This window comes from Polypterus senegalus, chromosome 3 (assembly GCF_016835505.1).
Source record: "Polypterus senegalus isolate Bchr_013 chromosome 3, ASM1683550v1, whole genome shotgun sequence".
Lineage (NCBI taxonomy): Eukaryota > Metazoa > Chordata > Cladistia > Polypteriformes > Polypteridae > Polypterus > Polypterus senegalus.
The window spans coordinates 249,362,810-249,434,898 of NC_053156.1; the positions used below are offsets into that span (position 1 = coordinate 249,362,810).

Sequence of the window (72,089 nt, forward strand, 5' to 3'; positions counted from 1 at the left end):
ACCTTCAGCTATGTTCACGCAACTTGGTCCAGAGAAAAGATGTCCCAAGGTTGTAAGGCTTGATTAACTTCCAGATATTAAACCATTATAATAAAAAGTGTGTTATCTGCTCTTTCTTATTTTTATTTCAAATACTGTACTGTTTATGAAAATTATTCCAGTAAACACCAATACACTAAATGCCCACTTCCCCTGCTTCTCTTGGTAATGAGAACATTCCGGAAAGTTCTTGGTTAAATGAAAGACCTTAGTGATGAGTGAAATGATTCACTTGAAACTTGACAATGAAGAGTTTTGGGTCACCAAATAACGTGCCAAACAAATGTTGCTTCACCACAAGCAAAATTCACACCATTAGCATTTATACATGGATTTTCATCTCATCTGAAACGGTTTTCTCAAATGCAAGGCAAAATTTAATTCTCGTTTAAGTTTAGATTCACAGCGGTTTCAGGCAATAAAGTATTTGTAACACACAAGCAGAGGTGGTAAGTAAACATTACTTAAACTCTTGTTAAATCTCTGGAAAAAAATAACAGAGGGTCCTTGGGTTACAACGTCTCGACATTCAACATTTCAACGCTCACTACCATAAAAACTTATAAAAATTGGACGTGAGAAGAAATAAAGGTAAGGATTTTTTTTAACACTCATTTTTTCTGTTACTACAGTACAGTAGAGTATATTTATGTCCTTTTTCCGTGGCTTAGTTGTGTTTTTATGTTCTAGATTTTGATTTTGCAAATGTGTTAGTATAGGTAAGTGACTTTGGCTAGGGTGTGTTTCGACCCTACACCAAAATTCAGGTTACAACACTGTTGTAGGAACGAAATTGTGTTGTAACCCGAAGCCCCCCCAACTAATTTTTCCTAGTTGCACTTAAGTCTCCTTATAAAGAAGGTATTGCTCAGTGGATAGATCATTTCTGGTCAAATCATTTATATGCAAAGATACAACAGGTATGTGTATGAACTTATGAAATGAACTTTCATAAATCATCATGCTCATCAATGAAATTGCACTAAATTATAGAATTACATTTCCAGTAAATTCCAGCAAAAGATCAGTAGTGCACCTTACTGTATTGTTTTATATTTAGAGTATTAACTAGGCTAGCGATTGTGCTAACCACAAATAAAGCTGAAGACCCCATTTCCCCATGGAATATAGTGTGCCTCATACAAATGCAAATGACATTGAATTCCATGGGGTTCCAAATGGAACATTGTGTGCCTGGTAAAAGTGTACATTAAATTGAACTCTGTGTTTCGACCACCTAAAAACAGGACAAAAAAACGGCACTTCATTCAATTCTGGGATGCCATGCATAAAAAAATAATGTTATGCATAAAACCGAAATGTCTGTGTCAGCCTAATCGGGACGAATAGCCTGAAGTTGGGACTGTTCAGGTCAAACCGGGATGTCTGATCACCCTAATATGAACACGTGGATCTGGAATTTAATTTGCTTTACACAATAACACAGTGTTTCCCAACCTTTTTTCCTGAGGTGACACACACTTTGTAACCAAAAATATCCCAAGTCAAACCACTGTTCTACTAACCACACAAACACATTGTACTTCAAACACGTGATCAACTATCCAAAAGGGCTGGTTAAAAAAGCAGCTCCGAGGTCAGCGTTCACAGCCACAAAACTTAGTGAGCATTTTGATGGCATTTCCCAGCTGGCGAAAACACACCCAAGTAGATGGACTCTAGCAGCCAGGAGGCGCGTCTGAGGTGCTCCAAGTGCTGTGTCTGCAATACAGTAATCGCAGAGTCACTTTGAAGCCAGCTTCTCCCGGTACTCCTGACCTCCTCAGATAGGTCTCAACCATCTGAGGAGCTTGACCCTCTCAGGTTCAGATCCAGGTATGAGACTGTTATTTCCACGACACACCTCGGTAGGTCACACGGCTCTCCACTTGTGCCTCGGCCTAGAGGTTTGCATTCCCGCAGCATTACAGCGGAACCCAATGCAATTGCTTGCCACGCGGAACGGATTTTCAGTATTGCGATTGGAAGTGGGCAGGAGCTAAAGTGTGGAACATTAAAATTAAAACTAAGTACTATATTATATATATATATATATATATATATATATATATATATATATATATATATATAAAAATAGTGGAATTAACACATAGGGGGAGGGAGCTATAGAACTTTTAAAGGAGCACTATCAAGGCATTATAGCTTGTAGTATTGATAAATTATCATATGTATATAAATTATGTGTATATATTTATTATATATACACACACACACACACACACACACAACCCGATAGCTCTACAGGTGCTCCCATCCGGTACTGGTGTAGGGGTGGAACAGAGGTTGCAGAGGCGGCAGAAATAATCCCCGTCATGCCAACACTAACCCCAGTAAAAACATTGCCGGAGGCACACCGGTGTCTTAGTTGTGCCAAAATGTCCTGCCCAGGAGCTCAGTGTACACTCTACAGTACTTCTTCCCGCGGCGCCTCAACCTGCCAATGTCCGTCTCCAGTAGAGTGGTCGCACTGCAATATTCCATCCTTTACCGTCAAGGGTCTGAATGGGACAATTTAGACGTTGTGTTCTTAGGAGCCATAAGAAGTTCAGTTTAGGCACTGACATTCTACCCTCTCATCAGCAAGCAACAGATGGTTACAAAAGTGTACAAAAATACACACTTCTACTGTACTGAATGCAAAAATCAGGCTGCGTTGGTGGCGGTTTCAAAACATACCAATTGAAGGGCGTGTGCTAAATCTGCATCAGTACAGCAGTGGACACCACAAGTACCTTTCCTACTCTTTTGGCATTTACACATTTATTACAGGTGAGAACTTATTTTTTTTCACATTTTAACATTTGGAAAAAAAAAATGAATAGTTTTCCAGAGTAAACAATGTTAAGGAGCTGCTGGCGCAGGGTAGGTGTGGAGGACATACATGTCGGTAAAACAGATTACAAATAAATTCATCTACCACAAGTCTGCAACATATAGCGATTATTCCTGTACACTAATTTGGTGTTGGAAAGTTATTAATAACCAAACCTGTTTTCAGTAGTAACTTGTTAAAATTTAGGACGTGAGGGCCCTAGACACGTATAGCACATAAACTACCATGAGCCCAAAAGAAAGAAAAAAAAAAGTATTTACTTTTTTCCTACATTTGTTTGACTACAACAATTGCCAACTGCCATGGCATGATTTGTTGTCTGAAGCAACTGACAAAAGAAACTAAAAGATCAGTTAAAATCTTTTCCGTCAATAGAGTCAATAATAAAAGACAATGTCACACGCCATCATTTTTTAAATAGCTTTTAATGAAATTTCCAAAACCTTCAGTAAACACTGCATTCATGGAAGTACAATTATGCAGAAAACATGGACCGTGACACAACGTTGACTTGCTCAAAAACTGATTTGAATTCTTTCTTCTTCACAACATCAGTTTGATACTTTGCCAAATTTCATGCTACTTTTGTCAGTGGGTCTTCATTCGTTTCAAACGCTTTCAAGTGTGCAACAAAATGTAACATCTGATGGAGCTCTGACCCAACATACATACCAAACATCCAGCACAAACTTTAGATACTTATTACAAGGACAGAAAACTAAAATGTTGAACACACAAGACATTTACAAAATGTTAAAGAACATATGGAGGAAAAACCCTACACAAAAATACCAAAGCTTGGAATTTTAAAACTTGGTAAGCTTTACACCTGTTCAAAACAAAGAAAATAAACAATCAATCAAGGAAAATAATTATTAACAGGATAGGGCAAAAAAGCATTTGCATACCTCTTTTGTACTGCCGGATCACTTCGTTTTTAACTGTAGGTCTACCCTTGAAAAGAAAGGGCAACCTTGGCTTTTAGAACACACTGTCAACCCGAGGTAGGTTGTAAGTAAAAACATGAGATCTACTTAGTGTAAAGGCAGAGCATACTACAGAGTTTTCAGTGCTCAGTACAGAAGGGAGTGTGTGCTTCAGAGACATATTCTATTTTATTGTACTTCGGTTACTTTTTAAAGCAGTGCGACCAGAGTAGCTTGATTCCCAAACAAAAAGTGCAACAATTAAAAAAGTAACTTCCGCTCTCAAACACATCCTCCTGGCTCCCCTCAAAGGTCTACAAGCAGATTTAAAAACCCATTGCCCACTTCAAATTTATTGACAATCTGCATACAGGTTAATTATCCCTAATCCGAAATGCCCAGGACCAAAAAGTATTTTAGATTTCAGCATATATGCTATACATGGAGAGATCTTGGGGACACCCTCAATTTAATAGGGAAATGCTATCAAACCAACTAAATGACAATTTGCATGTTTAATAATTCATATCACTGGGGCATTATTATAATGTGCATAACCATGCCACACATATTAACCTTAAAAGCAACGATGTATAAACTGTATTCCCTTAAGAGGGACAATGCTGTGTATTTGCACTGAAAAACTCCATCATGCCCACTGTGCTGAAGACACTGCTGAGAGGTCCCTATATTCAGTTTATGTATGATGTCTGTGTACATGCTGTACGTGGCTGTCCCCCCCATAAAAAAGGCAATCCATTTTCCTAACGTAAATCAGGGAACTTTACTGCACTCGTATTGCTATAAGGGCACCTAGTGAGAGTAAAACAGCTTTTGTTAACTATAATCAGTGACATTCCATTAACTGACAAGTCATCTGAAATTTTAAGGGTGCCATGCAGCACTTTGAACACCAGTGTTTTCCCACGCCCACCCCGGATCATTAATAATCTGTAGTTGCTTTGTGGGGCTCCAACTTTCACTGGGTAAACAAACACCTGCCCCCCGCAGCCCCAATGCCCAACCCCACACAATCACACAATTGCTAGAACAAATAAATCAGTTTTTGAATCTGCATATTATTATTTCACATCCACTTTTTGGTGTAAACATATTTCGATGCTTGAATCCAAGAAGAGACCCCCAGCGTGGACTTTTCCACTTGTGGTGTTATGTTAGCTCTCAGAAAGTTTAGCATTTTGGAATTTCAGATTATTGATACTCAACCTGTTAAAATAAAAATAAAACAAAAAAACAAAACACACCACACAACATGCATTTAAGGTTGAATTCAACTTTCTTTTATAAAAATATGAATTATATACCCACTGCTAGACAGAACAGTGATAAATTTTACATTATGTTCTTCTTACCAAAATTCTTGACACTCACAACAAAAGGCCAAATTTGCAAAGGGAAAACACATTCAGAGAAATTCCATGAAAAGTATTAATCCAGATAGTGCAGCTTTAAAATTAACTCCATTCAGCACCAGATCCACCATGGACGCCAGCCAATGAAACACTTTCTATGAGGAAGCAGCATATGCTCAAGTCCACTTTTTAAAGGCTGCCACTGGTTCTGGACTTACAACTCCTGTGAAGCAGCAGTTTTGCCAAGTCATTTAAAAAAAAAATAAAATAATAATAAAATAAAAAAAAAAGTTTTTGCACAGAGTGTTTCTTTTTACACCTTCACTGAATGAAAACTGTAGTAATCCTCTCATAATTCATCTTTAATGTCATCTAGATCTACATCACTCAAGTCAATGTCCTCTTCTATAGGGAGCTGAAAAAACACAAAAATGTTGATCAGTCAGGTGAATCTCTGAAGTAGGCATCCATTTATCCATTTAAACTACACATGTGAAATTATCAGATGCCATGGTTCAGCCCCTCTCCAGGACTTTAGAAATGGATTAAGAAGGACTGAGAATGCATGCATGTACGCAACTGTGTGTAAATGCACCACATTTTATTTGAATCATACCATTATTTAACCCAGAAAGCAAAACATTAAATTCCTTGATTACCACTTCTGTTTTAAATGTTTAAATTTAGCTACTATTTTAAAGTGTTACCTCTCCATCTTTGCCATCCCATTGTTCAACTCTATTAATCTTTGGAAGTGCTCCACCTCCGACTGTAGCTGTAGATCCACGACCCATTGAAAGATCCCTGTGGCAAACAGGAATGAATAATCTAAGTTACACCAGTCCCAAATAAAACACCAAAGGTCCTAGAGAAGCATAGACCTGGGATGGATTTTTCAAATTCAAATAGTGTCATTAAAATGACATGTATAACAGATTTAAACGTTAACAAAGCAGTAAATAAATGATCATTACCTGAGGAATTCATGAATCCCCTGCTCACTGAAAGATCCCTTTAGGAGAGCAAATTTCATTTTTCTGCTGTTGATAGCAGCCATGGCAGGATACCCAAACCCTCCAATGCCTAATGAGGACTCAAGATCCATCTGAGCACCAGCTTCTGCCCAAACCCACCTGTGACAAGAACACGTTAAGTTATTAACTTTAGGCTGGTATGCACATTATCCATAGAGGATCAAATCTATGCAATCAATTCTCATGAAAATATTGTAAAGCTTTAAAAGAGTGCTGAAGTTTCAAAACCACAAAAAAAAATGCAATCTTTAGGTTAATATGAGAAAAAAGAAAATACATTTTACATTACACACACACACTTTGTACACTGTGAAAGAAAATAAAGACAATGAAGAGGTAATGTAGTTATTTAGGGGTAATATAGATAATGTGTAAGAAGTGCTTTTGTATGCTTTTCACATTAAAATAGAGCATTTATCTTAAAAGTATCAAACAGATGAAGGGTGTGTGAGCAACAAGGAGACTGAATATTCTGGTGATGGTTAACTTTAAGACTTGATAGTTGTCACATACCCTTCTATGGAATTCCTGTGTAAGTGCTGAACTTGAGATACTGAGAAGGTCAAAGAATGTAGCGGAATGAGACTTATTTAGGTGTATAAGAAGTCTGTAAGCTAATGAACCAAGGAGAGTAAAATGTCAGATGTTGTGAAAGCATTATCTTAGCATGGTTAGGTACATTCAGTTGTTTGTAAATGTGGAACTGTGACAACTGTGCTCAAGAAAAATTCCCTTAACAGACTGCTTTGATGAGGTACTCCCTCTTCATGAAGAGAAGTAAAAAGCATGAACAAGCATCCTTCTGCCTGGTTTGGATTACATATTTATTTGTTGAAGTGGTATTATGGCAACAGTTTCTTCCACAACACACACACAAACATATCATACAATGTATATACAATAACCAGAATAGAAATTTAAACCAAATATGATTATCTAAGCTAGTAATGTGAAGTCTTGTTTTGCTGCAAAGTTACACAAGGCAGTCATTTAAACTTCAGAGTGGTTGCCTATACATTCTATAGCTCATTTTGAAGCAAAAATTAGTGGCTTTAAGAATGAATGCAAGGAAGTATTGTTTTTCAGTTTACATACAACATTATGGTTATCACTGTAAGTATCTCCTCAAATTGTCACTTTTGTAAACAAGGTGGATGATACAATCATCAACAACACCCAAACAAAACAAGATGCAATCTACAGTGGCATTTTAAAGTTTGTATAAAGGGCTATTAGTGCTATTTGTCTGTAATATTACTATGTTTTTAAGCCACTGCAAGTACATCCCTCATCCTTACACTTTCCTTTGTATTCCTTTCAGAAATGCAAGCACACCCTATGAAATGTTTCTGTTCGAGATAGTATCTTTAGATAAATGTGATGTGGAGAGGGGGAAATTTGACTTTGTTAATGGTTTTTCCATTGAATAAATTACTGCAGATACACCCTTTCTGTCTATGGAAAATGTCTGTCCAATCTCTGCTATTCCCCTCTTTGGCTAAAATAACCATTTCCTATACAAGTGACTACCAGGCTCTAAGATTTGAGAAATTTGCTCCCACTCTTCCTTGCAGAATTCTTTCGGCGGTGTGATGTTTAAGGGTGTCTTGCATACACAGTCCATTTCAAACTCCCCTCCACAGCATCTAGATGGGATTCAGATCTGGGCTTTCACGTGCCTCTCCAGAACCCTTAATTTCTTTTCCAGCCATTACTTGGTGTATTTAAGTGGTAGGTTTTTGCCACTATCATGTTAAATGGTTCACTTTCAGCAGAATGTTAATCTTCAAACCGATGGTCTCACATTATCCTCAAGCACCATTTGGAACAATGAGGAATTCATAGAGGATTTTGTGATGGTGAGCTACTCAAGCCAGATGTAACAAAGCGGCTTCAAATCATAACATTTCCACTACCATGCTTTACAGTTGACATCAGGCTCTTCTGGTGAAATGTATTCCTTTAATCCAGATGTTCATTCCACATAGCAAAGGTTTCCTACTTGTACACCTTCCATGTAATCTGTGCTGCCTGTGTCTAATGGTATAATCGTGCACTTTAAGAGCGCAAGGATGATACTATGGGACTTGCAGGTAGTTTTTGCCACTGTTGCTGTCAGAGACCTCTTTCAGCATCTTACACTCTGTTCTCAAGCTTAACTTGCTGGGGCTGCCTGGTCTGGACAAGTTGTCAGTTTTCTGTAGTCTTCTCCACTTGTATATGACCTTCCAGAGAGTGGAATTGTTCAGAGTATTCTTTTTGGATTCTAAATCCCTTCCCAAAAATTCATCTGTGATCCTCTAATAAATGTTCTGATCATTTACACCTAATCTGATGCACCCAATTTCAATTTCAAGTATTTGATGTAATAAATGTAGGGCAGTACTTATTTTTGTAATGTGAAATTTGTATTTGTTTATTTAAATTATACAAGAGTACATAAGGTGGCATGAGGTTTATTATACTTTACCACCTTTACTGATTAAATGAAGAGCAAATCTTGATATGTCTACATATATTACAGAAAAATTATGGGTTGTACTTTTTCACAATTGAACGTTATATTATTTAAATTAATTTAAATTGACTTAAAAAAGTAAGTGAATCATTAGGTTCAGCGGCTCAGTCAACTACACAAGTACAAACAGAAGCTAAAATAACTTTATTTACTTGGCACAATCACTAGGACAAAGAGGCAAATAGGAGTTTACTCCAGGGCCCCACTGGTGTGGTGTGGCATCCAATTGTTTGTACATTTTTCAACAGACCAAAAAAAAACAAAAAAAAAACCAAACAACCATATACACCCATGTGGGACATCAGTAATTTGCAATTTCAAACATTTAGATTTCAGATATTCTTAACATTTAAAATATGGACTAGTTTAATTTAAATAGATGTCTGTTCAATTGAATTTGAAGATTAATTGAATTTTCCACAGGCCTTCAATATATCTGCAATTCAAACTCTAAAATTCCACTAATTACATTTTCACAAGTGAAAAATATAATTATATACCTTTGCCTTAAACTTTAAAAAGTAAAAACTGGTTCTCATAGTGACTGGAAGAAATCAGATTTTCAAACCATAAGCTTTATAGAAGTCAATGTATATTCAGTGATGTATCTCCTGACTAGTCAATATTTAATTGTATATACAGTAACTAAAAATTGACTGGAAAAATAGATACTGGAAGGACAGAAAAAGAAGAAGTCTTCTTCAGAGGCAAAGCTTGAGTTTCTAATTAAAGTGAAAACATCCATAAAAAAGGAGGATAAAAAAAAAAAAAAAAAAAGAAAACACAACTCTGATATTTGAAAAGAGAACATCTGGTTGACCCTACAAATTTCAAAAGAATGCGATCTGAATCAAGTGTAAAACAGGAAAAATGCAAGAAAGGCAGCTACCAGAAATCTCATTCCATAATTGAGTGATGTCATTTTTTGGGTTTATAGTTGCTTTTGCGAGCCTACACCTAGATGACTTGCTATCCAAGATTAAAACAGAAATTCAAGCTCAAATAAAAATTTTATGCAGGGGAATATCAGGCTATATAATAGTTATTGAATATTACTAACCAAAGGAAATCTTGTTGCTGTCAAAGCTGCCAAGTATGTGTCACAGCGTTCACAACAGCGTTGTGCAAAATTAACTAGAATTTTAAAATATGATTAAAGTGATCGATTTTAAATAGATATGATTTACTTAACGAAATATTTGGGTCATTTACTAAAAACTGGATTCAGTCACAAAATGAAAAAAAATGAAGGATATACGAATTTGAGTAAAACATGCTTTACATGTTAAATTAAACAGGCCACATAAACATGTCCTATTATAGTATAAAAATCTATTTAGGGGAGAAAACATTGACATAAAAAGCTCAAGTTTCATTCTCTGCCACATCGCTAATGACAAAATGTTCCACTGTTTGCATACATTAAGCAATGCAATTTTCTGCAAGCATGACTGAAAATGCATCACTTTATAGTAAAACATTTTACAAAAGACATAATAGTGCTTAATGCTTAATGGACTTAGATTTAAAACATATGCTTTAGAAACCAGACAAACAAATTAACAGAACTGGGTACTGCTAGGAAGTCTCAGCCAATACAGCTTAATTAAAGATGTACAATTACAAAGAATTATGCCATTTCTTCCAATATACCCTTTGTGTGACAGGTCTAGATTTCATGCAGTGAAGGCTCGGTATATTTTATGTTTAATAGTGCAGAAGTAAATGTTGGCATAAATGAATCAAACTACAGCATTTACTTTTTATTGATACATTTGCTTATTTGCAAATGCAGTTTCAGAACTTGAGGTTAATTCCCAACTATCCAGGGTAAAATATTTACTCTTTATCTGAAAGTGAAAAGTTAGAAATCAAATGGGCAGACTTACCCCCACATCTTTTTCTTGTATTTATCAGCCATTCTCCTAATGACATCCAAATATGTATTTCTACCAACAGCTCCTAAAAACAGTAAAAACACACATCTTAATTTTCAGTCTATATAAAGGTAATAACTTCTAAACCATTGTAAATAAGAGATCCAAAATAAATTCAGCAATACTGGAAATTCAATGTGCAATAAGCTAAGTGACTGCCAAGACTGGATTAACACACGAGTTTAAGTGTTGCACAGAAAAGTGAATTAGTTTCAATATTTATTACAAAATGAGTTGGCAAGTGAGGCATATTCATTGCCTAGAGACAGTGTGTTTACGTGTGCGCGTGTGAGTGCACACGAGTGTGAACACCATAGACTTATGAGTAATGCTGAACAGCACAGCTTTCAAGCACAATTCTGTGCCACTGCTTTAAGCAGTTATTTTTGTCCATGTCTCAGTTTACCCCATCCCGTGGTCACTCCGTTACTGCTCCAGGTGTTCAGTTAAACACTGCAAAAGATCCACCAAGCATTACAATATAGCACAATAACTAGCAGTGCACCCATTGGAGGGACATACATTAGATCATGGACACCGTGTTTGAAAAAACGTTCAATGTACATGGCAGTGCAGTTTGCCAATAACTGCTAGCCAAACGAAGGGGAAGGAAACTTCCAACTATTGGCTGGAAGTAAATTGGTGAAATAAGGGTGCAATCCTGTACTAAAATACATGCAGATTCAGAAAATGAATGGCTGGATTCAAATAATTCTAGCTACTGAATATCAAGTAAATAAGTATTTCTTTAATTGTAATTTTTTTCAAAAGCATTGTTAAGTTAATGCAGGATAAATTGAGTTCTCCATTTTTTTTTTTTTATACATCAATATTAGTTTTAGTTTATGAACAGAATATTAAAATTTCACCACCTTGATTTGATTTTGCCCAAGCAAATTATATAAATGGTTTACTGTCCTGAAATCAGTAACTTACACTCCTAAAGTATTATTCTCATAGCAAATACGACAGATGCAAAATTATTTTCTGTTATGAGCTATAGTTAAAAATCTAAAATCGGCGAGTTTACATAATCATTAAAACTGATATAGTGAGTGTGTTAGGGATATTTAGTAAACCACCAGACCTTAGTTTGTGTGATACTGGCAAAACTATTGATATTTTCTGGCACTTTGTTGAGAACGATAATTGGATGATATTTTGCATCCTTTAAAGCCGTGTTTGTAAAAAGTCTTATTGATATAGGTTGGTCTTGTTAATAGGATACTAGTTGTATTTTACTAATGAGATTAATGGAAGCAGTTATGGAACATTGGTCTTATTTACTGTCTTAAAAACTAACAAAAATGTAAAAAAAAAAAAATCACTAGTCAAAGTATAACAGATCAATGACAATAATACATTTTTATAGTGCCTTTCCCATGTCCAAGTATGAGTAAACCATTTCAAAGTGGCCTATAGGATTTACACAAAAAAACTGCATCAAGACCAACAAACTGTTTAAAATGCTCTCATTATAATAGACACCTATACTTAATACTGAATCTAAAAGGGAATAAAATACTAAATTTACTATTTATTTGCTTGACAGACTCCTTTATCCAAGGCAACTTACAGAGGTGAACAGAATCAAATAATATTGGGCTAGGGCCCGTTTGTTCAGTGTAGTAGGACAGATCACAAAAGTTGATTGTCACATGTGAAAAGATGTAATTATTAGTAAATTTACAATCGAGTACAAATCGATAAAGCAATTAAACTTACACAGTAATTTAACCATTAAGATAATGGATCACAGAGCATATACACCCACCCCCAATCAATTAGAAAGAAGAGATGGATCTTCAATTGCCTCTTAAATGCACTGAAGGAGTCAGCTGTACAGATGGAGGTGGAGAGCCCGTTCCACCAACAAAGAACTACACAGGAAGAGTCTGGATTGAAACTTGATACCACACCAAGGTGGCATCATCAGCATCATGCTGTTCCTGCAATTGCTTTTTGAAATAGCTGCCTAAAGACTTTTTTTGCTCCCTCCCTTGTGTCATCACCTGCTCCAACTTTTGCAGCCATAGGGCAAGCTGAATCAGTTGAGGGGCCTGGGGTAGAGCCGTCTTCCTGTCACCATAGCCAAATTCTGTTGTAGCTGCTGTTGTGATGACTTTGATCCTATCATCATGATCATAGTGGCTTTTGTTTAAAAATGAACTGTTAATGTGTCGTTACATCATTATAGTTTGTGGGCTTTGAACCAGGTTAACACCTAAGTATTAAACAGATGACAGCAGAAAGAAACTCATTCTAAAATGTTATTAAACTTATTTTTGAGCTTACTTTATAAGCTGATCATTTTGGGAGGAAAGCAAAGTACTTTGGCAGATCGAGTAAATCCCTGTGCAGCGGTAAACAAAATGGGATGGGAGCGACAAACTGAGCCACCCACATCTGAAATCATAACCCAGCTATGTATTTGTATGCCCATCTGAGCTCTGCACCTCCCTCTCCTGAGCTCCATCTTTGCCACATTCCGTGATCCGCAACAAAGACCTTGTCCACTCACTTTGCGCATGTGCGGTAATCTATCCTGTTAGGTTACATAAGACAGTGAATGCTTGGACTCTCAAGGTGTATTTTTCATTGTTTTTTGCAAAGTGAGTGACAATTTTAATGATATGCGAGTTGAAGTTGAGCAAGATATTATTGTAGATGATACATATCGCACACTGCTACCAAACACCCATCAAATACAGCATCAATAAAACACAACAGCTACCTGTATCGAGAATGTGTGGCAAAACAGAAATGATGCAAAGCTGAAAATCTTCACAAGCCTTTTTTAAAACATCTTCATTGAGGATCTGTATGAAAACACAAATAAAATTCCTTATATTTTATATGCTACAACACAAAAATATTTGTGAGGATACCAGTCTATCACAGACATATCCACATTCAAACTTACTAGGCCCAATCAGACCCAACATTTAGTCAAACATGCTTTTAGACCGGGGATGGAGTGTACAAAAGTGGGAGGAAAAAAAAACAAAACGCAGAAGTTTAGAATCTACATATACAAAAAAAAAAAAATATATGGCAAATCATGGTGCTACAACCTCCGTATCAACAAATGTAGATTTGCCTTGAGAATCCCCCCCCACCCCCACCCATTCATGTTCCAATGCTACTTAATTCTAACTGAATATATACCATTTTGTTTTAATAAAAAATAAAAAAAAGCAAAAACCCGTTTTAATTAATTAAAGACAACACAATATGAAAGGTTAAATTAAAATGTAAAACGAAATAAACCATTCTAAAACAAGACAAACTGAAATAATTTTCCTTTTCTAAAATCACAGCAGAAACTCTCAGCAATTTGTAGTTTATGTGCATCTATGATAGAGAACTAAAATTTAAGATTACATGCACAATAATAACCTATCCACATTTAATATGCCACTTCCTGCAAGTTTAGATATTTGAAGGGGCTGTTTAATAGACAATACTCCAGCCAAATGGATTCTATTCCTACTTCAGTCTGTGTGCGCGATTGCATATGCAAGGAGTTGGCTTAAATGACAAATATTATATAAATGGTTCTAGTAGGCAATGACTTAAACCTTTATAAAAAGTGTATGTGTGTATTAAAAAATTTACATATTTTATAGTATTTGTACTAGATATTAATATTAAATCCAACTGATAAAAACCATCAGCCAAAATGTTTTGACTATAAAATGAAAAATTTTCCTCCAACCGCTGATCACCCACTGATGGGCTATGTTGCCCCTCTATATTATTACACTCTTCAAAATAAGGATGCTGGAATACAACATGCCCTGAGGACATCAAATCTTTAAAAGTACTTTCTATTTACTTTTTGCACAGAACGTCAAATGTGCTGCAAAAGTCTCATCTTCAACTTAGATAAACTTTATAGAAGTGAGTGGAAAAAGACAAACTACATAGTATTCACTGGTAACTTCCTAATCTGGAATACAGTAATCCCTCGCTATATCGCGCTTTAACTTTCGCGGCTTCACTCTATCGCGGATTTTATATGTAAGCATAACTAAATATATAACGCGGATTTTTCGCTGCTTCGCGGGTTCTGCGGACAATGAGTCTTTTTACTTCCTGCACATGCTTCCTCAGTTGGTTTGCCCAGTTGATTTCATACAAGGGACGCTATTGGTAGATGACTGAGAAGCTAACCAATCAGAGCACGCAGTTAAGTTCCTGTGTGCTGAATGCAGTGTTAACCAGGAACTCTCGTCTCGCTCATTCAGCATCAACGTGTTTCGCTGTGTAGAGAGTTAACTTTTGTGCTCTTTTGTCTTTATCTTTGAGCATAGTCAAGCCCTTCATTATGGCTCCAAAACGATCTGCTCCTGCTGCTGTTTCAGGGGCCGTGCCCAAGCGCCAACGGAAGATGATCACAATTGCCGAAAAGGTAAACATTTTGGATATGTTGAAGAAAGGCAAAAGCTACACCGCTGTAGGACGCCATTACGGCATCAATGAGGCTACGATTCTTTTTATTTAAAAAGTAGGAAAGGAATACAAGATCTACAGCCGCAGTGTCCTTTTAACCAGGGTGCAAAACGAGTTGTAAGTGGATGTAATAAGGCAGTAGTCTGGATGGAATCTGTTTTAGGGATTTGGATTGAAGACTGCCAGAAGAAGAACAACGGCAGTACTACACAATCGCCTGAAGTGGCTCCTTTAGAAGGGCTGTAACGCTCTCCTTTGTTGTGCAGTAAAATTAAACTCATTGTTATCGGACAAGTCATCGTGTCATTGTTGGTGAGTAACCATAATAAATTTTCTACTTACAGTACTTAGTAAATGTATGTACGTTAAGTGTCACTGTACACACATTTACTGTATACTATTTTTCTTGCATTGTACATATTTATTGCTGGTGGCCTGTCTATCGTAATGGCTGTAACATACGTGATATCGGAGACACTCTATATCTTTAAAATAATATTTAGGTTTTACTGTATATAAACAGTGTGTTTATATACATAATTTCAATGAATCTTACCTAATATCTAAGAGAATACAAAGGGATTATGCTGTATAACTGTGCAGGGAATATTTATAAACAGTGTGGGAGAGTTTATAAGGGCTTAAAATATATTAAAATAACCATACAAACATATGGCTTCTACTTCGCGGATTTTCACCTATCGCGGGCAGGGGGGTCGCAACCCCCGCGATCGAGGAGGGATTACTGTACTTTAAAATGCTAGGTTACTACCGATTTATCATTAATCAATGGGCATGAAGTCTGCAAACCTGAATTTGTTTATAGATTTAAAAAAACACTCCACAATACACACACACACACACACACACACACACATCTACACTTTCAATAGTGAAACAGCTTGTGAACAGCATACCTCTAGCAGTTCTGGTGGTGGTGCATTCTCAGAGAAGAGATCAAGAGCAGAAGCCACAATGTCAGACCGGGTCCTTCCACCATTATAATCTTCTGGTTCTTCACCTTTACGAAAGATTTTAATTGTAGGAAATCCTCGGATCTGAAACAATGTTTTGGCTATTGTTAACATTTCAACATTGCTCAGAAAGTTTCACACCAATAACATGGCAACAACATTGATAAAAAGGGTTTTTCCATGGCTGCCAAGTTACATTTTTTGAAAGTATATGCAAAATCTTCAACAGGGTTTAACAAATTATGCTCGGAGAAATCTTACTAGGAAATGACAGACTGAATCAGATGTTAAAAAATAAATAAATAAATAAATAAATAAAAAAAATTAAGCTTGGCAACTATTAGGTTAGAGAATAGTTAAAAATGCGTATCATCAACTATACACATTTTGACAGATGTCTCATTCCAAAATATGCATTGCATAAAATAAATAAATAACTAACTAACTAACTAACTAAAGTCCAGCAAGAAAACGTGGTTACATAAAAGCATAGGTTCACATAATGCTTAGCCTTTTCATTCTCTCCCTAAATGTTCAATTTTCACTGACTACATTATGAAGTAGTTTATCCAAAAAATCAGGTCAATTTATTGTAACTGGTTTTCTGAATTCCTAAAAGGTCCTATCAATAACTAAGATTAATTAGGATGCCACTATCAGTTTTAACTACAAAGTCAATATAGATTTTTGGGGAATTCCCCATTGAGAAAACAAATTTTTCATATGTAAAATTAAATATTCTTCAGTCTAATCCTCTCTTACAAACTTTGTGCACATGAACTTAAAATGATTTAAAATTTGCTTGGAGGAAAACATACATTTGAAATGAGAAATGAACAAAATCAAAATTTACCTTCAAATTCTACTAACATAAGAACCAACATTAGACCAACAGGGGGCTAGAAAGAACGGCAAAAGGTAAGAAAGAAGTTCAACAAAAAAAATACATAAATTATAAAAACCTACCCCATATCTGCTAGCCAGCTCTTGATGGACAGTAGCATCTACGGCTGCCAACTTCACTTTGCCTTTTGTTTGTTCTTTTACATCAGATGCAGCAGCTGCCCACTCTGGCTCAAGGCTTTTATTTAAAAAAAAAAAAAAAAACCCAGAGTCAAGTATCATGAATGATTGGCTACTCTTGTAAAAATTTTAATAGAAATAGATGAAACATTTCAATTTATTATTAGTCAACAGTGTTCTCAGCAGGTTGGCTTACAGTGCAGAAATTTAGTTACATGTACATCATGCTGGTTAAAAAGTACCAGCCGGCTATACAGCAACAATATTGATAGGCAGACAAAAAAAAAAAGTATTTTTCCACTTAAGTGGCTCTTGAAAATGTTGTTCAGCAACCTGTTCTTTTCTGGCACAATCTTTAGCTGCTATTACACATACACAGAAAGACAGCAATAGTAAAACTCACCAATGAAATCATTAAGAAGATTATTACAATTAAGGGAAGAAAAAAAAAATCATTTTGAGATTTTGCTGTACTCCCATGATATAAATATCCTGTAGAACAGACCTTCCTGTATCAACCAGTAAACATTCTATATTCAAATTGAAAGAGTAAATACTGCTCTGTAAATCCCTATACTAAAATAAGCAAAACACACACTGTTCCTTCTTGTCAATCATTATCATCTGCACAAATTAAGCAAATTCAATAGAGCAAATTACAGCAAAAAAAAAAAAAAAATGCACATGCTCTTCTTATTTGGAGACTTTATTATAATATAGTGTTCAAAAAATTAAGGAAACACTTAATCATCAGTCTAACATCAAGTCAGTTAAATTTCAGGGATATCAATCTTTCCAGTTAGGAAGTATAAGCGATTGTGAATCAACTTAACTTCACCTGCTTTATTGCAAAAGAAAGTGAAAACAGGAGCACTAAAGAGATAACAGGAAGAAACCCCCACAGAAAGGTGGTGCAGGTGATGGCATCAGATAATTGCTCTCTCCTTATCCTTCCCGATTCTTCTCTATCGTTTCTAGTGTCCTTGTCACTACTGGAAGCATGAGGCGGTGCCTTCAGCCAATTCAGGTTGCACAGGTAATTCAGGTTGCACAGGTAATTCAGGTCCTCCAGGATGGCACATCCATAAGTGTCATCACAAGAAGGTCTCAAAAGCACAAAGGAGATACTAGGAGACAGGCCATTACAGGACAAGAGCTGAACAGGGCATTAGGATGGTATCAATCCAGTGGAAGGACTGGTATCTGCTCCTTTGCACAAGGAGGGATAGGGTGACTGGTGTGCATGTTTCTGACCAAACTGGTCCATGAGGGTGGCATGATGGCTCATCATCCACTAGTGCGACCCGTGTTCACACACCATCACTGTGCAGCTTGACTGGCATTCACCAGAGAACACCACAATTGGCAGCTCTGCCACTGGCATCCCATGGTCTTCACAAATGAGAGCAGGTTCATACCAAGCACATAATAATAAAATAATAATTTATTACATTTATATAGCGCTTTTTCAAGGCACTCAAAGCGCTTTACATACAAGGGGGGGGATCTCCTCAACCACCACCAGTGTGCAGCATCCACCTGGATGATGCAACGCAGCCATAGTGCGCCAGAACGCCCACCACACACCAGCTTACTGGTGGAGAGGAGACAGAGTGATGAAGCCAATCAGTGTATGGGGATGATTAGGAGGCCATGACGGTCAGAGGCCAATGGGCAAATCTGGCCAGGATGCCGGGGTAACACCCCTACACTTTCCGAAAGACATCCTGGGATTTTTAATGACCACAGAGAGTCAGGACCTCGGTTTAACGTCTCATCCGAAAGACGGTGCTTTTTTACAGTATAGCGTCCCCATCACTATACTGGGGCATTAGGACCCACACAGACCACAGGGTGAGCACCCCCTGCTGGCCTCACTAACACCTCTTCCAGCAGCAACCTAGTTTTTCCCAGAAGGTCTCCCATTCAGGTACTGACCAGGCTCAACCCTGCTTAGCTTCCGTGGGCAACCAGTCTAGGGCTACAGGGTGATATGGCTGCTGGTTTTGATAGACAGGAGTCTGTAGATGCCATAGTGAACGTTTTGCAGACTTCAACATCCAGCATGACCAGTTTGGCAGTGAGTCAGTGATAGTCTGGGGAGTCATACCTTTAAACAGACCTCCACGTGCTAGGCTACTGTACCCCGACTGCTGTCAGGTAATAGGATGAAATCCTCCAAGTCATTGTCAGGCTTTACTCTAGTGAAGTGGGCTGTGGGTTCCTCCTGATGCAGGCCAATGCCTGGTCTCGTGTGAGCAAAGTGTGTAGGCAGTTCCTGGTTGACGAAGGCATTGATACCATTGACTAGCCTGCACATTCCTCAGATCTAAATCCAATTAAGAACCTCTGGGACATTATGCCCTCAAAGGCTCACTACTTGAAATATAATTCACATTATTTAACGGGAATATACATGTTTGGGTGGCAGGATCACTACAGAAGGTATTTTTGCTTTACAAATCTACTATGACTTCTAGCCTTTGTTAATGTGCGACATTAAGTGTATATATATATATATATATATATATATATATATATATATATATATATATATATATATATATATATATATATATATATATATATATATATATATATATATATATATATATATATATATATATATATATATATACTCAGACTGAGTAGCGACTCTAAATCAGCTTAGCGAGAATAAATGTGGTCTAATACTGCTGATGCGGCTAGAAAAGGCCCTAGGTGGATTTCCTCCTAACCTGATTTAGCATCACAGTTCACATTAGTTTGACGGTTTAAATCCAAAACTAATTTTATAAAGCAATATTTATTAATGGGTTCTACATGAAACCCATGATCAATGAATTGAACATTATCTTAACAGAGTGCTGAATCTGTCATTTTTAAGGCCAGTCAGTATAACGGGAATAACAGTTTACCAAAAATTCACTGTAATTCAGTTTACTTGGTTAAAAATTGGAATTCAGGATTCTAAATTGGAGAGCTGCATTAGTATCACCCAAAAGAAGGGCAGGGAAGGGTCCAGTCAAAGTGCTAGAGCCTTGCATCATTCGAAAAAAAATTCTTTACTCATTTCCTTTGCCCATCTGTCTATAAAGGACATTTCTGGACATGTCAAAATAGGAAGCAGTAACAAGAAATCTAGTTAAGAGCAGCTAGGAGGACCATACGTTTGTTTCTGCTGCTACACTACTTACTCACTGCAAAAACAGGATACAGTACAATGAACCATTTTGTTAGCTCCAATTAGTACATTTCCTAAATTTTCCACATGAATACATCAAGCCAATATAAAACAATCTAAAATATAACCCCCATTGCAACAATCCATTCATGTACACAAAAACACCCCCAAACAATACATACTTTTTACAATGCCCACACCAAGGTGCAAAGAATTCCACCATCCAGATATCATCACCGTCCAACACATTTTTGTCAAAGTTATCATCTGTGAGCTCAACAACGTCCTTTTTACTTCCACTGCTCTGCTAGTGGGGAGGAAAAAAAAAAAAAAAAAATCGATCACCTTCTGATCAATCAAGCATTTTACATATAAAAATCTTTAGAGAGTATTAAAAATTAACTATATTTTATGTTAACCTGAAATATCACTTAATACATTCTTTGTTGAATATCTCCTTAAGAGATGCACCAATACATCCGATTTAGTTCAGTTCAGTACATGTTGAAGATTAACAACATAATCAGGCGGTTTAACAACAAAGCCATTTTAACAATCAACTTTAAAATGCATCAAAATTTACCATACCTGTCTGCCATGATCTGAACCACTGCTTTTCCCATCAAGTCTACTCTTGACCATAGACCTCAGGGAATTGAGAGCTGAATCAACAATTGCTTGGCTTGTTCTAGCACCTTTAAGTAAACAAACCCCATTAGAATGCTTTATAATAATTTCAACATTACTGGAAATGTTCTAAAAAAAGACAAATAACATACCTTGATAATCTTCAGGACTGTTTTTGTTAAGACCAAAGACTTTAATGGTGGGAAAGCCTTTAATGCCATACTGAGCACCCAAACTCTTGTGTTCATCTGCATTCACTGCACCAACTTTTACAACACCCTGTTAATTTCAACAAATTCATCATCTTATTATTGTAGAACATTCACTTTGGAGTTCACTATTTGCTTAATAACATTTCTAAATGCAGATCACCTCTTAAAAAATCCAAATTTTGTAGGAAAGTAGCTGAATCTGACAGAGTTAAAATTACACAGTTACAATGGAATGATTGTTTTCACAACATTAATTGAATTGCTTTTTAATTGTTTTGCCTAATGTTATAAAAGATGTCTATTCCCAACAAAGGTAAATAAAATAAGTGGTCAAAATGGTTAAAAGGGCCAGAACTATAGGAGACTAGATTTCTACAATACATTTAGTGTTTGGCAGTTATGTAGTGGTTGCATAGCTGTTGTTTTTACATAATCTCCCCATAATGCCTATGATATTTTCACATCTTTAACATATACAGTGACAGCACTGTTAAGTTGCATCAGCCTGGGCCCGAGTCACTAACAGTATGAGCTGGCATTCCATCATGTAAATGAGCAGTTTCAGAGCCAGATGCAGGGGAGCTAGTAAAACCAGCAAGCCTGCCAAAGTCACATATGAATTCCAACTTGTGCAGCAAGAGTGACCATTCCATCTAAGGACAGTGAGGTACCTTTAATGAGCAGAGAATCCATTAGGTTGGCAGTGGGCGAGATGCTCAATATATTGAATATATACATAAAAAACAAATACACACCACATTAGACAAAAGTTTCCTATTCAGCGTCGCCTCACTCTTCATAATAAAGTTAGACAATTCACATCAATTATGACAACTACATGGTGTGTTTGCATTTCTTTCTGCCCATTTTGGGAAAAGAAACTCCATAAAGGAATTTCATCATTTCTTCTTCCATGCTTTTGAATGTGGGTGATGTGGGCCAAGTATAAACGTTTCTCAAGTGATTGCTATTTCTTCCTTATGAACAGTGAAGCTTACAGTATAATAATCAAATCTTCAACTTTAGTTTTCAAATCTCTAAGTTTATACCTCTGTACAAGACAAAATAAATGTATGACATGTTTAAGTGGCAAAGCTCAGCTGAATTACAAACTGTTTTAATGCATTTCTAAAACTCAGTTTTACTTGTATTTTCAAATTATGAAAAAAACTGATTGTTTTGTGCAACTCTAGATAATTTAGTCAAAGTAACTTAAAAAAATTACACTCTTACTTTTAAAGCTGTAGCTGCCTTTTTCCAGTCCGGTGTAAGTCTTTGACAGTGACCACACCTACACGAGAGGCAATGAAAGGGAAGCGGACACATCAGATTTTCAAGTTAAAAACATGCTTCACCAACTATTGAATGTACTGTCTTTCACTCACCAAGGAGCATAAAATTCTATCAACCATAAGCTGTCACTCTGTATTACTTCTCTGTTGAAGTTTGAGGGACTGAGTTCAATAACGTCATCACTGGATGTGTAAAAGCCATTCACCGTCATAAAGAGCAAGTGTGTCACACAACTTAAACCTATAATGCAATTAAAACAATTGTTACCAAACAAGAAGCAAACAAAAACAATTCATTCTGTTTATCTATTTATTACAAAAGGATGTCAGGATGATGTTCATGATATTTTGATGACGCTCACATTTAACTTTAAGGTAAACCAAAGTAATAGTTTGCTGTTGTAATAGAAACGCAAATTGCTCCACAAATTTAAATGTAACAGGAATAAAGATGATACCCGATAAGTCAAATTTCATTTTAAGGGACCTTAACTTTTTGATTCACCTTGTACTAATTTGGCACATTGCCCTACACATACTTAAGCTATTTTCCAGTGATAAGCAACACTGTAATTAGCAAATCTTATCAATACTGCCTTGACCATACACGACATTATGAGCATCAGTGAAGCTGCTGTTAATGAAAAATTCATTACTATTTTTTTGTGGAGGCGTTAGACATCAAAGGTTTTATAAGGCACCTTTCACTGTAGGCACTTCCTCATAAAATATCCAGAACAACTAACATCACAGCCCAAGACAACTTAAAAAATAACGGTTGCCAAGTAATGAAAGTAGGGGGCAATTAAAGGGATGCACGTTTGAAGGCAACAAAAAGTACAAGGTGGGCGGATCCTTAACATGGGAATTTAAAGTTTTACACTTAACAAAACTGACGTGTTACGGCAAAAGAAGAAAGAAAATACAGCTTTCTCCACATACCAAGAAGACAATTCTTTAAGCATTCTAAATAAATGAATGGATTTAAAAGCATGAAAATCCTCGTTTTTCCTTGAAATGTGTCATGGACACGTCAGTTATAAGCAAACTCACTCCCTCCACTATTATTAAATAGCTAACATTTAACATAGAAAAATTCCGCAGAACTTGCACGTCGAATACACTTGCACACTTCAAAGCACATAATACCAGCTGTTGAACCCCAGAACAGGCCACACTGACAATTTAATCAAATCATATTTCCATCATCTTTGATGCAAGTGAACATAAACCATACAAGAGAATTAAAAAAAACATTTTATCCACATCTTCAAAAGCTGGATCTCTTACCTATGAAATATTGCATTTTTGAGGTTTCCATCATCCGCAACCCTATCATATGCCCAAATCTTCACTAAAGCGGAAACACCGCGCTCACAGACACAAGTAGACAGGCGTAGACGGACAAAAACAGAGAGAATCCCTCCGTGTCGGCCACTGATTGGCTAGCTAGATTTGACAAGGCGATGTGGCCAATCAGAAGCCGACGTGTGGTCTGAGAATGTTTTTTCGGGGGCGGAGACAGAGCGTTCCCGTACAAAGTGAAAGCACGGGGCGTGGCTAGTAAATTGTATCAGATATCCAACAGAGAGAAAAAAATTCATGGTTCTGTCATGCACGTGTGCGGACAACAGATTCTAAACCATATAGGCAAAGTCAGAATTCTGTTCAACAGTATATCTTGTTAAAAAAAATTAAGCAGTAAATGAAATTCGTTGTTGACACTTGTCTGTTAGTCGACTTAGTCTTCATAGACGTGTCCCTTTAGCAGAAGACTCTGCCTGAGTTTTTTAAGTTTCGTGTCCATGTTAATATATTACACCCAAGTGTCATGATACAAACCAAACAGAACTTGTATATGTACGATCTTGAAGTTAGCTACTTATTTAAAGCGTATTCGCCTAGCTGTTTATTCGCAGTAGGCAGTTTTTTTTGCTCAGAGCCAACTACTTATTCGCATACCTTGCGCGAGCCAGCTTCTTATTCAATTAATGGGAAGATAACGTATTTTAAAAGGTATACAGTGATTTGTTTTTAAAATTGATCGCTAATTTTAAAAAATCCCTATTTTGAATATAAGTGAATTTTGCACGTTCCAATGTAGGCATACTGGTCAAATTTAAATCCAAGCCCGACACACTGCAATATTAAGCATGGGAAAGGCGCTATATACATACACTGTATTATTATTATTTAATGAGAGAGAGACCAACTATGATATTTAAAGAGCACTGTAAAGGGTTAAATTGCATTGGGCCGTTTTAATTGCTAACAGTGTTTTGCCAATATATATTCCTTTGTCACAATGCGCTTGCCATTTGCTCCACCCAACGTATCAACATTAACTGCCAAACCTGACATACTCCCATATTTACAGAATTAAACTTTATTGGACACTGAATCTATTATTTTAAATTACATTTTAAATCTATTATTTAAAATTAAAACTGCAGGTGATTGGGTGGGGAGTGTAGTGCAGTGTTTACTATAGGAGACTCAAGCACTTTACAGGAGTTGAGAAAGCTACTCCACTGACGGTCAACATGCTAGAGGGAAATGAAATTTGTCATGATGACGATGATGATAAAAATTTTAAAAACCAAGATAAGGAAGTCACTAAATTATCTCCATGTAATGCAAAGTGTTGTGCAAAAGTATTTGCCCCCTTTCTGATATCATCTGTTCAATATAAAAAGCTGAATGTGTTTTTGTGAGGTATGCAAACTGAACTTACGTCTTTAAAATATTGCATAGATTCTCTATTTTTACACAGGAAGTCTGTAAACCATGTTTCATTAAAAAACTGATTTTGTGCCCCCACACCAATCAACACCAGGTATCCCTTCTAGTTTTTATAATTTGTCACAGTGAATGGCTTCCGATTTTTACACAAAATGTAATATTAAGTAAAGGACACCAGGTGAAACATATAACACCATATTTTAAAATAATATTTAATTTATTTCAATAATAAAGTTATGTTATCCATAATTGTTTTGCCCTCATAAAAAAGTAGTTGCCACTTTGTTACTCTCTCAAAGAGCTGAACAAAGTTAATTGAATTAGTTTCAGTGGACTGAACACAGTCAAACCTGATGGCAGATATAAACTTTACCATATATTGAACCTTACCATTAGAATGGAGCAGTTATTGTAAGTTTTCTAGAAGAACTCTGTGACTTAATCAAATTAAATAGCAAAAGAGATTAAAAAAAGTTGTTGAAACTTGCCAATTAATAAAGGATTATAAAACATTTTTTATGGCTCTAGAAGTTACCACAACGAGAGCCATTTTCTCCAAATGGGGTATACTGGTGAATCCTCAAAGCAAAGGCTCACTTGAAAACATTATCCCAAAGGCACAATAATGGCTCATTGAAGGAGTCACAGAAGAGCCCAGCACAGCATGCAAAAAACTGCAGGTTTCCGTAGCCTAAACTAAAGTCTGAGTTCATGACTCAAATCAGACAATCACAAAGAGACTTAGTAAAAGTGAGATTCGTGGGCCAGTAGCCAGCTGCAAACCTCAGCTATTCGAGTAAGAAGGATAGCTACTCACGTTAGCAAAGAAATACGTGGATGATTGCCAAGCCTTCTGAAATAATTTTCAATGAAAAGAAAAGTCAAAAGTAGAATTCTATGGGCAATGCATGTTCCTCTATGTCTTATGTAAAGCATTCGATGGTAAGGATATAATGCCTAACAAAAAACAATAAACTAAGGTTATTTTGAGAACAAAATAAATGTCAGATATCTACAAGATACTGTAAATAAACACAATAAACTTTGGAATATTTTATATAGCAATGTTGACAAAGTTAAAAATTAACTAAGTACATATTCTTCAAACTGTCTTTACTTTCTCTGTAAGTTCAACATTGAAATTATTGTTTCTGAGAACTATGTCTGTGCATGATCCAATTTGCATTAGCTGTAAAAGTCTTACAAGTATACTGTAAAAGTCAAAATTGCAGCAATAATGAAATAAACATTTATGAGGTTAATTCTAACAATCTAACCTGGCCAGTAACTGACTGCACTCACTCCTTTTCTCAACCCTTAATTTAGCTAAAATTGAAGTGCAGAAGAGACCAGACTTTCCAATCCTTAGCAAGAGTTTCTAGATCCTCCCCCAGGCCATTTGATTAATATGCTCAGTACAGCATGCCTTAAGTCTACCCATGGGTTCTCTCCCATTGAGGAGTGTGCAGTTCACCTCTCATGGGAGGCAGCAAAGAGATATTGTCACTAATTGCTCAAACCCATTGTTCTACTGGATTGTCAAGATCTTTATCCAGCCACAGACAGAGCCCAAGAACATTGTAGAATTAACCACTTTTTGTACCCACCATCTCACTCCTGGGAGCTCCTGTTTTGGATTTGGGATTGGATTGTGATTTTGTTGTAGATTTTTATGCAAAATATTCTTATGATCTATTTCAGTTGTTTAAACTTTGAATTCTGGTTTAAGGTTTATACTTATTTGTTCACAGACAGTTTGTTACTTTTGTAGATTACCTTTTAGCCGTACCTTTTGCTGTCTTTTGAATTTCCTTTGCTAATAAAAACTTTATTAGTAAACTGGTGTTTGCTGCTTCCCATCCAGCCTCTTTTGATATTATCTTAGTTTTGAGCCTTTTCCCCTTTCACAGTTTATATAGGATGAATCTGGCTTTGTGATTTAGAATAGGCCTGGTTTGATTTTAGGCCTCATTTGAAGCCAAAATCTGGATTTTGAAAGTAAATTCTTATTTTGAGTTTGGAGAAAAGGCCACTTGTCTCCACGGGTCCTGATGGTAGATTTGCCCATAGGTGTATTATTTTCTTCTTATAAATATTTATTTTTATTTATAGGGAGCACAGTGGAATAATGGATAGTAATGGTGTTGCATGGGTTTAGTATTCTGGGTTTGAATGCTGTGCATGGTGGCTGTTTGTAAACCTTGTCCTCCAGGCAGTTCAGTTTTCCTCCTACACTTCCCATAACATTCATGACAGGTTAATTTATGATTCTAAATTGGCCATGCTTTATGAGTGTAAGTGTAAGACTGGTTCTGTGCCTAAATATGGGTCCTGTGATTGACTACCACTTTATCTAGGGTTGGTTCTTGTTTGGTTACCATATTCTTCTAAGTAGCTTTCATCTGGGACAGGTAGTGACCAAATCTTCCTTTAATGAGGTCAGCCAGCAGCTGCCTTGGAAATATGGTACAATCTTTTTTTGTATCAAAAAAATGCCATCTCTTACTCTGGAATAATTCTGGGGCTTTGATGACCTGACTACTGCCTCATGTCAGGGATCTATTAGAGTGTTGCATTTTTAGGACAGTTTGGAATGACAGCTCATTTGCAGGAGGACAAGGTCAAGGTTGTGGTGGTTGGGGTGTGATGGAAAAAGAAAAACTTAAAGAGAAAGGTAAGAAGCTACCTAACATATTAAAAACTAAGTGGTTCAAGGTAAGAAGCTACCAATGATGCTGATGCTGAAATATTGTACATCTATCTACCTCCTATCTTGTATCTATTAGAGCATTGTATTAGACTGTCCTAAAAAATGTAGTGAAACCTAAAAGGTAGAAACCATTTCTAAAAATCTTTGTAAGGTTAGGATTTTAGGAAACAGAGAGTATCCTTTGGAATGACTGGACACTGTTGATTATTAAAAAAACATAAAAGTAAAAGAGCTAAAAGTTTGTATAAATGTAATGTCATTACAATAACTAGAAATAACCTGGACAATATCTTCAATGAAATGTTGGACTTATAAAGTCCCTGACTAGCTCTAGCAGAGATATGGCACTGCAGTGTCTTGCATGTAAATAACAGCTAGTATAAAACCAAAGTTATTAAGAGCCCCAAGTGTCCAAGGGATAACTATTTATTTACCAGGATCAACTGCTGCATGCATTGTGGGAGTGTGAGAGTTCACAGGGAGTATGGAAATAATGAAAAAGACTAATTATTTAAGAATGAAATTTAAAAAGTTGTAGAATAGTGTAGAGAAGAAACAGTATAAAAAGTATTTCAGAAGGAGAACATGTTAAAAAGTTGAAACATTATTTTTGACATTAGATTTTTATTATTAATATAAAATAGACAGGGGCGGCACGGTGGCGCGGTGGTGGTGCTGCTGCCTCGCAGTTAGGAGACCCGGGTTCGCTTCCCGGGTCTTCCCTGTGTGGAGTTTGCATGTTCTCCCCGTGTCTGCGTGGGTTTCCTCCGGGCGCTCCGGTTTCCTCCCACAATCCAAAGACATGCAGGTTAGGTGGATTGGCGATTTTAAATTGGCCCTAGTGTGTGCTTGGTGTGTTTGTATGTGTCCTGTAGTGGGTTGGCACCCTGCCCAGGATTGGTTCCTGCCTTGTGCCCTGTGTTGGCTGGGATTGGCTCCAGCGGACCCCCGTGACCCTGTATTCGGATTCAGCGGGTTAGAAAATGGATGGATGGATGGATAAAATAGACAGACACTATTAAAATACATATTCAACCAAGTTACAAAGCCAATAGTATTAAAAGAAAATGGAAAAGATATACTAATCAAGCACAGCAATCCAAATCCCTGTTAGTTTGGAACATACATACAAAAGTAGGTACACATGGAAACTGTTTTCAAGAGGCATTAGAAAAAACTGGGTTAAAAAAAGAAAAAGCAAAGATGTGAAAACAAATAAAATAAAAAATTTAAGGAGGATCCCTAAATTTATTGTTGTATATTTCCTAAAACATGTATTAAACTGTTGAGGCCTAAGAGCAAAGTACATGTAAAAATTACAAAGATTTTGGGAGGAAGAATAAAAGATTATTTTGAGGAAAGACTCTAAATAAAACAGCACATTTACCCTAGTGTGAGTAAGTGTGTTTGCCCTGTGATGTTCTGGTACCTTGTCCAGGGATTGTTCCTACTTTGACCCAATGCTAGCTAACGTGGGCTGTGCCGCTCTAAAAAAATCAACTAAGTAATAGTACCCTAAGCTGTAAAATATCAATTAGATTAACATAATTTCTGTAAAATAGCGAACCAACTCATTTCATTATGTGGCACAAATTTCTTTTCTAAACTTTTGAACAAACTGGAAATCAGTTTAGAATCAAGAATAAAAAGTAAAGTTAGCCCGGCATTTATCATACGCTTGTGTTTTTGACAATATGTCCACAGAATTTTTTCTGCATCTTTTGGAGCATTGCAAGTGGCATTTTCCAGAACTGATACTATCAAATGTTATTATCTGTAAATTTTTTATGCTTCTCTGTGTTTTCACTTGATCAATATAATCCATTAATAAATGTTTCTAGATATGTTATGTTATCAATTCCACTACTTTGACAATTTGAATATAGAAAAGTTTCCAGTGCAAAATCAGAAACCTTAACTTTGTAATAGATATACACTCACCTAAAGGATTATTAGGAACACCTGTTCAATTTCTCATTAATGCAATTATCTAATCAACCAATCACATGGCAGTTGCTTCAATGCATTTAGAGGTGTGGTCCTGGTCAAGACAATCTCCTGAACTCCAAACTGAATGTCAGAATGGGAAAGAAAGGTGATTTAAGCAATTTTGAGTGTGGCATGGTTGTTGGTGCCCGACGGGCCGGTCCGAGTATTTCACAATCTGCTCAGTTACTGGGATTTTCATGCACAACCATTTCTAGGGTTTACAAAGAATGGTGTGAAAAGGGAAAAACATCCAGTATGCGGCAGTCCTGTGGGCGAAAATGCCTTGCTGATGCTAGAGGTCAGAGGAGAATGGGCCGACTGATTCAAGCTGATAGAAGAGCAACTTTGACTGAAATAACCACTCGTTACAACCGAGGTATGCAGCAAAGCATTTGTGAAGCCACAACACGTATAACCTTGAGACGGATGGGCTACAACAGCAGAAGACCCCACCGGGTACCACTCATCTCCACTACAAATAGGAAAAAGAGGCTACAATTTGTACGAGCTCACCAAAATTGGACAGTTGAAGACTGGAAAAATGTTGCCTGGTCTGATGAGTCTAGATTTCTGTTGAGACATTCAAATAGTCAGAATTTGACGTAAATAGAATGAGAACATGGATCCATCATGCCTTGTTACCACTGTGCAGGCTGGTGGTGGTGGTGTAATGGTGTGGGGGATGTTTTCTTGGCACACTTTAGGCCCCTTAGTGCCAACTGGGCATCGTTTAAATGCCACAGACTACCTGAGCATTGTTTTTGACCATATCCATCCCTTCATGACCACCATGTACCCATCCTCTGATGGCTACTTCCAGCAGGATGATGCACCATGTCACAAAGCTTGAATCATTTCAAATTGGTTTCTTGAACATGACAATGAGTTCACTGTACTAAAATGGCCCCCACAGTCAGCAGATCTCAACCCAATAGAGCATCTTTGGGATGTGGTGGAACGGAGCCGTGCCCTGGATGTGCATCCCACAAATCTCCATCAACTGCAAGATGCTATCCTATCAATATGGGCCAACATTTCTAAAGAATGCTTTCAGCACCTTGTTGAATCAATGCCACATAGAATTAAGGCAGTTCTGAAGGCGAAAGGGGTCAAACACCGTATTAGTATGATGAGTGAGGTGAGTGTATTATGCATTGTATTTTAATTCATAGTTGTGTTAATATAAATTGTTAGAAAGACTTCGTAATTATTGTGTTCTGCCTGTTATACTTTGTGCACTCTTTGAGAAAAAATGTGGCCGCACAAGTAAAGGATGTACTTTGCATTATCTTTTGATAAATTTTCGAAACATGTCGAGCAGAATGTTTTGACTCATAAACGTTTCTTCCCATGTTGTTGTGATTTTGAGTAGGATTTAGCCCTGAAAATGAGAAAAGCAGAGAGAGAAAACCACATAAAGCTCTCAGTTTTCAACTACTGAATGGGAAAGACTTTATTGCGATTGTATCAAAGACCTAGTACAGGCATGTCAAACTCACTACCATTGGTGGGCCGCTTCGACTGCCATACGTGCGTCAGTGGGCCGCACTGTAACAAATACTATTATACTTTTATACAAAGTTAGTGTAGCTTTCTTTCCAATACTGAAAACTTTAAAAAATGTAACACTTAAAGTTTAAAGAAAAGCAATTTATTTCCATACACTCTCTGTACAGCAGCGTACAACTAGAGTCTTAGCCTCTTAGCTAGGTCCTTATATTATTATATTATATTCATTGCATATATAGGAGTCTTACAGTGTGAGATCTATTTCTTTTGTCCCGACATTTGGCATCTCTTGTTAGTAACCAGTTTGTCAATATCAGGCTTGAAATCTTTTAAGAAGGATGAAATGTGCTCGACAGTAAGTCTTGGGCGATGTGGGATTTTGGTAGCTTTCATTAACGAAAAAAATTTCTCAAAAAGGTAAGTGCTTCCGAACATAGACAGTACTCTCGATGCCAACTTACGGATCTGCACATACGAGGGTGGCAGGTAAGCATACAAGCCTGGCACACCAACTTCGTTGTCTTTTGCCTTCAGAATAGAATCTGACTGCAGTTCAATCAATTCCATGTGGATATTCTCAGGCACATTCTCAATGTTGTAAGAAAACAGCGCAAGTCCTGTTCGTGTGAACTGAAATCACGAAAACGCTCACTGAATTCATTGCTCAGTAATTAAAGCTGGAAAATAAATCCTCCAAAAATCTAATTTCATTTTACTAAGTTTACTTCAAAGTTTATATTGTAAAATAAGCCGATGTGCAAAAAGCCACCTGACTTACACTAATTAACAAGAAACACGATTTTTTTTCAGCCATATTGCCGTCAGCTATGTCGTTATTTTCGCTTTCTGTTTTATATTCAATATATATTGGCGTGGTGGCCCTGTACAGGTGCACAGTTTGCACATGCCTAAGACCGCCCCTGCTGCCCGCTGCTGCAGCCTAGCACTTCAGTTGTGTTGTTACGGCTCGTTAACTTTGGTCAAGGCTCGTGGATATACTAGCAGATGATGTTTCCAGTACCGTAATGCCATGGGAAAATGTGCTTTTGTCAGAAGGCAGAAGTAAGAAAAGTCAATAAGTAACACCGAAGATGCAGAATGATTCAATCACAAACGATAGTAATCATTTTGTACAAGTTCAGTGCTAACTAGGATCTGTCATGCAGGCTACACAGATTTCTGTTGCGGGCCGCATGCGGCCTGGGGGCCGCGTGTTTGACATGTCCGGTCTAGTACATCATTTTGATAAAACACATGTTGATAACTATGTATAATATTTTTTAAAATAAAAAAACATTAAGATGTTTGTCTTCTGTCATAACTGACTTACGCTTAACATTTGACCTTGTATATCTAAACAATTCATCAATAGTTGACTTTTTGTGGATTATAACCAGTTAAAGGCATGCCATTTAGTAAGCTCATTTTAAGAGCATAATTTATTTTGCTAGAAAAGCTTGCTAAATTAAAAACATAACATTAACTTTTAAAATAAAATGAGCTACACATTATTAGTTCCTGCAAAGAAACTTATTACTTTAAAGTAACATGGTTGCTTGTTGAACAAGTTGAGCCAACTTAAAAGTCTTAGTATAAATAGTTACCAAGAAATTTTAAATTGAGCAGGGATTTTATTTTTCAGTGCTTCCCCATGTTTATGCTCAGAATAGAGCAGGTTTAAAAAATGGATGAATAGATGGATGGATTAAAGAGTGTTTTTGTGGAGTTTCATGTTCTCTTTGTGTCTGTGTGGGTTTTTCTCCAGGTATTACAGTTTTCTCCTCACATCCTAAAAGTCATGTAAGTTAGGTTGGCTGTTGTGTAAGTACAGATACGTATGTGTGAGAGTGCCTTGTGATGGACCAACTCCTCATTAAATGTTGGCATCTTTTTTTAATCAGATGCTACCTAGATAGACTTTCACTGAAAAAATGTTTACAGAGGGATATTTACTTTATACATTTAATTTAAGGTTGTTTAACTTAAAATAATAATGTCTACTTCTATGACATTGCTTTTCCTAGATACATTAACTCTCTCAGATGCCACATTAACACAATTAAGTCATGTTGAAACAAAGCCATTAAATTATTTTCCTTTAATAGAAATGTAATTATCCTCACAAACAGTTGTAATTACTCACCTATTTTATATTAATCTTACTCAAAATTAACACTTTTTCAACCTCAGAACAAAGGATTCCAACAGTTGAATTAAGTTAATTTAACTTAAAATAAACACATTTCATGTACATGAATGAAGTGTGATATTTTGCATAAATCTCTGCTCGCTCTGCTGCATTGTGGTCCAAAGGATCCCCACACCTTACACCTGTACAGTTATAAAGAAAGTTCTTTTTTTATATTTTATTGATTTTATTGAAATCACACAACATTCAATACAAATAGATAAATTTTACAAGAATAGGATTGAAAACAAATCAACCCCCACCCCTGAGAAAGAGAGCATGGGCAGTAGAATAAAAATTAAACCTAGTAAAAATAAGTAAATAGATAAATTAATAAGTGAATACAGATGAATGGAGAAGAAAACGCTTTTTCTAAAATATTATTGATTAGATCCTGCCAGGTTTTGAAAAATTTCTGCACAGATCCTAAAAGTGAGTATTTGATTTTTTCCAATTTCAGGTAGTATATAACATCACTTACCCACTGACTTAGAAGGGGAGAGTTCAGATTCTTCCAGTTGAGCAAGATAAGTCTGCATGCCTGTAGTGTAGTAAAGGCAATTACAGTTTTTTTTTGTCCTTCTCCACTTTAATCCCATCTGGTAGTACACCAAAGAGCTGTTAGTGGGTTAGGATGGTTGTGACACCAAGGCTGTATGAAATGCATTTAAAAATTTTGGTCCAGAATGATGTTAATTTGGTACATGCCCAAAACATGTGAGCCAGTGAAGCTGGAACTTGATTGCAGCGTTCACAGGCTGGATCTTGCCCTGAAAAGATATGTTAAGGGAGAGATCCTTTTCCCACTGTCCTCTTGGATCTTTGAAAGGGATGGACTATAAAATGGTTTTATATATTGCAGAGATGCTGTCTAAGTCCTTGAGACTGATCAATATTTTTTCCAGCATAGAAGGAGGTGGGAGGTGAGGAAAATTGGGCAGGCTCTGTTTAGCAAAGTTTCTAATTTGAAGATAGTGAAAAAAATGTGCTGCTGGAAAGTTAAATTTAGAATGTAATTGTTCGTAGGATGCAGAGATGTTGTCTGTGTACAGATCTCTAAGTGATTTAATCCCAAATGTTTTCCAGACATTAAAAACTGCATATGTTTGCGAGGGTTGAAAACGGTGGTTCTCGTGCAGAGGTGCCACCTATAAAAGATTCTCTGTCTTAAAATGCTTCCTACACTGGTTCCATATTCTGAGTGAGTGAAGGACTATTGGGTTATTAGTATATTGGCGATAATTTGCATTAATTGGGGCACATAGCAAAGAATATAAAGAGGAACTGCAGGATTTTATTTCTATTTCAGACCAAGCCTGTATATGTTCATCTACTTGTGTCCATGTCCAGGTTTTTATATGTTTGCTGCCCAGTAGTAAAACTGAAAGTTAGGTAGAGCCATGCCACCTTCTGCCTTTGGCCTTTGTAGGGTTGCTCTTTGGATACGTGGATGTTTTGAATTCCAAATAAATGTGGTTATGGTTGAATCTAATTTCTTAAAGAATGATTTATTGATGTATATTGGAATATTTTGAAATAAAAAGAAAAGCTTAGGGAGGATATTAATCTTAACAATGTTAATTCTTCCAGCTAAAGTGAGATGAAGGGTTGACTATCTATGCAAGTCTTGCTTGATTTTTTCTATACAGACAGCAAAATTTTGTTGATAAAGAGCTTTATGGTTACTTGTGATGTTTACCCCTAGGTATTTAAACTGATCTGCGATGATAAAAGGGAAGGTGTCCAATCTAATATTGTGTGCTTGAGAATTCACTGGAAAGAGCACACTTTTAGTCAAATTAATTCTGAGACCAGAAATCTTTTGAAATTCTGTTAGTGCTGTTAGGACAGCAGGCATGGTATTTTGTGGGTCTGATATATAAATAACAACAACAACATTTATTTATATAGCACATTTTCATACAAAAGTAGCTCAAAGTGCTTTACATAATGAAGAAAAGAAAAATAAGAGACAAAATAAGAAATTAAAATTAAAAAAGTCCTCTCTGGGCATTCTACCTAACATAAATGAAATAGTCCTCTTTGTAGTTAGGGTTCTCATGGAGTCACTTGATGTTGATGGTCATACAGACTTCTGGCTTTTAATCTATCCATCATTGTTGGAACATCACGGTGCTTTGAGTAGATGGTGGTGGCGCAAGCCACCACCCAAAGGATACTGAAAAAGGAAACAGAAGAGAGAGTAGAGGTTAGTACAGATTTTAGAGCCACCATGAATAGTTATTATAATGAGCTGGATATACCGAGTATCAGGATTTTGATTACAGTGAAATTGTGAGAAAGCCATGTTAAAATAATGTGTTTTCAGCAGTTTTTTAAAGTGCTCCACTGTATCAGCCTGGCAAATTCCCATTGGCAGGCTATTCCAGATTTTAGGTGCATAACAGCAGAAGGCCGCCTCACCACTTCTTTTAAGTTTTGTTCTTGGAATTCTAAGGAGACACTCATTTGAGGATCTGAGGTTACGATTTGGAATATAAGGTGTCAGACATTCCGATATATAAGATGGGGCGAAATTATTTAAGGCTTTAGATAAACCATAAGTAGAATTTTAAAGTCAATCCTGAATGACACAGGTAACCAGTGTAGCGACATCAAAACTGGAGAAATGTTTTTGGATTTTCTTTTACTAGTTAGGGTTCTAGCAGCTGCATTCTGCACTCGTTGCAAGTGATTTATATCTTTTTTGGGTAGTCCTGAGAGGAGTGCGTTACAGTAATCTAGTCGACTTAAAACAAACGCGTGAACTAATTTCTCAGCATCTTTCAGTGATATAAGAGGTCTAACTTTAGCTATGTTTCTTAGGTGAAAAATTGCTGTCCTAGTGATCTGATTAATATGCGATTTAAAATTCAGATTACAGTCAACAATTGCCCCTAAGCTTTTTACCTCCGTCTTGACTTTTAATCCGAATGTATCCAGTTTATTTCTAATAGCCTCATTGTATCCATTATTGCCAATCACTAAGATTTCAGTTTTCTCTTTATTTAACTTGAGAAAGTTACTATTCATCCATTCTGAGATACAAGTCAGACATTGTGTTAGTGAATCAAGAGAATCGGGGTCATCAGGTGCTATTGATAAGTACAGCTGTGTGTCATCAGCATAGCTGTGGTAGCTCACGTTGTGCCCTGACATAATCTGACCTAACGGAAGTATGTAGATTGAGAATAACAGCGGACCCAGGATAGAGCTTTGTGGAACACCATATTGGATATCATGTGTCTTTGAGTTGTAATTACCACAACTAACAAAGAATTTTCTCCCTGCCAGGTAGAATTCAAACCAATTTAAGACACTGCCAGAGAAGCCCACCCATTGAGTAAGGCGATTTCTAAGAATATTATGATCAATGGTGTCAAATGTGGCACTCAGATCTAAGAGGATGAGAACAGATAAATGGCCTCTGTCTGCATTCACCTGCAAGTCATTTACTACTTTAACGAGTGCAGTTTCTGTGCTGTGATTTGTTCTAAAACCCGACTGGGTCAAGGACGCAGGTGGAGGGTTTTAATTGAGATATTATTTTTGTAAATCAGGTAAATCTATCCTAGTGAAGAGTTTAATTTGTTTATAACATAATCCTGAGGTTTAGGAGGATCCTTAGTGTTGGGGAGATATACTATGTTATTTCTAATATCATTAATTTTTGGTTGAAAAATACAGCAATAGCCTCACAGGTTTTACTGGGAGTACTTAGGAGGCATACCTTTGAGTTAACTTGGTTTAGCACCCATTCAATTGTCGAGAATAAGACTCTGGGATTACTAGCATTATTATTTATAATCTTAGAGAAATAGCAGCGCCTCTCAAGACGGACAGTGTTATTGTATTCTGTTATTTTAACTTTTAATATTTCATAGTGGATAGTTAGTTTAGTTAGTTTAGTCCTCCTCCATTTACGCTCAACTCTTCGGCATGTTCTCTTTAAATCATACACTCTTTGGGTCTTCCATGGTATAACAATGCTAGAAGATTTTTTAACTGTCTTTTCAGGTGCCACTATGTCAACAGCAGCTCTCACTTTAGTATTAAATCTTTCCACCTTACTATTTACATTATCCTCGCTATTATAGTTGGCACTATAAACGGACTGATTGCTTAGAATGTTTGTAAGTTTTAAAGCTGCTGCTGAGTCAAAGAAGCGTTTTTTAACAATATGCTTCTCATGGGTCGTTTCTATCATTATTTCTATATTAAAAGTAGAAGAAAATGGTCTGATAGACCAATATCAATGATCTGTTTTATATCAACTTTCAGTCCTTTAGTAATCACTAAGTCTAACGTATGACCTGCTTTATGTGTAGGCTGATTTATGAGTTGTCTCAAATCAAAAGAATCCAGGAGGTTCATAAATTCTTTTACTTTTAGATCACACTGATTATCTATATGAAAATTAAAGTCGCCAACTATTAGGAGTGTGTCATAGTTAGTAATTAAAATTGACATTAAGTCAGAGAATTCCTCAAAAAAAGACGCGTTGAATTTTGGAGGTCTATACACGGATAATACTAGAACTTGAGAATCTCCATGAATAACAACGGCGAGATACTCAAAGGACTTGAACTTACCAAAACTGACATCTTTACATTTTAACCGGCTTGAGTAAATGTTTGCCAAGCCCCCGCCTCTTTTTCCTTTCTGATCTGCATGAGTAAAACTGTAATCCGGAGGCGCAGATTCGATTAAAACAGCCGCCCCTTCTGAGCTAAGCCACGTTTCACTTAGTGCAATAAAATCTATTTTTTTATCACTAATAAGATCGTTGATAAAAACGTTTGTTAGTTAAAGCTCTAACATTTAATAGTGCCATATTTAATGTTTCGAGGGCAGAGATGAATACTATATGCGTTATTGATATTTGGAATAGGAACTAAATTATTTTATTAGCGCTCTGTGTGTATTTTTTGTTTAATCTATAATCTGTTTTTATAGTTTTAATACATTGTTCCTCTAAAACAGTCATTTTAATTAGATTATTGGGGTTTATGCCGTATTGCCTAGATTTTCTATGTACATTGAGATTGGTTATTACAGTATTAATGTTGTGCACTTTAACGGAAGATTCTATTAAACACTTATCATGTCCTAGCACAACAGTATCATTTCGGAAGGGGTTAAGAGCAGAGATAGATAGTCAAGATAAACGAATTACCTTAGATATGTGTTCGGAGAGGACCCGGGCACAGAAAGTTGTTCGAATGCAGGCTATCTCACTTGAAGAAACGCGGCCTTTCCCAAAAGAGGTTCCAATTGTTGATAAACCTGATTTCTTGCTTCTTGCAGAAACCCTGTAGCCAGTTGTTTAATCCTAGCAGACGACTGTAGTACTCGTTGGATCGTCTGATCTTTGCCGATGGGGTCCTCTCCTTCGGGTCTTTAATCAAAACTGCAAAGTAAGCCTTGAGGATTTCCGATTGTCGGTGCCTTATATCGTTTACGCCAGCATGCAAAACAATTGCTCCAACTATATATACAGTACCATATCATCTGCATATAGAGACATTTTCTGTTCTAGTCATTCTCTGATAATCTCCTTTATCTCATAAGCATTTCGACAGTGAGCTGCCAGTGGTTCAATGGCGATTGCAAATAGCAGTGGTGACAAGGGGCATCCTTGTCTGGTACCACATTCTAGTTTAAAGTAGTCTGAATTAATGTTGTTAATTCAAACTGAAGCTTCTGGATTGGTATACAGTAGTTTGATCCATGCACAAATGTTTGGGCCAAACCCAAATTTCTCCAATGTGGTGAAAAGGTAGTTCCATTCAATCATATCAAATGCTTTTTCTGCATCCAAGGATAATAAAATCTTTGGGATGTTTGACTTTGCGGGTAGATATATTACATTAAACAGGTGTCGAAGATTGGATGCTAAATGTCGGCCTTTAATAAATCCAGTTTGAGCTTGTGATATTACTAAAGGCAGTACTTTCTCCATCCTTCTAGCTAGGACTTTGGAGAGTATCTTAACATCATTATTCGGAAGTTAAATTGGTATGTATGATGCACATTGTAATACATCTTTATTTTGTTTAGGAAAAACGGTGATTAATGCTTGATGAAAAGTCTGAGGTAGAATTTTATTGTTTCTCGCTTCTGTGAATGTTGTTAATAGGAGGGGAGCTAGCTGAGTGGAGAACTTTTTATAAAATTCGGCAGGGTAACCGTTGGGGCCTGCTGCTTTCCCACGTTGAAGTAACTTTATAGCATCTAATAATATTTAAGACTTTTCTTAAGTTGATTTTTTTTATTGCCATCACTTTTGTGTGGCTGTGGAAATTAATTTATGACTTTTTTTTATTCATTCATTGCAAACTTGTTCTGCACCCTACATCATGAAGGCATCTTTTTCTTTGCTTTAAATACATAATGATAATAAACGAGTCGGTGAAAACAGCAAACTAAAATAAATGAGTGTTTCTTTATATTCTTTAATGAGCTGAATTTTGCAAAGTTTTTAATTTAGAAGACTATTTTTGAAATTAAAAGGTAATTTTTATTTCTTTATTTTTGTTGGCACTACTAAATTTGTCTATGTGTTAATGAACTAATTTCAACATGTTAAAAGAAAAGACCCTAAATGTATCTAGTAAAAACAATGTATTATTATGAGGAGAATTTACTTTAATTAGGTGGTGGGAAAAGTGACATAAAAATTGACTAAATCCCCAAATTCATGTTTTGAGTTAGTTGCAGTTACTTAACAAATTGTAGTAAACACTATTTAAAATACCTGAGCTGATACTGCAAAAAAACAACAACAAAAAAAAAAAAAACTGGAAAATAAAATGTAATTATAAATGTGTGGGTTTACATGAAATAAATTGAGGAACCACTTACCTTATTACCTTCCAAAAAGTAATTTTTTTCTATACCATGGCAATTGGATTTTGGGATTTCTATAAATGATTGAAATGAACATTAGAGAAATTGTCAGAAGAGGTCATTCAGCTTAACAAGCATGTCCATTTTACCGGTATTCACCCAATCTATATGAATATAATGGATTTTATAAAACCATAATGCACCATGTTGCTGGCCACAGCTCTAGAGTCATTGGTTCAATTACAGTTTCCCCCTGTGTCTGTATGGGCCTTCTCTGGCTTACCAAAGATATGCAACATGAATGATGACTCTAAACTTGCCAGAACTGAGTCAGTGAAAACGCTTTATGAAAGACTTGTGCCCTGTCACTTGCTGATTCCTTCCTTTTGTGCAGTGATGCCAGAATAGATTCCATGTTTTGTTTCTCTTTATTGAATATATAGGTTTATATATTGAAAACCTAGTGTTTAAAATGTAGTTAAATAGTTTGAAAAAGAAATTACTTATGGTATATTAACCAAAACGTTGGGACTTTGGCTTACTTAACATACATTTTCAGTTGCTCTGATAACTGGAAAGCACCATGTAATCTAAACATATTTATACAGACAGGCTTCTTTATGCAGTGAGTAATGCTGCTGCCTCATGGATCCAACATCCAATATTCATATTTTACACAGGATGTTGTCTGCCTCCCTTATGTGTACATAGGTTTTGTTCAGTTTTTCCTCCCACATACCCAAAGACCTTTATGTTATTTAGGTTGGCCATTTCAGTTTGACACTGAGGGTGAGTAGGGCATGCAAAGGGCTGGCTCCCTGAATAGGACCCAGTGGGGTGTTGGGGGACTTAGAATGCTATGTTAGTGTATGTTACAAGGGAATTTAAGATCCCGTCCATCCATTTTCCTAACCCGCTTATCATGGGCAGGCTGTGGAGAAGCTGTATCCTATCCCAGCAGCCATTGGGTGCAAGGCAAGAACAATTCCTGGACAGAGCCCCAGTCTATTACAGGATGAACACACTCTAACACACACACAAACATACACTAATGACAATTTAGCAATGCCAATTCATCTAACCTCAGGCCTGGGGACCCACTGTGGCCACAAGTTTTTGTTCCAACCAAATTCACAATCAATGATAATAACTGATCTCATTTTATTAGCTTGTTTTTTTCTCTACTCTTATTCCACATTCAGAAAAGCACAGTGGTTTGATTTTACATTTACAATACATTTAGAAATATTTCTACTTTTGCTGTAGCTTTAAATGCTTGACTCTCTTTTTTGTTTTCATATTATATTGCCCTTATTACTAATAATGACAATTAAAAACCCGGGCAAACAACACCAAATGATGAAAAGCTGCAGCTACTTCAGCGTCAGGTACACAAATTAGTAAATAATGGATTAAATAACCAGAACACCTAGAAAGCAGAATAAAAATCATGAGGAAAATATTAAAAAGTAAAAAAAGAAAAAAAGAGAACATTTTAATAAACATTTAACAAACTTAGTTTTGTAATTTCTGCATTGATCCCAAAACACAGAAACTGGGAAATAGCAACTCATTTAATTAGGCTATAAGATGATTGGAACAAAAACCTGCAGCCACAGTGGGTCCCCAGGACTGAGTTTGGGAACCCCTGATAACCTGCACGTCTCAATTTAGAATTCTATGTTCAACACTCTTTACGAGTACACTAGAGGGCGCTTGTTGACTGCAAGAAAAGACTTGATAAGTCTGGCGTCGCATATATCGTTGTATGTACCTAGGATTAAAAATGTCATAAAGCCAACAGGGAATGTACATACAGGCGTATATTTAAACAATGACACCACAATATTAAAGACATTCCAAAGTGAAATTATCTTTTCTAAGAAACAAATGTGCAATTAACTTGCGGAGCCATCTCCAGTCATCGAGAGTTGCTGCGAGAACTGCTTCTCGGTGTCTCTGATAAAGTATATTTTTGACAGTGACCTTTTCTACAAATATTACTGCAAGTATCACAAGGAATTAAACTAAAAACAAAAAATTTATTTGACATCAAACAAACATTCCGGAAACTTTTATTGACGAGAAAGGGGGGTAAAGCTTCGTTATTTATAAAATGCGTTCAAAGATTAACATTCACGTGTGCTGCTCTGTTTTCTCTTTTGTCTCTTATCTTTGTTCCGCTTGATGTTATGATGTGTTGCTGTCTATTCTGTTTCTTCTCAGAAATGTATTTTCCCTCTTGTGCTACAAAATAAGAATTGCAGTCTGAATTTTTGTATTCGCCTTTACTTGTCAGGCGCAATAATTTGTTTTTGGCACATTTTGAAACTACTGAAAACAAAATATCACACATTTGGACAATAATATAACACACGCAGTCACTCTACGATCTGCAAGATATACAGACTTTACGGTATAACGGCATTTGTTTAGGCGGTTACTTTTGTAAAGAGCTATTATGAAACAATGACGAAATTGTACATTTTAGAAGGACATATTCACTCTGTTCGCTTTGATTGGTATATATGTATTTTAAGTATCGGTGGGACGTAAATCTAAATGTATTTTAGTAGTTTTTGCCCAGAGTGCCCAGAAGTGGTCGCTTAAGATCTCTGTACTCAAAATACACCGCATATTAAATTAATTTGTAGTAAGCTATTTAAAAGTCGGCCAAAGCTAACAATGTAATGACTCCTTCAGTTTTCAAATAGATGGTAATTTCCCCACATTTCATTATCGTTTTAATACTAATACATCCAAGTATGTTTTTCTGAATCCATTTCCCAGAAAGTATAAGAAGCGCAAACATATTGTGTCCGAAAGGCAGGAAATATCTGTGCCAGGTCCGCCAACAATGGGGGACACAAAGTCAGAAATCAGTCTGAGAGATGCAGTAGCAATAGTTGAGATACTGGGAGATCTGGAAACACATATCTCTAATAGTAACTCAGCCTAGAGTCGACGTGCCCACAGTTTAAAGTCATTTCATACATACACCTAATGCATAAATTCTTCTGGAGACCTCAGAACGGAACATAACTGGACGTGCTGACATCCCAGCAAAGTGCACGTCATATCATACAGGGCATTACAGATACTTTACGAGGGCCTGCGTGACAATTAATCTTCTTGTGAAACACACATTTCTGGCTTCTGTAGCTCACGCAAAGCAGAAGTAGCAGTTGTCCCGAAGTCTTGAAATAAGGTCTTTTTTAAACCATTCTACGAACGTGTGTGTGTTTTTAAATCGTGCTATTGCATGATCAGAATTAAGGTTTTGATATACATACTACGATTATTTTAGGCTACTATTGGTATCTACATTGCACGATGATGAAATGATGCGTAACCGGTTTCCTAGCTGGCATAGTGTTTCATTCCTGCCTACAAATGCAAATGTACACATTTTGACATTCTTGTATGTCACACTTTTCAGCATTATCACGCAACTAAATATTATGCATGTGTTTATGTTTACTTTGGCAATAGCCATGTTTGAAACTATTCTGGAAGAGACGCAGAAGGTAGCTTCCCCTCTTAACACTTGGACCGCTGTTCTGTTGCTGGCTGGGGTTGTCCTCTCTGTGTCCTGTTCGCACTTTCACTCGGGTTACAGTAAGGATTTCATTCGTTGACGTCAATTTCCTCAGGTTCAAGCCAAGATGCTTGATTGATTGACTACACTAACTGATGACAGTGCGCGTGTGTCTTAACACCGGGTAGTTTCCCGTCTAGGTCTGTGACTACTGTTCCTCGATATAGGCTGGTTTAAAAATGGATGTGGCTACGTGTATAGGTTTACGAAGCTGTAACTTGTAGAGCTATTTTTCGGGGCATTTAGGAGTGTGTACCTCCATGCAAGTATAAACTGTAACTTACAACTTAGCACTTGCATGCCCCCGCACATTTTTAATTTTTCATCAAATATTTCGTGGAGAATATGAGTCTGTGCAATAATTTTGAGACTGCCGCGTATATGATGTCCCTGTCCTATCGGTATGCAGATATTTTTGAGAGAAAAATATAAAAACGGAAAAAACTGACAGAGGTATACTTGTCTACGCACTGAACCACGTGTACGGAGTCTGCGACAGGTACAAGTCCAGATGCCTGTTTTCTGCCCCCCCTTTGTTCGCCCCCTGCCCCCAGCACCGTCAGTTACTTCACGTTTCATTAATCGCCTACTGGTTTTATTGCGGTGTGACGTGAGGGGGAGGTGGGGGCTGTGGGGGTGACGCTTTATGCGAATGAATAAATAGCCCAGTCCAGAGAGAATACAGTATTTGGATTGTACTTCTCACATAACTGCTCCCGCTTGGGCTTAGTTTTACCACTTGCCCAAGAAAAATGACCTGTTACAGATCTAGTGAAGAAAGAAAGACAGACTCCTAGCGAGGTACCGCATCTCTGCTGCTTTGTGACACGCGTGATGCTAGGAGAGTTTAAAGTGTTTTACTGTGCATCTCGATGTGAATCAATCAAGTGCACTTTTCAACAGTTCGCTTTTCGAGAGAGGCGCCATACGTGATTTGCCGGCAACTAACATTCTAAACGCCATTCATACTCAAAAGAAAATGATAAACTTTTAATTCGAGAGTCTCTTTTAAAACTGATAAAATGAGGGGGGCGCCCAAAAGTAGACACTCGGACGGTAATGTTTCAGAGGACAGCGAAGACACGGAGATCGTAGTCAATATCGGAGGTGTGCGGCAGGTCTTGTACGGAGCTCTCCTGAACCGTTATCCGGACACCAGGCTGGCGGAGCTAGCCAAATGTTCCTCAGGTGGTTATGACTCGATATTCTCTCTCTGCGACGACTATGATCCGGGGAGAAAGGAATTTTACTTTGACCGAGACCCGGATTCTTTTAAGTGTATAATCGATGTATATTACTTTGGGGAAATCCATATGAAGAAAGGAATCTGTCCTATTTGTTTTCAGAATGAAATGGAGTTCTGGAAAATTGACATTAGCTTTTTAGACGAATGTTGCAAAAGCTCCCTGAGCGAGAAAAAGGACGAACTCCAAGAAATTGCGAACAAGGTCCAGCTAATTTTAGATGACCTCGGCGGGGATCCCACCGCTGACCGTTGGCAGAAATGTCAAAAATATATCTGGAAGTTGATGGAAAAACCGGATTCTTCCCTTCCTGCCCGTGTTATTGCTGTTCTTTCTTTTCTTTTTATTCTGATTTCCTCTGTTGTGATGTGTGTAGGGACTATTCCGGACCTACAGATTGAGGACGATGAAGGTAACCGCGTGGAACACCCTACCCTGGATGCCATCGAGACCACCTGCATCGGTTGGTTCACGGTTGAGTACATTCTTAGGTTAATTTCATCCCCTAATAAACTTCAGTTTGCTATGGCGTTTATGAATGTTATCGACGTTCTGGCAATCCTTCCTTTTTATGTGAGTTTGACCCTCACGATTCTGGGGAACACAATGATGGAGCTGACAACCGTGCAGCAAGCAGTCCAGGCTCTGAGGATTATGCGAATTGCAAGGATTTTCAAGCTAGCGCGTCACTCGTCGGGACTCCAGACTCTCACATATGCATTGAAAAGGAGCTTTAAAGAACTTGGCCTTCTTTTGATGTACTTAGCAGTGGGCATATTTGTCTTTTCTGCTCTAGGATATACAATGGAACAGAGCCACCCAGAAACTCTTTTCAAGAGCATCCCTCAGTCATTTTGGTGGGCTATCATTACCATGACTACCGTGGGATACGGTGATATCTACCCAAAGACAACACTCGGAAAGTGCAACGCTGCCATCAGCTTCCTCTGCGGGGTGATTGCTATAGCACTTCCTATTCATCCCATCATTAATAACTTTGTTAAGTACTACAACAAGCAAAAAGTACTTGAGACAGCGGCCAAGCACGAACTGGATTTGATGGAACTGCACTCCCAACAGGCGCACGCGCTGAAGGGCTCGTCTAGACGCAAATCCTATAAGCAGGGCAGTGACTCAGAAGCAGGATGCAGCAGTAACCTCCGACTGGCGCATAGCGACACGTACATTCCGCTTCTGTCGGACACAAAGCAGCATAGAACGCGGCTGCAGAGCTGCAAGTGAGCGCGGCTGGGAAGCTCACATCACCGGGATTGACCACAGTTTTCGCTGGAAGGATACCGAACGTGCGTCATCTTGTAGAGCATCGTCTAATCTTCATAGTAAAATAACAACAACAACAGACTTAAACTATTGCAAAGTTATTTTCTAGAACGGTCTATTAGATGATACAGGTTGGTCATTATGATAAAACAAATCCTGCTAATAGTTTGCATTCATAAATTACAGTATGTCATTTTCTCATACTGCCTGCATACAAGCTGCATGATCAAAATAGCAATGTAAGTGATGTGAATTTTTAAGAATAAATACATAAATAAATCTGAAAAGTTTTCGCGTCAAGCTAGATGTGTCCGTCTGAAAGGTTTAACAGAATTATCGATAATGCAATGTAAAGTCAGCCACACTAAACTAGCATTAGTTATCAGCTTTATTTTAATAAGTGTTATATTAATGTCGAATTGGAACTTAATATGAACTTTTTAATATGATTTCTAGTGATGTCTTATGTCATTATATGAATATTATTTACAAAAGGTTTCTTCTTACATTAGAGCCACATCCATTTCAATAAACTGTGATGGTGTGTATTGGCGTTTTCGAACTTGGAAGTGATCAGCACAGTTAATTTAAGACATTATAGCAAATATAAATGTATTATCTCAATTTATGACGCCCTGATTTTGGCCTTTAAATTTTACACCAATTAATACTGTGCCCATATGCGTGTATACGCATCCATCCAATGATACTTTTTTAAGCCTGATTTTTTTCACTATACAGTCACCTCCGATTGTATTTTGTGATCGTGGAGTGAAAGGACTAACTAGTGCCGAAAAATAACCCACACAATCGACGGACGCAGATGGCCACTCCGGTTCACGTATAAGGGAAGCCATTGTGAAGTGGAAGTACTGAAGCGCCTGGAGCAAACACTGAGAAATATTGCGAGTAAACCAAGAAATCGAGGTGCCGTCATAGTATTCTAAGTTATGGATCCCAAGTGTGCATTTTCATTAATCCGAGTGCGTCGACTTGCAAATTAATCATAGTTAATAGTATATTCCAATTAAGTTAGTGGAAGGCTGCGTCTGCGAGCATCGCCACAGAAAAAATAGGCAAAGGTTATTCCCACGCTAATAAAAAAAATATAAAAAGTGACAGAAGGTTTTGGCTTGGCTGCGTAGCCTTCATCTATTGTTTAATTTTATAACAACTGCCTAATATACATACTAGCCATACATACCAACACAAAGGCAAACGAGACCAGTTTAAAATGAACGTAACCAGCACAGTTTTGAAATCCCGAAGAATATCCGCTGACTTCATAAATCGGTGCCCTGGCAGGAACGTGAACCTCGGACTTTGGCGGTGTTGGGGTTTGCACTTCAGTCTCTCAAGTAAAAGTTGCCTTCTGAAAGATTTAAGCAGACCGTAGTAACCCAGAACGAGACCGCTCTTCTTTTGAATGTATAAGAGAAAACGTTTGTGCATACTTACAGACCCACATATACATACCCTACACGTTGTAGACAGATTTGCAGGAAACGTTTTATTAATTTGTCCTTTTCTAAAATTAATATATGAAAATACACGTTTAGGAATTTCCAAATACTTCACAAAATATATTAAATTCCTGTTTGTTTTCCTTATGCTGATAAATACTGATAATTTACTTCGTGTTCAAGGTTTTTGCAAGATCGGGATACTAGACTTCAGCAAAAAATGTTTTCTTGTTTCTGTCGAGAATGAATATTCAATAGCATCATCAATTTTTTAATGTAATTACTTCTACTTGTGGTAAGTGGGAGACCAAGGAGTATAAACATCTGAATAAGCGGATACAGCATTCCAAAACTTCTAAGAAGTGAAGGATGTGTTGCATTGGTAAAGCAGGAAGATTTTATAGATGTTATATTCCACAACTGTTCTTTTTACAGTTTTACTAAACGTTTTAAAAAACAAATAGGCTATGTTGTAACCAGGCGTTTTAGTATAAATATGTAGGCCTGGTTCCAAAAAACGATTTGCATAGCAATACACTATAATTCTGTTGTATATAAAAAGTTTTGCAGTTATACTATACAATACTACAACTAATAAAAATGTATTTGGCAGTACAACGTAAAGCTATATTGCTAATTCAGCTATTAATAGCTTAATGTTATTTATTGATATATTGAATGATATATTCAGATCATGACTGGGGAAAAGCATTTATTTTTACGTGGTCTGGTGGAAAAACGGTATGCTTCAGCTACAATAAATGTACTTTTCATAATTTCGCTTTTGGAAGTTTTCTGTGCTGACCTATTTTTATTCAGACAAGCACATTTTAAAATATATTTTTCTGTTTCTTTCACTTTCAATAACTCAGTTTTAAAAGTCTGAAAGAGTTCACCTATGTTTTATTTGAACTAACTGAATTCCAAATACTTTTATTATAGTTGTGTTGTTACTTACCTGTAATAATATTCAAACATCCGCTTTATCTGATTCAGGGTCACGAGAGCCCGACTATATCCTGTCGGCATCGGCCGAAAGTTTGTCAACTGTGTTATACAGGACACTAGTGTAGCATACACACTCACACCCGCACACACCCACACCTGCACACACACACACACACATTGGGTCAATTGGAAATTGCCCTGAGTGGTTCATAGTCCTAAAACAAATTAAATAATGTGTGGCAATATACGCCATATAATGAAACTCGTTCATCCAACCACTTATCTGTTATCGAATTGCTTCATTTCCAGGTTGATCCAATAATGTATGTTTCACAATGAAGCTTTAAATATGGTATACTGTATACGTAAAAACATTTTCAGTCAGTGTTAAATTATGGCTCATTAGATTTATAAATTATACTCCAGGTTCAAATCTTAACTAGCGGACCCGAAATGCGATCAGCTAACCAAGAAGGTAAAATTAGCAACAGCAACTTTTTCTTTGAACCGATTGGTCATTTTAAAGCAAAACACAAATGTAACCTGTGACTTTATTTCCGATTGTTTTTATTTATTAATAAAACGACTTAAAGTGTCAACTATATGTATATTGTGTGACTTCTTGGAACGTGTTATACCCATTAAAAAAGCCGCATGCACTTGCCATGTTGTCCATATATGCAGAATTCGATATCGAGTTGCTTTACAATAAACCGATTTTCTTAACACTTTAGATGCCGGAATAGCATAGAGCCAGATGCGTCTATCCATTTTTCATTGCAACAGCCGACAATAAATACCCGGAAAATCCAGTGAGACGGAAAACTACAAATTTAAGACGAAATCAAAGATTAAAGGCAAAGTAAAAGAAGTGGAGCAACTATTACTGGCAAGGTTCATCACTTAGCAGTTATGTTACAACGTTTGAAAATCAGCCTTTTAATGCATGTGTCTGAGTGCTCAATGTCTTGGACTGATGTCACATATAGAAGTGCTTCTGCTTTGCCATAACTGCCTCTATGGGTATCAGAACTCTAGACATTTATAATACGCTGCTTGAACTTTTTTATTAGCGCACTTGCCTAAACCTACACAACTAAATACAAATACACGATGTAGAGGTGCCAGGTTAACCACTCCGAAGTTACTTGCAGCAGATCATTTAGAAAAGTTCCAGTACTATGGAAATGAAATTTCCTCAGCTGGCAAGTTACGTGTCTATCGCAGAAGAAGAAAAGAAATGCAATCTGAACCATGCACAGACTCACATCAGAGATTTTTTACCAGTGGTGCCAATCCAGTTGGAGTCTGAAAAGTTGTGTGAAAGTAATTATTAATGTTTAAGCCCTAGCTGAGCAAACAGAAGACAATCTGAAAGTGTTAGGATTGACTAATGTTTAATAAATATTTCACGCTGATATTGTGGAATCAGAAACTAAGTGTAACTCTTTACCAATTCACTATCATGAGTTACAAAAGGCTTTATCAGTACAAATCTATGAACTTCTTATTTGTCCACCTGTTTGCAGCAGCTGCACTCTGTGTAGTAAAAGCATAAACTATGGCTGTGCTCCTCCATCTGTCTTTTTGTATTCTGTACTTCACACGTTTGTTTTAATTAAAAATCCTTTTCCTTGCTGCAGTCATGCCATTATTCAGCCGTGACAGGCAGCTTTTAAAAACAATTTTAATTTGCAATTTATTTCAGGACAATCATTGAGCAATAATTAACAATAATGTATTTATTTTACTATTATGGCATTGACACACTCTCTATCATTTTGTGTTTGTGTTTTTCCTATCTTTGAGGTATAGTGTGCCATCATACGTTCTTTAATTAAGATTGTAAAAACACCATCAATACTTTAATTCAGATTCCACATATATTTCCTGTTTTTGCTGCACATCTCATATGTTTTTATTTATTACATTTTTGTTGCATGCATATTGTTATATAGTGTCATTCATGTGTTTCTTCAGATTTCTGTTTGCCAAATACACTTCAGTATTACAATACATTTATGTTATTGCTTTTTATGAATCTTTGCATGGTTACATTACAGTCGCCATTTACTTCTTTCAGTCTTATGCATTGATCTCAATTTGTTTCTTTTAAGCAAAAACCTACAGATCTTTCCCATTATGATTCAAATTTAGTTCCTGATTTTCATCCTTTGTGGCTCAGACAGGCTGCCACTCTCTACAAACCCAGCCTAGAAGAACTAAAGTTATAAAATAATATCATAAGATCGAATAACTGTACTCTACAACCGGCAGAAAAAAATGAAGCAATCTGACAAAAAAAAAAAAGACTAGTGCTTTAAGTGTTTTTTCTCAAAAGTCAATAAAGATGGCAGCTCATTGGCACAAGCAAGCATTATTTCTTTTCTTTCACTGCTTTTCATCCTCCAGACCAATTCATTGTTCTTCAGAAAACAAATGTATCAAATATAAGAACCTGATTAGTGTGTCAAAAACATGCACCAAATCATTTCTGTGTGCAGGTGGTTTTCTATACGCAGTCTAAATTCAGCTGAAATAAACATTCAATAATACATCAGACTCATGTATCACTCAAACCATTAAAAAAAAATCTGAAAGGAAACTTTTGTAGCAATATTTCTTTTTAATATTAGACAAAAAGTAGTGGTTTATGTTCTTTGGTTTTTGTGTCTCTTGATTTGAAGTAATATGTTGTTCTCATCCACGAGAAAGGATTCATTGTGATGTGTGCATGCAGCAGGACCTCAGGCATCTACACTTAATGAGACTATTGGCAAGTGTTACCTGATAATCTGAGGAGTTACACCTAATATCTGTTCATTCCTGCATCCATGCATCTTGGCAGCAGTGGGCATAAGCTGTGAATCAACCCTGCAAGGTACATTATTTTATGATTAATATAAACTTACAATTTTATATGGAATGCATGTTTTAGAATATTTTATTTTATGTATGTTATTAATAAATATAATATACACCATGCACATGTTACAGGTTGGTACATGATCTAAATTGTATTCAAGGAAAACAATATAAATATGCTAAACTCAAGATGTCCCCAGCATACCTTTACTTGGATGACTGGATATCTAGATAATTAACACTTTTCTATATAATAAAACACTTTTTCAGTATATTAGCATATGTGCTTGATTAATTTCACCTTAATGTGAATTCATTTAAAATAGTAAATCAACAACAGCCAAAAATATATATTTTTAGAGGGCTTTAGGAAATGAGCTGGTTTCTGTTCAACTCTTATTACAACTTTAGCGCACTGTAAAAATTACACCATGTGTTGCCTTCGAGTGGACATTGTAGAATAAAAAATACTTTTGAACGCTTAATGAAAAGAGCCTGTGGCGGGCTGGCGCTCTGCCCGGAGTTTGTTTTCTGCCTTGCGCCCTGTGTTGGCTGGGATTGGCTCCAGCAGACCCCCGTCACCCTGTACTTAGGATATAGCGGGTTGGATAATGGATGGATGGATGAAAAGAGCTTTTGTCTGTAAGATTACTATAAATGATTCATTCCACAATTTCATTAAAAGTTAGATTCTCAGAATCTGTCATATTTGATGTAAAACTTAACATTAGGCATTATACTGAACATTGTTTTCTGAAGAAACCAGTGTTTTTCTCTGCTATCATCATCTTATTTAAACCCCCTGTGTCTATAGAATAACATTGTCATTTAATTTAGTTGTTATTTAATACATATATATTCTATGGCGTACTGGTAAGATCTACTGACTTAGAGCACAGCCGTGCTTCAAAGACCTGAGTTCGATTCCACACTGGGGAGAGAATTATATCTATGGGAGGCACGGTGGCGCAGTGGTAGCACTGCTGCCTCACAGTTAGGAGACCCGGGTTCGCTTCCTGAGTCTTCCCTGCGTGGAGTTTGCATGTTCTCCCTGTGTCTGCATGGGTTTCCTCCCACAGTCCAAAGACATGCAGGTTAGGTGCATTGGCGATCCTAAATTGTCCCTGGTGTGTGTGTGCCCTGCCCGGGGTTTGTTTCCTGCCTTGCACCCTGTGTTGGCTGGGATTGGCTCCCGCAGACCCCTGTGACCCTGTAGTTAGGATATAGCAGGATGGATGGATAGACTTTTAATCAAAAAATTCATTGTCTAATCTGCTTAATCCAATTTAGGGTTGTTGTGGCACTTTGTAGTTATCTTTACAAGGAAGGAGCCAGTTCTGTATAGGACATCTTATTCCCACCACTGACAAAACAGTTAAAAGTTTGTCATGTGTATTCCCATCATAAATTTTATATTTAGTATACCAGGTGAATGCATATTGCACTTATATCACTTTCATTTATATATTCATATTTGAACATTGAACAATGGTGAGCTAAGGCTTATTCTGCCAAAATTATTTACAAGTTAGTAACCAGATGTAGATGGGGCGTCGTGAACAACAGAACACACCTATTTATACAGCCTAATGATAATCACAGAAGACTACCTTTGGGAGTTCCTTACCTTTATTTTGGTGGGTGAACAATCTTTTAACCTACCTGTGTTCCAATTGCCAATATAAATAAACAAACAAACAAGCAATTGTAATGTGTCTTGATCCTGTAAGTTATTTTCAGTATCGTCATTTATTGAATATCATAAAAATAATAAAAAAGTACACTGCATATTTTGGATAATAAATGAAACTGAAGTATGCAAAGGAAATGCAGATAGATACAGAGAAAACATACAAAATCCATACAAACAGTGCCTGGGCTGAAATTTCAGCCCAGGACCCTGAAGCTATTTTACTGTGCAATTCTGTATTATATTATAAAACTAGCAAAATACCCGCGCTTCGCAGCGGAGAAGTAGTGTGTTAAAGAAGTTATGAAAAAGAAAAGGCATTTTAAAAATAACGTAACATGATTGTCAATGTAATTGTTTTGTCACTGTTATAGTGTGTTAAAGAAGTTATATACAAAATATAAAGGAAACATTTTGAAAATAACGTATACATGATTGTCAATGTAATCAATGTAATTGTTTTGTCACTGTTATCTATATCTATACAGAAAAATATACATATATATATATATATATATATATATATATATATATATATATATACTGTATATATATATATATATATATATATATATATATATATACGCACGCAGTAGTGTGTTAAAGAAGTAATGAAAAAGAAAAGGAAACATTTTGAAAATAACGTGATTGTCAATGTAATCAATGTAATTGTTTTCTCACTGTTATCTATATCTATATTTATATTTATATATATATATATATATATTTATATATATATATATATATATATATATATATATATATATATATATATATATACTAGCACATGGAGAAGTAGTGTGTTAAAGAAGTTATGAAAAAGGAAAGGAAACATTTTAAAAATAACATAACATGATTGTCAATGTAATTGTTTTGTCACTGTTATGAGTGTTGCTGTCATATATATATTTATATATATATATATACACACACACACATATATATACAGATCTACATATATATACATATCTACATATATACACACATATATATATACATATCCACATATATATATATACACATACATATACATATCTACATATATATATAAATACATATTTACATATATACAGTATACTGTATATAGCAAAATCCCCGTGCTTCGCAGCAACGAAGTACTGCTTTTAAATTTTTATTAAGAAGAAAAGAAAACCTTTTTAAACTGAGGAAAATATACCAATAACTATCTGTTAAGGATCTCTTTGTATACCACGTTGTCAGTTCAGCACTCCGGTTGTAATATGACCAAGCTGTGCTAGCTTACTCTTGAGAATGCAACATATAGTTGTCCAGGAGATAAGCAATCTTGTCTCAAACCAATGGCAACCTCTTGTAGGGTCTGTCCCTGAGACTTATTAATTGTCATCGCGAAGCAGAGACTTACTGGAAATTGGAGGCATTTGAATTGAAATGGGAGATCAGGGAGTATAACATGGATGCGAGGAATACATTGAGTGTGGAGAAACTCTAGAGACAGCGTGTGTATTAACTTGTGGATTTTTCTGTGAGTATTTGGTGGCAGCGTGACGAAGTTGCTTCCCAAGACCGCGTAGCTGTGGAGCTCAGCTCGGAGCATATTCTTTTCCTACCTTGTCAATTGTGTAATGCGTTTTTTGTACAGGTTTGATGCATGAAAGTGATCACTCGTACTGCGTTCAGTCAGTTCACACGAGCTGCTCTGTTGTGTGATGTTGCGATGTCCACGACTTTATTTAATGTTATCTAAGACCCGGCACTTAAAAGTTTCTCGGTACAGCAATTTTAACTCAGTTACAAAGTGATCCAAAGTCTCGTTTATACCTCGTGTCTTCTCATTAAACTTGTACCTCGCGAATAAAGTATTCGCCGATGGCATGACAAACGTTAGCGTGAGCATGTCTAGAAACTTAATTTAAACTTACAGTTTACACCGTGCTTTGTTTCCGCAGTAGCTGCACTTATAAATAAGCTTGTATGCGGTTTTTCTTCAGCGCTCTTTGGAGCTCTTCCTTGTTTTCTACGTACTGTGTTCACAGTCAGTTCACGTGATTACGTGGGAGGCGTGATGATGTAACACGCAACTCCGCCCCCCACGGCCATCGAGTTGAAGTCCATTACAGTATATGGAGAAAAATAGGTTCCAGTTATGACCATTACGTGTAGAATTTCGAAATGAAACCTGCTCAACTTTTGTAAGTAAGCTGTAAGGAATGAGCCTGCCAAATTTTAGCCCTCTACCTACACGGAAAGTTGGAGAATTAGTGATGAGTGAGTGAGTGGGTGGGTGAGGGCTTTGCCTTTTATTAGTATAGATAATTTTCTCCAACCAGTTGGGCCATGGAAACAGCAGTGAACACAGGGCAGGAACCATATCTGTTATGGCACCAGTCCAGGGCTCATCACACACATACAGATCCTCTCATTCATACAGGACAATTTAGTATCACTATTAAACTTAACACGCATGTAATAACTATTACACCCCTGTGCTACTGCTATTCTATTCTGTTATGAGAACACTGCTTTACAAATTCACTGTCCTGGGTTTAATTCTCAGATTATATGCTGGCTGTTAAAGAGTTTATAAATTTCCACATGTTTTTGTGGGATTCCTCTGTGTACCTTGATTCCCTTCTGCATTCCAAGAGTGTGCAAGTTAGTTTTATTTACAGCTATAAATTGGCAGTAGTATAATAATCCTAAACTTACCAGGAAATGTAGAACAGGAATTCTAGGGAACTGAGGTCTTAGATTGGCCAAGTTTAATTGTAGTACTCTGCCCTATGGAGTTGGTGTTGCAGGTGTCACGAGCGCATGGGGAGCAGCTGAAGGACCCAATGTGCATTGCGACAAGCCATGCCAGAGGACAAAGGCAGGGTACTAACCTCTCTCTCTCTCTTTTCATAGAAAGAACAAAACATCGCCGCCATAATTCCTCCCGCAGAAACAAGACGCCATCACTTCTGGGTTCATGTCTTCCCTCTGGTCCCCTGTCGATGATGTCATCATCCCATCCACCACCACGCCTTCTCAGCATTCCACGAACCTAGTTTCTGGTCCAGCTCCTTTATATGTCCGTGCAACCCTCCCTGTATTGTCTAATGCAATTTCTCTGTTTTGGTTTTGAGATTTTGGAAGACCGGAGATATTATTTACAGTATACGTGGCCTAAAAACCCCAAACCTTTCTGTCTTTATTATACTGGCATAGTCAGCAGGATAACAGCTCGAAAAAAATGTCTGAAGGGCAGGACCTGAATATGGTCCTCAACACCATTGCTACCCGACTCCAAACGCTGGAGTTGGAGCAAGCGACTACGCCAGTGTAATAAAGACTAGGACAGTCAGAAAGGTTTGGGGTTGTTTAGGCCACGTAAACTGTGAATAATATCTCTGGTCTTCCAGAATCTCAAAACCGAAAAACAGAGAAATTGCATTAGACAATACAGGGAGGGTTGCACGGACATACAGTATAAAGGAGCTGGACCGGAAACTAGGTTCGTGGAATGCTGGGAAGGCGTGGTGGTGGATGGGATGATGACGTCATCGACAGGGGATCAGAGGGAAGAAAGGAACCCGGAAGTGATGGCGTCTTGTTTCTGTGGGAGGAATTATGGCGGCAATGTTTCGTTCTTTCTATGAAAAGAGAGAGAGAGGTTAGTACCCCGCCTTTGTCCTCTGGCACGGCTTGTCGCGATACGCGTCGGGTCCTTCAGCTGCTCCCCATGCGCTCGTGCGTGACACAGGATAATAAGAGAATTGTGTATAAATGAGTGGAGTTAAACATCATCTAGACCAGATAACATTTATCTTCAAGTGCTTAAGGAATTTAGTGAATACTTGTATAAAACCTTGGCACATATTTTTCAAAATTCTCTGCACACTTTGTAAAATCATAAAGACTAGAGACTAAGAAATTTTATTTTCTTATATACAAATTGTGAAAGGGCTGATCCATAACTAAAGTCCAGTAAACTTAACATGTACTACAGATAAATTAATGGAAGTAAAAGATTGAGTGGCACATGTCTAAAACAGTAGTGTTAACAAATAGTTAACATGGGTTCAGACAAGGATGGTCATGTTTCACTAATATGCTGGAATTCAATGAATAAGCAGCAAAAACATACAAAAAGAGAGGTGTATACACTGTTATATTATTTATCTTGATTTTCAGAAGGCAATTGTTAAAATACCACATGAAAGATCAAGTGAAAAAAAGTGGGAATGCACGTCATTGTTTATGGTAGAGTACAAGATTGCTTAAACACATGAAGTAAAAAGTACTTTTTCAAAATTAGGTGATCTTAAATTTGGTGTTCCTCAGAGAACAGTGCCAGTGATACAGCTCCAAATGATGTGAACAAGAAAATAATCAGTAAGCTCATTAAGTTTGTAGATGATACCAAACTAGGTAAGAAAGGTGGATAATGTAGAATTAGCTGAATTGTTACAGAGGGACTTGGACATCATACAGGCTTAAGGAGATTTGTACAAGGTGAAGTTTAATGAAAGCAAATGTAAAATCTTATGTGTAGGATGTAAAAATAATTAGGCTTAAATGCACAATGGAAGTTTTGGAACTTGAAAGTAAAGAGATGGACATATGAGTGGAGTCACCACTATCTAGATCCAGTGTACAGAAACAATCAAGGAAGCTAATATGATGTTAGGTTATATATCATGATTTGTGTAGTACAAGCCAAGGGAGGTTATACTTAAGTTACAGTATATAACACAAAAGTGAGGCCTCACCTGGAGTACTGTGTTCAGTTTTGGCCCCCATTTAACAAAAAAGACATAGCACCTTTAGTGAAAGTCCAGAAGAGATCAAGTTGACTGATTCTGGGACTAAGAGGTATGAGCTATGAGATTAAGAGGCAGCACGATTAAAGTGTTTAAAATGATGAAAGAAATTAGCACATTGGATCCAAGTTTTATTTTTAAAACAAATTCTGCAACAAGAGCATGGTTGGAAACTTGTTAAAGGCAGACTTTGCATAACTGTTAAGTTTTTCTTCATGCAAAGTTAGATAGACACATGGACTAAATTACCACATAGTGTGATGGAGAGCAGGGTATTTTAGGGATCTCCAAAGCTTATCTTGATATTATTTTAAACAGTCTTCATGAATAAGATGAAAAAGCTTGTTGGGTGGAATGGCCAATTCTCATCACAATTTGTGTATTCTTTTAATTAGTGAACTAAAGCAATTTTGAAGGAGAAAATGGGTTGTAATTCCCCTAAATGACAGAAAAGACTGATAAACAGAAAAAGATTTTTACTTTTGATGATACATGCATCTGAATCATTTACTTTTTTACATGTGGTGCCTGTGTGCATTTTTACTTATTTTATTTTATGTATATTGTTTTATTTGTTACTATATGTATAGCAGAGTTTCTTTTGGGTTCTCCTGTTTTCTCCCACATCCCAAAGACATGCATGTTTAAGTAAAAATGTATGCGAATTCAGAAAAAATATTATGATCAAAGTATATACCTTCCTCACGTAGTAAGTATCTCATATTCTCCCATGGTCACACTATACATTACCTACAGTAAGTGTAACCTTGCCACTAAATATTCATAATTCAAACAATAGGTTCAAATTTCATTTCCAACCATACTGTATGTTGATTCTGTTTGGTAGATTTTTGTGATATGCTGTCTTTATAATAAGAGTCACTGTGTAAAAATAACATTTTATTGTGCATGCACATATATAGTTCAGTATATCCTTGTGTTTCCTTTTATATTGTCCTAAACTATGTGCCACAAGTCCCCTGTAACCATCCTGGAACACTCTGTAATCTCTCTATTTTTCTCTTGTTGTATCTGGCAGTTGTCTTTCTGCAACATAAGCCACCGCATGACCACCAGGGAGCAATTTTAACAGCCAATTCAATCTCAGAGCTTCCACTGGACTTAACCCATTCATCTCTTGTGAGTTAACTCATGCTTTAGGTTAATCCTCTGTCTGTTTAATGTCAGCTGCATGCTGTAGATGCTTTATCATGTTCACTTCACAGTGGATTAGCACATATACACAGAACCATCAATTGTCAACATCCATCCCAAACAAAGACCAAAAGAAATGCATCATACTGTTATTTATTTTATAACACATTTTGTTTCCTCCCACAGTCCAAAGACAATCATGGTTAGGTGGATTTTTGATACTAAGCTGGCCTTAGTGTGTGGTTGGAGTGTGTGTGTGTGTGTATGTGTTCGCCCTGCTATGGACTGCTGCCATATCCTGGATTTGTTCCTGCCTTGTGCCCTGTGATGGCTGGGATGGTCTCCAGCACCCCACGTGACCCAGTTCAGGACTAAGCGGGTTAGAAAATGAGTGGCTGACATTTATAAAAATGCTAAATGGCAGCTAAGTGAATGGTTATCATTCCAATAGTATAAAACAAAAAACAAAACAAATGCTATTTTCATCCTAGAAAAAACACTACAGATCAAACACATTTTCATAGTATGGAAAAGATAAGATCATGGTCCTTCTTCATGCCTTCAGGAGCCTTGATTCAAATCTAAGGCCAGCATTGTTTATTCTCCCGTTTCTATGTAAGGAGTTCCTAGGCATTGTGTTTTTTCCTAACACCTCAAAGATGAACAGTTAAGGATAACTGTCAATTTTAAATTGGTCTGCTAAGAATCAGTTCAAGCGTGTTAGACTGTGCCCTGCAATTGCCTAGTGTCTTGTCCAATGGTTGAGTCCTGTCTTGTACCACTTACCGCTAGGACAGGTTTCAGCTCCCAGCAAAACTAAAATTACATAAATGAGATCAGTAAATAGAAGGATGAAAAAGAAGACCACTTTTTCTACAATGAGATTCAGGCTGATTATCTTTTTCACGTACGGCTCTCGATTACAGATCTAACTATCTTATCTTCTCTCGTTTCCATTAATAAATGGAGATTTTAATTAAACCTTAAATCCATTTCTGTGTTCACCCTTGCGTTCATCACTAATGGAACTTCAATGATGATTTTCTGATCTCCTTCAAGAAAATCTCCTAGTGAATTCTGACAGTAAGGGAAAGAAAATCCTGAGGAGAAAGGAAACAATGCAATGTAACAATACATTGCAGTCCAATCCATTCTGTAAGTGTTCCGCCTCTTGCTATCTCTGCACAATGGATATAAATAATTGGTAACACTTTAGGTACTGCAAAAGTGTATCTATTACTCATTTACTCTTATATAAAAAGACATTAACAAATGCTTATTTTGGTTTTAATGCCACTTACAAAGCATCAGTAAAGTGATTAATCATCTATGCAATGTGGTCTAATAAAATAACATTTTGGAACTGTCAAAAGTGTCTTAAGTGACAAATATTTCCCTTAAGATTGCATACTTCAATATAAGGCCTCTGAATTCTTCATATTCATAAGTAATTTTTATCAGCATTTCAAACTCAACACTGCACAAAGGGGAATAACCGCTTTACTGATGCTTTATAAGTGTGATTAAGACCAAAAGAACCCTGTATTAAAAGGTCTTCTTACATAAGCGTAAATGAGTAATAAATGCATTTTTCCTGCACTAAACCAAAGTGTAACCAAATAAGTTTTGACAAATAAACTGAGCTTTTTAGTAGCAGTCAACACCCCACCCACTACATTTATTTTACTTCTAGTTTAATCACAGTAAAGGCGGATGATAAAATTTTATTGTGCTTTCCATCTCAACACCAATTTAGGGTCTCTTCAGAACGGATTTGTCAGGGAAGAAAACATAGCTAATGCTGTCACCTCCTAAATATTTTAATCTTGTGAACTTGCTGTTGAAAGCAGATAGCAGGGAAAAATGGACACCTGCAATTCATTATCACATGGCTCATTCAAGACCGGCAGTGCTGACACTTCCCTTTCAAATGCTGTAAGCAAATCTTGACAGTCTGCTAAGGGACTGCAGGACTGTAATCTGGTTGTCCTGGAGAACTTTTTGTCACATGCCAGTAAAATATAGCCCGTTCTGAAATGTAAGGATGACAATATGGGACAAATGAAAAACAACTGGTATCAGGATAAACCCATAGTCACTGCAGAATGTAAACAGCTGCAAAGTCTTTTAATTTTTGTGAGATGCCAGCAGTCTGTCTTTCAAAAAAGTCGGTCTATCCATCATGTGTCCATATCTAGAGAGTAGCAAGAGCAGCTTAGTGGTGTGGTTATTAATAGGACTGAGCTTTTCCAGAAAATATTTGTTTTGTTGTGATTTGACTCACCAAACGCAGCTGGTCCACTGGCTGGCGCCAAAGCTTTAATACCTTTTAATGGCCAAGTGTCATTTTGTAAGGCAAGTTTTCGGCATTTTCACATTTAATGTAAAAGTAAAATAGAAGAACCGGCAAAACTCATATTATTGGCAAGAGTGTGTATTACACAGTGTCTTGCTATTACTTATTCTTTTATTTTACATAGCACCTTTATGGCAGCTTATAAAAGTGTGAAAAAACACCCTTCAAACAGGAAAGAACTCATACAACTCGTAAAGTCTAAAATGCCAGTAATAATTCTTCATACTTTTTGAGTTATTGAATGGTTTCCCGTTTCATAACAAATTGAATGTTTGTTGAAAGCATAATATGTTAGTTGCAAGTGTTAAATTATATATGATATATAATATTACAATCCTATTCCTCTTCACTGTCAAATATAAATAATAGCTGTATGATAGTGGGCTGTGCGAGTCACAAAACTGACCTTGATGAGACAAAACTGAAAAAATGATCTTTGATCTAAGAATAATCAATCAATCAATCAAATGAAAGCTTGCCTTTCACAAGTGAGATCTCATATATTTCATCATTAGACTGAAAGCTACATAAGCATTAAAAAGTGAATATTTAGCCAGTGAACAATGAAGTGCTTTGTAAATCTATAAGTCCAGCAATCGGAATCAAAATTGTAATAGTTAAAAGTAATAAAAATGAATATGATTGCCATATTTTATTAGTCTGGTAAAAGATTGTCTATGAAAAAGGCATTGCAATAAAGATAAATATATATTTTGTGATTATATCCACTGTCAGGTTTAAATGCCACTGAATTTTGTTCCTGCATGAAAACTTGAAATCTGACTCTTAGCAAATCACTCCTGTGACATGTATAACCTTTAATCTATATGAACAGTATTTCAGCAATGTGGACAAGTTGTTAGAACATTTCTGTTGCTGAACCTTTTATGTTTGGGTCATCCATACCACATAGTGGCAAACCGCCAAGGAATGCTGAATGCTGTGCTTGTGGACGAAGTGGAAGCCCTGATTAGACTTATGGCATTGTTTCTTTTCATGACGTCTGTTGAACTGACTTGAGAGCTGTAGGTTTGATATCCACCCAAGGTTAGTCAAAGAAATTAATTTGATCATTTTGCTATATTTCTGTTCTCCCTGCATGGAGTTTGCATGTTCTCCCCGTGTCTGTGTGGGTTTCCTTCAGGTGCTCCAGTTTCCTCCCACAGTCAAAAGACATGCAGGTTAGGTGCATTGGCGATCCTAAATTGTCCCTAGTGTGTGCTTGGTGTGTGTGTGTGTGTGCCCTGTCTGTGGTTTGTTTCCTGCCTTGCGCCCTGTGTTGGCTGGGATTGGCTCCAGCAGACCCCCGTGACCCTGTAGTTAGGATATAGCGGGTTGGATAATAGACGGATGGATGCTATATTTCTGTAAAAGTCAGCAGTGTTATTAATGAGAGAAAAGGATGGCCTTTTATTGGTTTGGGTAGGGATATTGACATGACTTTCCATAGCCACACTGTACAATGAATTCTTAATGGACTTAATTGAGCAGTGAAATAACTTTATTTTTTGACTTCTCATCTTTGCAACACATCTGTACACCATAATCCAAATTTATAACTAGGAAAACTAACACCAGTGCTCATTTGACAGAAGTTTAAATGCTATAAACATCTTCATAGCAGGGATTATTTTATTGTGTTTCTTAGAAGATGTTCCTATGTTGCTGAGCAGTGACTTGTCCAAACTCCCATTTAAGCTGCCCAGTCATTTTATTATCATTTTTTTTTTGTTTTTGTCCACTCATCTATCCAACAAGGCTACATTGATTTAATGCCTGTCCAGCAAAGTCCCAGCCAGTGGCAGTTCTGAGTGTCTGTGCATTTTACTATCTTACAGCCTTTGTTTTGTCTGTGCAGCCACCTGATCCCCAAACTTCATGACCTTGTTTTGTCTGTGTAGCTACTAAAGGGAACTTAACTTTTCAAAAGTGGATTTCTATCCTGCCTTTAGCCCTTCCTTTTGCTTGCATTTTGCACCTGGCTCCTCCTGTCAGTTTCTGTTGTTGTACTGTATTTTTTTATGCTTTAGTCCCATGATGGCAGTTACACACTGGAAATAAAGGCGGAAGCCTAACTAAAGAACATCACACTAGCATTGCATATTCTGCCCTTGGAAAAAAAACACTAGTTAGTTACTCCAAAATTTTGGATTTTTGGTGTTTAGTGTTTTAGCTTTTATGATCTTTTCTTGTTTTTGCATTCTCCTCATTTGTGCTATGGATAAGTTTTTTTTTATTCCCATAGCTATGTGACTGTGTTCCTGTTTGTCTGTGAAGCTGATTCACTCTTAGCCAATTGTCAGCTGTCTTGTGCCTCTGCTAACTCCTATAGATGTGACAGCTGTAATTTTGTTCAGCTTGCCTACTTTATCTGGTGGAAACTATAATAGACTTGGTTTAAGAGCATGTGGTTCTAATAATAGTACTTTCAGAATTTAAGAGAGCGGCCTCCCCAATTCATAATTAGAGTTTGTATTTTTAACTTGTGCCTTCTCTGACTCTGAATTCTGGTAGCTCCTTAACTAAACATAATGCTTGTACATATGTAATTTTCAGTATAGGGTAATTGGACATCATTATTTAAGTATTTTAAAACTCTGTTACTAGTAATTTTTTATTGTTTTGTTGTTCACATTTACTTGTTAATGCTGTTACCAAACTTCTTCTGTAGCAGAGATTGTTGCTATTATGCTACCGTGTGTTGCTTCCAGCAGTATGATTGGTGTTTGATATCACTAGCCTTCCTAATTAAAAGCAAGAATCATATTAGAAGATTGTTGGAACTTATTTTACTACTAGCCATGTGCGCCCAACGTGTTAAAGTTGTCTGTGAAGGGCTCCCTGTTTAAACGCAGCTGCTAGTCGTGAACTGGGCCCTTCGTCGCACAGCATTATGATTTTTTATAAGAGAAACAAAATTACAAAAGAAAACCCTTGGACATTGATTCGATAGGAATGGCCTACTCGGAATCACTGTCCGAATCATAATTATGTGGTGGTGTAGGAGCATTTCTGCTTCTGTCCGTTCACAGTCCGTCTCGTTTTCACGACGATATCATTTCCTCTCACGATGTCTTCTCAACCTTTCTCCAATCTCGCAGGTTGCTTTGTGGCAATCCAAAGAGTAAGGCAATATACACGAAGCAATGGTTATAAAAGGGGGACACATAGGTATCCAGGCTCTTTAATGCATAAATAGGGATCACTTCACTGACATGTGAGCAAGCCACAGTACAACTGTGAGACGCGCAGCACTCGCCGGCTACAACGTAACAATAATAATTTCCGGAACGTGCTGTTACGTTGTCATTCATTTTACCCACTGTCTTTCTTTCATTCATATGTTACGTAGGCAATCTCATTCTCTAACCAGGCCTCAGGAGCTAACCAGCGTAACACTGTCCACCACCCCTTTCCTTATTCCGGCACATTGTTGACATCCGTGAGTAACAACAACGTACTAAACTGGAAGGTGGTCTACGCATGAGTGGAATTCGCGGACAAACAAAGATCAAGATCTAAATGAAGATCTCTTTAGTTAATTTAAAGCACAACAATTTGTTTAGTTTGAATGTCTGTGTTTTGAGGTGTGACTGGTGTACTACAGTCTTCAGTAGTATAAGCCTGGAGGAGATTCTTAATGCAATGCCTATGCTTTAGCTGTCTCTCTACTGCCATCTAGTGCTTCATCTTCTAATTCATTCACGGACAAACAAAGATCAAGATCCAAATGAAGATTATATATAGAGATAAAGAAAAGACCTCTTTGAATATTTGAGAAAGTTGTTGATGAGAACAGGATATTGAGCCCAACAATTGCCAATTCTATCTATACTATCAAATACTATTAATTTGAGTTTTGAAGGTCCTACTCTGTGCCACACTACTTGGTAATTTAATCCATTTGTCTATGGTTCTATGTGTAAAGATAAACTTTCTAAGGCTTGTACCAAATTTATCTTTAACAACTTTCTAACCGTATAATGTTTTCTTGTTGAACTCATTTGAAGTAACAGCCTAGATTCACTGTATGATTCCATTCATAATTAAAAAAAAACTTCAAATATGTCACCTCCTAATCTTGGTTTTGGTTAAACTGAAAAGGTTCAACTCCTTTGTCTTTCCTCATAGCTCATACCTCTCAGTCTTGCAATCAGCCTAGTTGCTCTTTTCTGGATGTTTTTTACCACTGCTATGTCTGCTTCTTTAGCTGAGAAATTAAAACTGTACACAATACTTCAGGTAAGGCCTCACTAGTACATTATAAAGCTTAAGCATTACCCCCTTCAGGTTGAACTCTACACATCATGCTATATAAACCAACATTCTGTTAACCTTCTTAGTTTCTGTACATTGTCTGAATAAAGATAGTGATGAGTCCACTATGCCTGCCAGGACCTTCTCTTAAGGGATACTTTCAAGTCTCGGAGCTCCTGTTGTGTATTCAAATCTAAAATTTCTATTTAATACATGTAATACCTTACATTTAATTACGTTAAACTTCATCTGCCACAAATCTGCCAAGACTGAAATCTGTCCAAGTCCATCTGTAATAATTTTACTGATTCTAGATTGTCTGTCTTTCCACATAGTTTGTCATTATATTCAGACTTAACCAGCTTGTTATTTATATTCCTATCCAGATCATTACATACATTACAAATTGCTGCAGGGCAGCACAGTGGCGCAGTGGTAGCGCTGCTGCCTCGCAGTAAGGAGACTTGGGTTTGCTTCCTGGGTCCTCCCTGTGTGGAGTTTAAATGTTCTCCCCGTGTTTGCATGGGTTTCCTCCCACAGACCAAACACATGCAGGTTAGGTGCATTGGCGATCCGAAATTATCCCTAGTGGTTGTGTGTGTGTGTGTGTGCCCTGCAGTGGGCTGGCACCCTGCCTGGGGTTTGTTTCCTGCCTTTTGCCCTGTATTGGCTGGGATTGGCTCCAGCAGACCATTTAGTTAGGATATAGCGGGTTGGATAATGGATGGATGGGTAAATAGCTGCAGCCCCAGCACTAACCCCTGAGGGCACCACTTTTAAGACTTAATTCAAGATCAATAAAAGCATAAGGGAATCTTTAGAATAGTATATAACTAACCTATGAGTTTGCTTTGTTTGAAAATTATGTATCTGAAGTCCCTGCCTCTGTTTTAAAATTAATTTACCAAACACCTTTAAATAAGAATATCTGCCACTGGCTTAAATTTCTGAGTGAAAAACAGTTTTGTTTAATGGATTTGTTTAAAAATGTGAATGGTTACAACGTATTTAACCTCTGCTTCTCCAAACTTCAAATAAACAATCTATTTTCCACAAAAAGAGCTGGTTTTCACTGTTTTTGTTTACCAAGCTGGATCATGGCATCAATTTTAACAAAAAAAATGTTAAGAAGTTTTAAAGGATATTAAAGACTCATGTGATATTTCTGCAGTGGAAGCAATTCTTCACCTTTGTTCCACTTTTGAGACTTTCAGACCTCAATTCTCAATTTGAAATGTTCAAAGCATGTTAATAGAGATCAGGTAAGCACTATTGCTTCACAGGCATTAATGCTGCTGTGTTTGGAGTGCTTGGGAACTTGAATAATACTTGACAGCTTCCAAAGATGGGGTAAAATTTTGCAGCTCAAAGACTAGCTGAAAAGTAGACAAAAACTAGATAAAGCTCTCCGTAGCAGCACTTCAGAAGCTTCAATAATATACCATTCACCTCCACTACCCTGTTGTTCTTCCATGTGCGAAAGAAGAATTAGCTGCTTGCAAGTTACTAAGAGTTAAAAAAACTGAGCTGTTTTGTTATAATGGCAGGTTATTCATACAGGTGTCTGTCATAAGACAGGGTGCAGTAAGCTGACCACAGACAATTTCCTTTTTAGGAACTCGTTCGTTAGACACAGGAAAGATGACTTTTCCTTCTTTAGGGCCCCATCTGCAATGTACACAAAATAGAAAGAGTTAGCTGATTTGTGCAATGTAAAATGAAATGCTTAGATAAACATATTATGCTTATTGATAAGTAAGGGGAAGGGGGAGGGAGGAAAGATATTAAAAGCCAATCGACAAAGGAGATCTTTGCTGTTCTGCTTTGCAATGCATGAATCCTATGTACTCATTGGTTACTGAATACAAGCTGATTGAATGAACTACTCCCATTTTCCTCTGAAATCTCCTTCCACACCTGGCACAGAGATTTCCCTACCTCAGCTGTCCTTATCACCACTGTAGTATTTTCCCATAATCTTCTATATTCTTGATTCTAAAATCATGAGTATAACATTTTGTTTGGTAAATTACTTTGGGTTCTTCTGCCATAAAGATCATCCTCATCCTAACACCTCACCATATGATAGCTTTTGGTACTTTCTAATTCTAGTTTGGTTCAAAATCATTAAACCACTTTTTCATGTTCTCTTTGTTATTTACCTCATTTTCTTAAATAAAGTTATTGATATTTTCCTGTAGAGCCTATGTTTCTTCTATCTTATTTTTCCAGACAAAATGTTATTTTTTAACAAATACTTCAGCATCTTTTATAATCCATGAAATGAATAATGCTTAAACTTCAACAATTTTGATTCACAAATACGTATGTAGTACTTGACATTATACATTGTGAGAATATGAGCACATTATACTCTGTGCGAAAGAACCACCATTCTCATTTTACTGGAGTGTCCCTGTCCAGTTTTGTGTTTTCATGTGTCTGGTTTCTCCTATTTAAATTTATTTCTGTATTTTAGTATTATGTCAGAGAATTTTCCTTTAAATAACAGCTGAATTCACCTCTTTAATGGTTCCAATGGATTTCTTTTTTACAACAGATACAATGGAGCCTGCATATGAATGTCTAAGTTCACTATGACATGATTGAAGAAATTTGAGAAAGCTTTAACTTATGAATAAGTTAAAGCATAATTTGAACAACAGAACCTTAAAATACATCATACTGCACCAAATAAGATAAAAGAGAATAAATTAGCACATCTTGCTGCCTATACTTCTTAAAGATAGGTAAGCAATAAGGGACAACATCCCACAGAAGTATTGTGACCTTAAGGATTGTTGGAAGACTGAGAACAATTTGCCACAGAATAGTCAAAGAAACAAGCAAAAAGTCAGATCCCAGAAAGACAAATAGCGAGCAACCAACTCAAAAAAGAGAAGGCTGTGAGATGTAAACTGAAAATCAAAAGGGGAGTCAAGAAACCAAAAGAACCGATTGCCACCTAACTGCCTGTGTTTTGCACCAAATTCAGCACTAACTAATGAACAAAGATTTGTTTTTTTTCATTGAGGGGTACTGTACATCGCCAGAGTGACTGTATTTTACCCAGAGGTGAATAGTTTGACCTCTGAGGTGACCTGTGGTTATGTGAAAGAGTCCACCAATCTTTAAGCATGTAACACTGAGGTACTGCTGTAACCAGGAGACAAAAATGATACACATGATGCTCTGGTGCATGATCATGTAATGCATAAATTCAGAAAAAGTTAAAAAAAAAAAAAAACTCCATAAATCACAACAATAGGTGCCAAAATGTCTAGATTGTGTAATGAAAAAGTTTGACAAAGATAAAGGGTTGGTCCCCCACAGGATGAACCCTATTTAATGGTGGAGTGATCTGACAGAAAAGAAACCAACAAAAATGTAATATGGCCAGCACACTTATCTTGAGGTACATCTTGTTCAGACAACTTAGCTGACTCATATATAATAGACCATAATCCCAAGCAACGGTCTTTAAATCCAAATGGGGAATTCACCTGGCCAACCAAAACATATAGTTTCTTCACCTTACCACTGCCACTGCCACTGAATCTCATTTTACTTGCCTGTGTTCAAAAAATCTCAAAATTCAAAACAACAGCAGGAGCTCCACATGTCCTATCATAGTACATTAGTAAAACACACTGATGGAGAAGATTTTCATTGGCTCCTTGTATGTATAATATTATTCTTGAGGTCACCACTGAAAGCACATGAGTGTAAATGAAAATCGTAACATTTTTTAGGTGGTAAATATAAAGTTTGTTCACTGTATTGTAACATTAGTCTTATTACTGCCATCACTATTGTTCAATTTAATTATTGATCCTACTTTTACTTAGGATAAAAGCAAATTCCTCTAATTTAGGCAACTACACTTTACAGAAGAGAACCATGACTACAGATTGGCAGTGTTTACTATGTCAGACTTGACTTGGAACTGTTCCGACCTATTCCATTTCAGGGAGTATAGACAGATGTTTCCACAGAGCGGCAAGACATACTTTGGTTGAGTTAATTTAATTTTTTATGCCATGTTTATAGTTATTTTATGCATAGTTTGTACTTATTTGATCTATGATCTTATATCTACTTATTTATTTACATATGATCATATATGATGTAATACCTTCCTATTTATTTATAATAGTTTGATTTGTTTTGATAATGAAACCGTACAAAAATGTTCATAACTTCCTAATGATATTAGAATTTGGTTTTACAACCACAGCACCTCTTACAAGGCACCTCAACATATACAGTTATGAATATTCTTCTGGTACATGGACAGAGGACTCAACTACCACAGTCCCTGAGCCATACATACAAGGAGAACAAAGTTGTCCAATGTTCTAAAATGATTATTGCGTTTCTTCCACTGAACCTGTGATTCAATTACTGGCTACTATTACCTTTTCAGCACCTCAGCATGGTAGGAGTATGATTACATAGTAATTAGCACACTTTCTGGAATCCCTTTTTTGAAAAGAAGACCTTCATTTCAGTCTATGATTCCAGAGGTGGCGTCTTTGCCTTTTGACACTGAAGAGTGTTAATCAGGATATTGCAACAGTATTTAGCATTTTCATACACATGAAAATACACATGCTTTATCACTTTAAGTGTCCTTACCACTGTAATGATGTCAGGCACAGAGATGGACCCAGTACCATCATTCTCCAATGTTGATGGTCCATGAGCTTTTCAAAGTGCTCCTTTTGAGAGTCAAGATCTGGAGCCAGTGGATATCAATTTGTCTATATCAAACACAGAGAGTCAAACAAGATGTAAGAACTCTGTCAAAGCTTAAAGAAAGCCAGTGCATCCTGTCAGCTACATGATGATATAGACATCTCCATTACAGAGGGATTAAGACTGTCAGAATAAGTATGCAAATACAGAGGTCCTTAAATGATCACCTGGGAAATAGGTCTAGTTACTAATAGGGTGGTCCTACTAACTGCCTGTCAAATTTAACACTCTTTTCATGTTTCATAAATATACAATAATTATAGAAATGTTTAACTATGCATCCAGATCAATAGTAAAACTCCCAACAGTGGTTAATTGAATCCCTGTTTCTGAGATATTCTATATATTACCAAAGAATAGAATGCTAAAGGAATTTTTCATATTCCCAGGTCAGTGGTGTAGCGTGGGTGTCGCCGCCCCCTTATTTAGGTATTTCAATTTAAAAGACTAAAATATACAATAATTCTTTGCCGCCCCCTAAAAGTGCCGCCTGGGGCGGGACGCCCCTGCCACCCCCACTATGCTATGCCACTGTCCCAGGTAGAATCCTGCCTGTCCCGTTACACCACTGATGCCTGCAGCTAAAGGCTCTTCAGTACGCAAGCAATTTGCCACACTAGGGTTTAGATCTGGCAGCAGTGTGCTGAAGGTGTATGCACCCAAACTTTACACCGGCTGTTACAGACTGAAATCAAAGGCTTCTTTAATTAGCAACAACAGTAATCTGTTGGATCTTGATTAAAATTGTATGCCTCAATAAGCATTGCTACTGTATATGGATTGTACTTACATCACAGGTATTATTATTTTAAAAGCTGACTTTACTTTCAGGCTGTCTCACAGCTATGAGTAAGTCTGCGGTAATCCCTGTCACTATATGTGTTGTTTTGTTTATATAAAGCATTTAACATTAGAGAAATTGAACTTGGTTTTAAATAAAATTGAAAGGAAAGTGAGGTATGTTATGCTCAGAGTATGTAATGTGAGACCCCATTTGGAGTATTGTGTGCGATTCTAGTCACCAAACTACAGCAGCACTTGAAACTGAGCAGAGGAGAGCAACCAAGTGCATCCCAGAACTTAAGGACACATTACACTCTGACAGACACAAAGAATTAATTCAGCCTGTTGAGTTCTGAGCAGAGGAGACTGCATGAGGACTTAATCCAGTTCTTTAAAATTTCCAAAGCCATTGATCAAATTGATCCAGCAGAATTCTTCCAGCTAACTGTTATTCTTGCATACTCAAGGACAC

The 72,089-nt window shown here is 36.8% G+C and overlaps 2 protein-coding genes across 3 annotated transcripts; one reads left to right on the plus strand and one right to left on the minus strand.

Moving 5' to 3' along the window:
- Window positions 1-5,093: 5,093 nt before the first annotated feature.
- Window positions 5,094-23,863, minus strand: pdia6 (protein disulfide isomerase family A, member 6). 2 transcript variants are annotated; one of them, XM_039748902.1, is made up of 13 exons: window positions 23,739-23,863; window positions 22,542-22,689; window positions 22,390-22,447; window positions 21,097-21,223; window positions 20,906-21,012; window positions 20,500-20,621; window positions 17,077-17,191; window positions 16,054-16,194; window positions 13,416-13,500; window positions 10,634-10,706; window positions 6,167-6,325; window positions 5,900-5,996; window positions 5,094-5,607 (listed from the first exon to the last, which is right to left on the minus strand). In XM_039748902.1, the coding sequence occupies exons 1-13, from the start codon at window positions 23,785-23,787 to the stop codon at window positions 5,542-5,544; spliced, it is 1,347 nt and encodes a 448-aa protein (XP_039604836.1). In that variant the 5' UTR covers window positions 23,788-23,863; the 3' UTR covers window positions 5,094-5,541. The 2 variants fall into 2 exon arrangements, with proteins under 2 accessions (XP_039604836.1, XP_039604835.1); XM_039748901.1 differs by having other exon boundaries at window positions 20,500-20,624.
- Window positions 23,864-44,701: 20,838 nt separating this feature from the next.
- Window positions 44,702-51,253, plus strand: kcnf1b (potassium voltage-gated channel, subfamily F, member 1b). The gene has a single exon (XM_039748903.1). The coding sequence runs from the start codon at window positions 45,056-45,058 to the stop codon at window positions 46,517-46,519; it is 1,464 nt and encodes a 487-aa protein (XP_039604837.1). The 5' UTR covers window positions 44,702-45,055; the 3' UTR covers window positions 46,520-51,253.
- Window positions 51,254-72,089: the final 20,836 nt, after the last annotated feature.

Excerpts from the sequence above, each read along its gene's own strand:
- kcnf1b (XM_039748903.1), top strand. The coding sequence starts at position 45,056 with ATGAGGGGGGCGCCCAAAAGTAGACACTCGGACGGTAATGTTTCAGAG.
- pdia6 (XM_039748901.1), bottom strand. The coding sequence starts at position 23,787 with ATGATAGGGTTGCGGATGATGGAAACCTCAAAAATGCAATATTTCATA. Across the intron at positions 21,224-22,389 it reads AGGCAGCTACAGCTTTAAAA|GGTGTTGTAAAAGTTGGTGC; the intron begins GTAAGAGTGTAA and ends TGAAATTAACAG. Across the intron at positions 13,501-16,053 it reads CACCACCAGAACTGCTAGAG|ATCCTCAATGAAGATGTTTT; the intron begins GTATGCTGTTCA and ends GTTTTCATACAG.